This window comes from Canis lupus, chromosome 1 (assembly GCF_003254725.2).
Source record: "Canis lupus dingo isolate Sandy chromosome 1, ASM325472v2, whole genome shotgun sequence".
NCBI classification, from domain to species: Eukaryota; Metazoa; Chordata; class Mammalia; order Carnivora; family Canidae; genus Canis; species Canis lupus.
In genome coordinates this window covers 5,696,821-5,768,909 of record NC_064243.1, presented here as the reverse complement: position 1 = coordinate 5,768,909, position 72,089 = coordinate 5,696,821, and positions in this window count along the sequence as shown.

Here is a 72,089-nt window from a genome sequence, read left to right as displayed (position 1 = left end):
TTTTCTTTTTAAGTCAGATTTCTTTTTTTCTTTCTTTTCTTTTTTTTTTTTCTTTTTCTTTTTCTTTTTAGATTTTATTGATTGATTAGTGAGAGAGCATGAGCATAGTGAGAGGGGCATGGGGGGGGGCTCAGAAAAAGAGGGAGAAGCAGACTCCCTGCTGAGCAGAAAGCCCCATACAGGGCTTCATCCTAGGACCTCAGGACCCCAGAATCATGACCTGAGCTGAAGGCAGATGCCCAACTAACTGAGCCACCCAGGTGCTCCCCTTGGATTGCATCTTTATGTCTCACTCACCTTTCCCTTCCCCTGCTTCCCATATTACCTAGCACTTGGCAAGGGCAAATCTATTTTCCATGTCCTTTTATCCTTTTGAGAATAATATACAAATGGGATCATACTGAATATGATATTTTGAGATTGACAATTTTCACTCAGCGTGATACCCTAGACACCAATCCAGGTTGTGTGTTTCCATAGACAATTCTCTTTCATTGCTGAGTACTATTCCACAGTATGGATGCACCACAGTCTGTATAATTTACTTATTAAGTGACATTTTTGTTGTTTCTAGTTTTTGGCTATTGCAAATAAAACTGCTGATAAGCATGCATATGCAGGTTATTGTGCAAACATAAGTTTTCATTTCTTTGAGATAAATGTCCAAGAATGCAATAACTTGTATGATAAGTACATGTTTTGTTTTGTTTTAACTTCCAAATTATTTTCCAGAACATTTGTATTATTTTACATTCCCACCAACAATATATAAGAGAGCCACTTTTCTCACATCATTACTAGTACTCGGTATTGTCACTATATTTTATATTTTATTTTAGATGTTCTATAAGTCTGCAGTGATGTTTCATTCTGGTCTTAATTTGCATGTTATTAATGGCTCATGATTTTTTTTAAAGATTTTATATATGTATTCATGAGAGACACACAGAGAGAGGCAGAGACACAGTTCAGAGGGAAAAGCAGGCTCCCCACGGGGATCCTGATATGGGGCTTGATCCCAGGACCCCGGGATCACAACCTGAGCCAAAGGCAGATGCTCAACCACTGAGCCACCCAGGAGCCCCTAATCGCTCATAATTTTGAACACTTTTACCTGCTTATTTTCTATCCATATATCTTTTCAACATAAATTCTGAATAATCTTGCCTATATTAATAAATATCATTCTAGGACTTTGGCAGAAATTGTATTAAATCTGCATATCAATTTGAGAGCATTAGCATTTCACTGTTTAGTTTTCCAATCTATAAAACGCATATGTGCCATCTAAATCATTATGAATGCAACATTTGAAAATACATTCATTCCTTCATTTTCCAGACCGCCATTTTACTTTTCCTGTTTGATTCCCTATGCCTCTTAAATCACTGCTATGATGACAAAATAAATATAAACGCAAAATGAAAAAGACTGAGGACCAGAAATCTAAGGAAGTTTGCAGATAAGATTTTACTTAGGATTGGCACCTCACTTGGGATGTAGTAAAAAAAAGTCTTCATGTGACTCAAATGGACACAAAATCCAAAAGAATCTCATAAAAACCCACAAATTACAAATGACAGTGATAGAGGTTGAGTCAGGGATAAATACAATCTGTCAGGAAGCAAAGGTCTTCAGCAAAAACAATGAGTGCTTCTGGGCAAATCCTGAAGCTTGCAGTTTTTATTTGCAATTAGGGGTATTTTTTTTTTCTTAACACCATATCTTATATTTGGCTTGTTATTAAAACGTCATGAAAAAAGAAAATCTACATAGATCTATAGTTAGTAAAAAGATTAAATCAATAATCTAAAACTCTTATTTTTTTAAAGATTTTATTTATTTATTCATGAGAGACACAGAGAGCAAGAGGTACAGACACAGGCAGAGGGAGAAGCAGGCTCCATGCAGGGAGCCTGACATGGGACTCAATCCCAGGTCTCCAGGATCACACCAGGCTGCCCAGTAATCTAAAACTCTTGACAAAGAACCTGAACCTGCTAGCTTCCCTGGTGACTTGTATGAAACATCTAAAGAATGCGTGCCAATTTTCTGAAGCTTTTCCAAAATTTGAACAAGAAGGACGTCTTCCTAATTTGTTTTGTGAGGTCAGCATTACCCTGAAACCAAAACCAGACAAAGACACTACAAGAAAAGAAAACTGCAGACCAGTATCTCTTGGTGCAACATTGATGCAAAAATCCTCAACAAAATACCAGCAAGTGGAATTCAATATCATATTATAAGGATTATACAAAGTGACCAATGGAGATTATTCCTGGAATTAGGGTATTTTAACGTAAGAAAATTAACCAGTGTAATACACCACATTATTATAGAATGAAGGACAAAACCCACACAATCATTTCAATGATGCATTAAAAAGTATTTGACAAATTTAATACTCTTTAATGATAAAAACACTCAACAAAGTAGAAGTAAAAGAAATCTCAACATAATAAGAACCATATATGAAGAATCCACAGCTAGCATAATCAGCGGTAAAACTAGAAGCTTTCTTCTAAGGTCAGGATTAAGGGAAAGGTAAGCACTTTATGACTTCTATTGAACATAGAACTGGAAGTTCTAATCAGCAATTAGGGCAAGAGAAAGACATAAAAGACATCCAAATTGGAAAGGAAGGAGTGCAATTATCTTTTTATAGATAATATGATCTCACATGTAAAAAAAAAAAAAACAACTTTGAAGAATCCACAAAAGGAATTGTTAGAACTAATAAATGCATCAGCAAGCAAAGCAATGGGATGTGAAGTCAACACCCCAAAATCAGTTGCACTTCCATATTCTAACAACGAACAATCTGAAACAGGAATTACATAAGTAATTCCATTTATAATAGCATCAAAAAGAAAAAATACTTAGGAGGTAACCAAGAAAGTGAAAACTATAAAACACTGATGAATGAAATTAAGGAAGACGTAAATAAATGGAAACACATCTGATGATCACATATTGAAAGACTTAATATTGTTAAGATGTCAATAGTACTCAAAGATATCTATAGATTCAATAGAATCCTTATCAAATCCCACTGATATTTCAGAATTTAAAAATCCCATCCTTATTCACGAGGAATCTCACAGAACCCTTAGGCAGAACAAGTTTAAAAGAGAACAAAGCTAGAAGACTCACATGTTCTGATTTCAAAACTTAACACAAAGCCATAATATTCAAAAGAGAATGGTACTGGCATAAAGACAGACATACAGACCAATGGAATAGAATGGAGAACCCAGCAATAAACCCTGGCAGATATGGTCAAATGATTTTTGACATGAACGTCAAGGCAATTCAATGGAGAAAGGACAGTCTTTACAACAAATGGTGCTGGGAACTCTGGATATCCACAAGTAAAATAATGAAGTTGCACTTTAATTTAGACTGTATACAAAAATCAACTCAAAAACAATGAAAGATCTAATTATAAGGCCTAAAACAACAAAATTCTTAAAGGAAAACATAAGGCAAAAATTTTATGACATTGAGTTTGGCACTGGTTTCTTGAATATGACACCAAAGTTTCAGACAATAACTATAGAAATATAGATAATTGGCCTTCATGAAATAATTTTAAATGTTTGCATCAAAAGTCAATATCAATAGAGTAAAAAAGTGAGCCAAATAATGGGAGAAAATATTTGCAAATCATAAATCTGATAAGGGATTAATGTCCAGAATACATAGAGAACACTTTAAACTCAGGAAAAAAAAAAAAAAAAAAAAAAAAAACAACCTGACTCAAAAATGATCAAAGAACTTGAATAGAAATCTCTTCAAAGAAGATGTAAAACTGGCCAATAAACACATGAAAGATACACAACAGCATTAATCATTAGGGAAATGCAAATCAAAACTATAGTGAGATGCCACTTCTCACCGATTAGAATGTTTTCTATTAAAGAAAAAGAGTGTTGGTGAGGATGTAGAGAAATTGAAATCCTTGTGTACGCTTGGTGGGAATGGTAATGGTACAATTGCTATGGAAACAAGTTTGGTAGTTTTCCAAAAAATTAGAAATAGAATTACCATATGATCAAGCAATACCACTCCTAAGTATACATTCACAAGAACTGAAAGTAGGATCTCAAAGAGATATTTGTACTCCTATGGTCATAGCAGCACATTTCCAATAGCTTAAATGTGGAAGCAAGGTCTATTGACATGTGAATGGATAAACAAAATGTATTTGGAATGGAATATTACTCAGCTTTAAAAGAAGGGAAATTTTGCTTCACCCTAGAAAAGCCTTGAGGACACTAGACAGAGTGAAATAAGCCAGTATCAAAAAGACAAACATTGATAATTCCACTTACATGAAGTACTTAAAAGAATCAAAATTATAGAGAGAGGAAGTAGAGTAATGGTGCAAATGGCAGAGGAGTTACTGTTTGGTGGTTATGAAATTTAGTTTTGTAAGATAAAGAGTTCAGGAGATTGGTGGTGTTGATGGTTGCACAACATACTAAATGCATTTAATACCTCTGACCTGTACATTTAAAAATGGTTAACATGGTAGATTTTATGTGTAGCTTACAATAATAAAAAAATAAAGGGAAAGAATTCATTGGAAAACTGCATGAACAAAAAAGAATAAAATATTCAGAAAGGGAGATTTCCAATAAAAACTAAAATTATCAAAATATAAAATTTAGTAGAGGGATCAACTAACAGTCACTAAACTGATAATATAAAGATCAGCATAAGGAATTTTATGAGAACTACATGAAAATAAAGAGAAACAATACAATAGTGCTTCTTTATCTGTAGGAGACAAATTCTAAGGCCCACAGAGAGGGCTGAACCCTATATGTACTGTTTTTTCCTATACCTACATACCTATGATAAAAGTTTAATTTATATTTTAGGCACATAATATATACAACAGCTAGTAATAAAAATAGAACACTTTTAACAATATACTGTAATAAAGTTATATGAGCAAAGTCTCATTCTCTATCAAAATATTTTGTACTATACTCACCTTTCTTGTGATGAGGTGAGATGATAAGATGCCCACGTGATGAGATGAAGGGAGGGGGATGACGTAGGTGTTGTAGATGGAGTGTTAGCTATTACCATTCCTTCCTTCTCAAGGAATGTCAGAAGGAGGATCATCAGCTTCTAGAGGCAGCTGATTACAGATAACTGAAATAACAAAAAGCCAAACGATGGATGAGGGGGGCACTGCAGTATAAGAAGTATGTATGTATCATAGATCCTCAAGGCTCAATTTGCATATAATCAAAATACCATAAGAAAAATATGGAAACAAAAATCAAGGAAATGAAAGTAGATAATCTGAAGAATAACTTGACTCTTGCAATGCAAATGATTCACCAAATACCTGAGTAACATCTTATAAAATAGATTCACATGTAGACATTTTTTAGTACCTTTTTAAAATTCAAGATTGTATCAGCAAAGAACATATATGTACAGATGAACAAAACATATACATACAAATAGACAAAAGGCTGCCTGCACTGGAAAAAGAAAAAGCTGGAATGTCATCTTCCCTTTAATTTCTGGATACCCCTTTATATCCTTCAAGACATACATACAATCTCTGAATCTTACATATTGGATGTTCTTTCAGTACAATGTAGTGGCAAAATGCATGACTTGTGCATCAGATAGTCCTGCACTTGTTTCTAGTGTTGCTACTAATAGGGCCCTAGACAAGTTCTATATTCCTCAGGAGCTTCAGTTTGTTCACATCAAACTGTGTGGACAAATGGCTTAGATATCATCAAGTTGTTAACAAAATTAAATGAGATGACACATGTTAGGAGTTTAGATGAGCTGGAGATGGAGAGTTGAGCTGTCATGCATCAGAGTAACCTATTAAAATAACAAACCAAAAATGAAGTTAAGCCTTTAATTGCTTATGATAATAGTCTAAGCACACAAGAGGCAAAAACTAGAGAAAGTGCCGAATCCACCTATTCCATTTTCCTTCTTCTAATGATACACTGGTTGAAGGTCACATTGGGTGGATCAGCACCGACATGGAGGTTGATCTTACTTTTGAAGGAGCCTCAAACAAAAAAGTCTTTTGAAGTGTCATGGACCCTGGGTTTGGAGGAGAGGAAAGTTGGATGGCTATGAGTGGACAATACTGGTACCAGGTCAAAGTGAGGAAAAATGACTTCTGGTTATTTTTTTCAGAAAATTGATTCATAGTTTTGCCTTAACAAGCAGACCTCGTGTAGATGAACCTTATTAGTCAGGCTATCCAGAGAGCCTAGATGCCTTTCAAACCTTGGTGCTTTCCATTTCAATGTGGGTATTTTCTTAGTCACCTGAAATCAGGTGTAATGTAAATGTTTCTCCACTAGTTCATGGACTTCTCTTAGGGGGAACTGATCTGTGTGTAGCTGTATAGTTGGTCTGTGTGGGAAGAAGGAAAGTCAGGAGTTTCCTATTCCACCATCTTGTTAATGTCACTCTGTCCCCCTCCTAAAAGCATCAACTGATTGGATAAGCCCCGCCCACATTATGGAGGATTGTGTGTTTTACCCAAAGTCAGCTGATTTAAATGCTAATCATATCTAAAAAAATATTTTCACAGCACATCTCCTGGTATTTGACCAAATATCTGGGTACTGTGGCTTTAGCCAAGTTAACACTCAAAATCAAGCAGCACAGTGAGCAAGTCTATATTGGAGCATTGCTTATTAGTAGAGAGTAATTATTACTCTCATTGCTTATTAGAGAGTAATATCTGTTATTTCTTAAATTTATTACATTTCCATCAACAAAGTAGTCTTACATATTGTCTGTTAAAGACATAGATGAAATGATCGGAATGTACATATTGATGAGAATGATGAAACTATAAGGAGAAAATGTTTCTTGTAATAATAGGAAGGTAGCATCTTTATAGCTATATTGTTACTAAGTCAAATAACTGTGAGGTCATCTGTGAGCACCACTGGCAAGGAGTATTAGCACATCGCAAATCATGCAAAATTGAGCACAAATTTTGAGGAAAAGAAGCAATTGAAATGTCAATTCTTTTTATCCCAAGTTTCTCAAGAGCTAAAATGTAGGATGTTCTTTTGCCTTTGTTAATTCGAGTGACATGCATATATATAAGCCTTAGAAGTCGAGCAGCCCATATTAAATAGAATTTTAAGCTATTTCATGGTATTTGCCAGTTACAATTATTTTTCAATTTCTACATTGAAATCTACTTTGTAAAATAGGCTGGGACACCCACAGTTACCAAATAGAAGCCTTTGCTTGGCTGATTTTAGGAACATCACAGTAAACTGGAAGTGGTACCTTTGCTTTTCTCCCCTCTCAACTCTAGCGTGGGTATGGAGTTACGATCAACTCTGTTTGGCTGTCACTTGGACAGGCTGTTGAACACTAGCAGCCCTCCTCTGGCAAGTGGCTCACAGGATGAGCTATATGGTATGCAGAGCCACAGGGGGAGGAGGCAAGGTTCAGAGTTGTCCTGAGTCGACCCCAAACACTTTCAATGTCATAACCCAAATGATACTTCTTAACTCCCGCACTTCTTATTAAAAGACACTGAGCTCCTCTGGAAAGGATGATTCCCGTTCTAGTGTCTTTCTTGATGGGCTTTCTTGTCAGCCCGGGCTCATCCTCCTTCTAATTCTGCAGGAGACCTTTGAGCACTGTAAACTGCTACTGGCTCCTTTGTTATATTCACATCACATTGTGGCTTTATTATGTCCTCTATCTCTGTTTCTTTTTTCTCTTTCTTTCTGTGTCCCTCATTCTACACACACACACACACACACACACACACACACACACACTTCAATGTGAGTTTTGTAAAGGAAAAAGGGACATAGTGCCAACTTCTCAACCTCCTACCTAGAACCATGCAATTTTAGTTTTGACTTCTTCAAATATATAACATAAAGATATATTCATTTCTTATTGACTAAATCAAAATCAATGTGCCAAAAAAATTTCTTGTTTGCATTTCTTGACCTAAAAAAAATTCTTTAGACACTGTTAACAAATTCTGGTCTCATTTATGTTAGAATGAGTCTATGTCACATGATGTGTACTTGGCTGGAATTGAACAATATCACCTAAACATGTTAATCAAAGCAGCAAGAGAGAGCAACAGAGGGAGAGGATGATTTTTGTAGTGTATATCAATTGGCCTGCTCTGTTGATCCTAAATATTTGTCCATAGAGAATGATGGTCTCTAAGATCGAAACAGTCAAGGTTTTTTGGCAAAACCTAAGAAGGAAGTGTGAATAGTCTAAGAGCTTCTTGTTATTGGCAAGGAGATGAAGCATGCCGTCAGGAGGGCAGACAAGTAGATAATACCAGCTTCAGCCTGGAAACCAAAGAAGCATCATAAATTTGAAGATTTTAATTGTAGTAGTCTTCTAAGGAATCACAAAATATACATTTCTTTGTACGTTGAATACTACGTGTACATGTTTGCTATATTGGACTTACGTGGTCCAGTGAAGTGTATACTATACTTATGGGATAAAATGATAAGCATAATTTTAAACTCGTGCAGTTTTCCTGATATGTATATTTCAGCACCGGATCTAATGATGCCTTAACACTGTTCTAGCACTGATGGCAGTGGTATTCTTAGGACCAATTGGTGAGGGGGAGATATTGATTTCTTCTGATTCTCATGATAACGAAAAATAAAAATTACTTTGAAGGAAGAGTTGATAATGGATGATAGCAATTCAGTTCTGTACCAAATGAGACATAACTACTAATAACCATAAATTAGAAACTTGTATCTTTGTTAATAATATTTCAAACCAAGGCTCTATCCGTCTCATGCCATGCTGTGATAAATTAAGCCAAGTAATTTATGTTAAACATTTTAATTAGTCAAATCATTCACAGATCAGTTCAACTGTAGTAGTTGATTTTGTGATTCCAAATGGAGAAAAAAAATTAGCCTCCAAGAGGTTTCTTCAGTTTTTCTTACTGACATATTTAAATTTTGCATGATTTTTTTAAGGGAAGAGAAAAACCATTTTAGAAAATTAAAATAGTATTTTTTGACAGATCAAACCTTGTGTTTTTATATTTGTTCTATATCAATTACTCATCAACTAATTGTGATCATATTATAAAAGCACCATTAAATCAGTAGAGATTATAAGTTGATATTTTACATAAATATTTCTATCAATAGCTAGCCACAATAAGTTCTTCTGACAGCTGCATTCACAATGCCATTCATTAGCACTTCTAAGTTGATTTATGTTGCTCTTTGAGGGGGGGGGACTTATTTCATTTTATTTTAAATGGCTCTAACCTTTGGGGCTCCTGGATGGCTTTGTCAGTTGAGCTTCCGAATCTTTGTTTCAGCTGTGGTCATGATCTCAGGGTGGTGGGATGAAGTTTCATGTTGGCCTCATGCTCACTGTGGAGTCTGCTTTGGTTTTCATACTTTCCCTCTCCCTCTCTCCCGATTCATACTCTTACTATAAAGAAACAAACAAATAAATGAATGAATAAATTCTTTTAAAAAATAGCTCTAACCTTTTATTTAAATACTCTTAATATAGCAGAGTAAGTATACAGATATAGAGTTTTGACCTAGTGCTCATTGGGGCCCATTGAAATGTGTATCCTCTAGGACCAGACAAATGTAAGTGTAATTAAATGTTATCCTAATTGATTTCTCTTTATTAAAGTCTTATGCATAAAAGGGGGTTTTACAAATATTTTTCTCTCTTGGAAATGAATGATACTCTTATTAATAAGGATTGATGAGTTTTGTTGTTGTTTCTCCTCTGCCCATCTATTGTCAATTTCTTGGTAAGAGGATAATGAATGTGAATTTTTATTTTCTTCCATCAAATAACTAATTTTTCTGGGATTCATGAATCCAAAATGCCCTCATTGAAACTAATTACTGCCTAACAGATTTAAAATTTCAGAATGATCACAAGGAGGGACTGAAAATGGGGGTGGAAGTCTGCTTTGAACTCCTTCTTCCTCCTGTTGTCTAAGGATGCAGACCCTGCTGAAATGAGGGGCCAGCCAGAAACCTAGAATGTCCAATTTAAACAGTGGTGCCCCTATGCTAACTGGATCATCAGATCTGGGATCCATGGAGTTAGGGGTTAGTACTGATGTGTTAAATGCTACCTGGGAAATAATTAAAAATAAGTCAATTCACATAATAACTCAATGCTTATCTGAAAATTGAGTCAGTCACTGTTTTCTCAATTTTATTACTGCATGAGCTCTTTTTAGTTTGATTTTACACATTCTGGTAAAGGGAATTGAAAGGATAATGAAAAATATACATTTAGGTACATATCAAAGAATAAGGTAGAAAAGGTCTGTAATGAATCATGTTTCTAGGGCTATGAAAATGTCTAATTTTGTTTAAAAAATAGGATCAAGCAGATATTCTGAAACTATATGCAAAGGAAAACTTTCATAAAAATAGAAGTGTGTTTAGGGCAGCTGGGTGGTACAGTTGGTTGGGAATTCTACTCTTGTTTTTGGCTCAGGTTGTGTTCTCAGGGTGGTGAAATCAAGCCTCTCAACGGGCCCTGTGCTCAGTGAGCAGTCTGCTTGAAGATTCTCTCCCTCTGCCCCTCCTGCTCATGCTCTCTCTAAAATAAATAAATAAAATCTTTAAAAAAAAATAGAAGTGTTTTATGTTCAATGATACACATGAATTCATGAAATTTGTTTACTCCAGTGAACTTTGATATTGGACAGGTCCATCAAATTTATAGATAATTGCCTTTCATATAGAATCCTCTAATTATTGCCTTTTTAATTATTTAATTATTTATTTATTTAATTATTGCCTTTTTAATTATTGCCCTTGCAATCCAATCACTTCAGAATCTGTAAAGATATTAATTCCCCCCATTAATATGCAATCTATTGTGTATCCATTAAGTATACAGGTAAAAAAAATCTTTAGTGTAAAAAATTCAGGCTAAACCATCTATATAGTTTGGAGCTTAATAATGTTCATGAAAGAAGAATCCTATACACAAATGCTGTCTTTCAGAAGTATTACAGTGAAAAAGCATTCTCAAAATTTTTAAGAGGTCATACACAACAAAAATAGGTTATATTTTCTCCCTTATAAAAAAGGTATCAGTACATATACCTCAAAAAAACAAAAGTTCATCTGATTTAAGAACAAAAGGGCAATGAAAACTGGAATCTAAATTAAATGATTAAATCTAAATGGATTTTTCCAAATTTGAGAAATACCCTGCAACAAGATAAAATTAATTTTTTGCTATTAAAAAAATAAACAATGGTGCCTGGATGGTTCAGTCGGTGGAGCATCTGCCTTCGGCTCAAGTCTTGATCTCGGGAGTCCTGGGACTGAGCCCTGTGGGGGGTTCTACATGCAGCAGGGAGTCTGCTTGTCCCTCTCCCTCTGCCTCTCTCTCTCACTGTCGTCATGTTCTCTCTCTCAAATAAATAAATTTAAAATTTAAAAAAAAATTTTTTTTAATTCAAAAAAAATAAGGAAAAAGGAGTATTTCCACAATATGAAAATCTCTAAAGAATGCAAACCCTACTTCAGTCCCTCTGCTCTGTTCTACTCTTTTCCTTCTTTTGGGAGCAGTGTATCCCTCTAGATCCTCTACTGTACATTTACACTCAGAGATGGTAAATTCAAAAATATGACCGAGATACTCTATAATTTTTTTCATTTGCATAAATAAAGTCACACCTTCAATGTATCTCTGAAACCTTTCATTCTTCACTTAATACATTTTGAAGATTTTTTTGTTGTTGTTGTTCTGGTTAAAAGAACTCCTGTTCTTTTTAATCTCAGCGAAGTGACTTACCCATGATTTATAAAACTGTCCCTCTACTGATGGATATTTTTGCTATTGATGTTGCATCAGTAGAAAAATGCTGCAAATATCCCCATGATTATCTCGGCATATACTTATGTATATGTAATATTTCTATGATACCCCACACAGATGTGTAGTCGTTGAGCAAATTTTTATAAATACAACCAAATTGCTCTTCCAAAAGGCTTTGGCAATGTTCATTCCAAAGTAATTTTTGAATATAGCCTTCCCCCACATTTTTGTCAACGTTTTATAACATCAGTAGGATGGGTAAAATATGGCAAATTTAAATTTTTGTATTTCCTGGTTACTAGTGAGTTTGAACATCAAATTGTGTGTTTCTTAGTCAACTGTGAATTTGGTGAATTGCCTGAAATTCATTCACTTTGTCTAGTTTTCCATTAGTTGGCATTTTTCCCCACTGTGGTTAAATGTGGGAACTATTTACAAGTAAGGATGTTAAATTTTTGTCTGAAAAAACATTTTCATAGTCTGACAAGTGATTTGAATATTTATGTCATTAGATCTTCACTCTTTTTCGTTGCCTGATAGACTGTTTCCTTGCCTCCAGATTGGGCATGAAAAGTTCAACTTTTGTTATAGATGTTATAGAATAGTTTTTAGACCACATTTGTGCTTAGGGAAGTGATGCAGACAGCCTGTCAGGAGTGGTTTTGAACCAGAATCTTCTCGGAAGGCAGCCCTGCCCTAATAGAACTTTGACTCGTTTCCCTTTGTAATCACAACTGCTTTATATTGAAGAATAGTCTTTCTGAGTACTCTATAAATGTAAGAGTCTGTATGTTGGTGTGGTATTTCAACTATATCATTAAAATATTTTCATTGACAAGTAAACTACATGATTTTCTACATTACTTCTGTAAGAAAATGAATTCTAAGTTCTGAGTAAACTCAATTTTAATGCATCCTAATTATTAATTAATACTTGGAAAGGTTAATGTAAATTAAATGCATTTTTTTTCAATAAACAGCTTCATTGGCTATGCAATCTTATTTATGTGTTTTGTCTTAACAGGGACAATAAGGCTGTTGCAACTTTTTATCCCCATCTAGTGGTAGAGCATATACTCTTAGATGAAGATATAGAAAATTCAAACAGTAGAAGTGGGGATTTCATAAGAGTCTGCTGTATCTTATTTGAAAGGAATTTTTTAAATATCAGACATATGTATGTTCAGAAATGGAAACTGGGGGTTGGTTATGCTTATGGTTTAGGCTTTTTTTTTCAGCACTGAGAATAAAAAGCAGATCCCCCCAAAATGCATTCTGCTTAATTTATTTTGCATTTACAATCCATAATACCTTAAGCTTCAACATCTAAAGGGCTTTAAAAAAATAATAATGCTCAGGGTGTCTGGGTGGCTCAGACCATTCTTGATTTGGCCACAGGTCTCACGATCTCAGGGTCATGAGATCCAACCTTCTGTGGTCTCTGTGCTCAGCTGGGAGTCTGCTTGAGATTCTTTCTCTCCCTTTCCCTCTAACTGCCCACCCCCACATACTCTCTCTCTCTCTTTAAAATAAATAAATATAATTTAAAAAAGAAATAATAATGTTCTATTGAAAAACTATTTGTACTATTTACTTGACTTTGGAATTCCTCAGATGACAATTTAAAACATTTTCTCTCATGGAGTTATGTTAATCCAGTGTTTCCTTCCCAATAATATTGCTGGAAGCATTAGAAGGAAAGAAAGTAAACATAATAAGCTGATCAGTTATACTCATAATTACATTTACAGTATATTTTAGGAATGAAGAGAAAAAATTAAGTTTTAAATATAGTTTTTTAGTTTTTTATTTGAAAAGTGATGTTCTCATGTTTTCTTCCAATTCTGGTGTCCGACATTCGCTCATGACACATGCTAACCTCTTGATTCTCTTCTACCAACCTTGAGTTATCTCGCTATTTGATGAAAAATAGAGCAGATTTACCCAAGGTTTATTTGTTTTGTTTGTTTTAATTTTGGGAACTCTCTCTGCAACATACTATTTTATGGTTCATAGTGGCATCATAATGTGATTCTAGAAACATTCTGCTCTAGAGTTTCTTGGATGCCTTCTTTCTTTCTTTCTTTCTTTCTTTCTTTCTTCTGCTCTTTTCTTTCTTTCTTTTCTTTCTTCTTTCTTCTGCTTCTTTTTCTTTCTTTCTTTTCTTTCTTTCTTTCTTTCTTTCTTTCTTTCTTTCTTTCTCTTTCTTTCTTCTTTCTTTCTTTTTTTTAAAGATTTTATGTATTTATTCATGAGAGACAGAGAGAGAGAGAGAAAGAGACAGAGACATAGGCAGAGGGAGAAGCAGGCTTCATGCAGGAAGCCTGATGTGGGACTCGATCCCAGAGTCCTGGGATTATGCCTTGAGCCAAAGGCAGATGCTCAAGTGTCCCCCTTTATTTCTTTCTTATGTGGGAAGTGCAAGCTGCTAAAACAATGTCACCACAATATACAACATGGAAAGCCCCTCTCTGGATGCAGTGGGAAGTCCTCCTTGCAAAGGTGGCAGGGCAGTGACACATCCTGGAGCAAATTATTATAACATGAAAAAATTGGCAGGTTTGGAAAGCCTTCAAGGAGTGACATCAAATTAACGAAGCAATGTATGCTGTGATTTGCTAATGACTCCTTGCCGCGATAGACACTTTGAGGTGAAGCTCAAACAGCTATTTTCAAAGTGGAATTTTATTAAACAGACTTAAGTTGCAATTATGCTAACATTATAATTATTCTACTTGCTAATTCACTTTTGAATATAAATACAATATAATCATCTGTAAGAATCAGATTCAGAAATCATAGGACCCAGTAGGCTCCATAGACAAATGTGCACTTTAGTAAGAAAAACGCTCTGGAAGTAAAGTAGCTTTCGTGGTGCAGCCAGTAAAGGAATGAGAGACCTAGCTGAAAAAGGAGACTTGTCACAGCAAACTCTATAAAGACAATAGGAAAGCACTAGGCATAATAAGAGTATGAATTTGGAAGAAAAGTGAAATCCTAAGGCACGATCACTGCCTTGTCCTATAAAGTCTACAGGCAATACATCAGCAGACTAAAATCTATTGGATGGCCTTTTTTATATGCCTTCCTGCCTTGATAAAATATATTTAGGTATTATTTAAATAGCTATATTATTTTAATCTTATGGAAATAAGTTGGCAAAACAGTATTTAAATATTAGCATAGTTTTTCTCATGTTCTTTACGTTTGTTTTCTATTTTCTGATCAATTCTAATCTTTGTAATCATCATATTTGGATTATTTCATAAAATTAATATCAATAGTATGTGAGTAGAATATTACCTATAATATGGTTCATGCACCATATATAAGTAATATATATACTCATAGTTATTTATTTAAATAAAATGTACTTTTAAACTTTTATTATATATGCATTAGAATTAGTACATGTTATTATAAGCACATGGGTACATAAATTTATTATTATTATTATTATTATTATTATTATTATTTTGAGAGAAAAAGCATGGGTGAGGGAAGGGGCAGGGTGTGGAGGGGCAGGGGGAGAGACAGAATCTTAATCAGGCTTCAGGCTGGGAGCCCAACACAGGGTTCGACCTCACAGCTCTGAGATCATGACTTGGGCCGAAACCAAGAGTTGAAAGCTTAACTGACTAAGCCACCCATGTGCTCCTGGATACATCAACTCTTATGATGGCATTTTGTGTATTTGTATATCTAATATATGAAAGGCATGTTCTGAGTATTGGAGACCCAGTGGAAAATGAGATGAAGTTTCTGTCCTTAAATAATATATGTTTTGCTGTAACTAAGTAGATAATCCAGTTAGTTTCAGATTGTGATGGTAATAAGGAAAAGTTAAAGTGATATAAGATAGTAAGAAAGCTGAGCAAAGTCCTATCTCTTGCGGTGACCTTTGAGCTGATGGATGAAGAGATGGATGTCCTTGTGGGAGAAAGGACAGATCATAGACTGAGCCTGCTCTCTGGGAACTGGAAGGAGGATGGTGGTGGGCATAACATCCTATGAGTGATGAAGACACAGAAGCAGGTGTGAAGGAAGGCAGAGATCAGACTGGATATGCCAGTAGCTCTAAGTTTTGGTTTTGTTCCAAATGAAATGGAAAGGTATCATGGAAGGGTCTTAGGATGATGAGGAAAATAATTCCCATTGAATAAATGTTTTTTTGAAGATGACTCTATGGTTTCGCGGAAAAGGATGGTAGTGTATACCTGAAACCAAAACTGGCCCGAGGGAAAGTTTAAGATTCTAGCCTTATAGGGATGACATTTCTTTTCTTTTTAAAGATTATATTGATTTGGGAGAGAGAGAATGAGCAGTGGGGACAGAGGGAGAGAGAAAGAGAAGCAGAGTCCCTTGCCGAGGGGGAAGCCTGAGTCGGGGCTCAACTGCAGGATCCTGAGATCATGGCCTGAGCTGAAGGCAGATGCTTAACCAACTGAGCCACCCAGGTGCCCCAGGGATGCCATTTCTTTCTTGACATGTTCTCTGTCAGGAGAGTTTAGGGTTAATCTTTTCACTGAAGGCAGAGTTCTTTATTAAGCAGATCAGCTCCAAAGACCAAGACATGGCAGCCTCAAGACCTTATCTCATGTCCCCTTGATACCATGACATCAAGTACCTTCGTTGTTTTAGTTATATATCTCTGTGTAACAAATTAGTCCAAATTTAGCAGCTTAAAACAATCACCATTGTCTCACACTGTGTCTGAGTGTCAGGAATCTGGGAGCAGTTTAGCCGCAGTGTTCCTGGCTGGTCACCTGTGACATTGCAGTTGAGAAGTCAGAGGAGGCTACAGGAGCTGGAGAATCCGGAGAATGCCTCTCCTCACTGCACAGACCTCCCCTACAGGGTTGCTTGAGTAACCTCACAACATGGTGGTTCCTTCTAGAGTGAGCAAGCCGAGAGAGATCAAGGAAAAAGCAATTGCTTTTATGACTTATGCTCACTTCCACCTTATTCTACTGACCAGAAGGGAATCAAGAAATTCAGCTCACAGTCCTGGGAACACTTCTTGAGAAAAGCATCAAAGAATTTTTGGATAAATTATAAATCACTATAGTTAACAAGACTGGCAAAAGCCCCCATGGCAGCTAAAGTTTTAAAGAATATTATCCCACCAATTGTCAGCTTCCTTTTTATTTTTGGTTTCTTGCTAGCTCTCCTTTTTCTTAGGGCTTAGTCATATATTCACAGAACAAAAAATAAAATCCTCATTGAACATCTCTTAGAATTTTTAATTAGAAGATTTTGTTTGTTTTAATCTAACAATGTAATATTTTCAGAAATACTATGCAGTCTTGTAGTATTCTCTTCTTTGCTCCCCAAGGTTTTTCAAATGTACTCTTGAAATATTCAAATTTTACATGAGACTAAAAATAGAAGAAATTCATGAATTAAAATTATTTTAAATTAATTAATTAGATAAAACTTCTATTTGAATACCATTATAATGCCCATCTGTCCCAAAATTGAAATGTTCACAGAAATTTATAACTTTTTTGTTTCATTCTATAAACTCAGTAAAGAGTCTTTGCTTAGTAGAATTTTTATTGAATGAAATATCACTTAAACTGCTCTTACTCAATAGTAACACTGTGCATATAATTTATTCTCTGAACATTTGAGCATAATGAAAAAACATACAGTGCTCTCTTAAAGAGATTTGTATTGAGATTTTAAGATTTTACAAATGGTTCAATACAAAATAGTTTCTAAAGGAAACTACATATTTGTATTTTGCAATATTTAAATTCTCAGAATCAAAGACAGACTTTAGATTAAGAAGTAAAGTCTAGGGACGCCTGGGTGGCTCAGCGGTTGAGTGTCTGCCTTTGGCTCAGGACATGGTCCCGGAGTGCCAGGATAGAGTCCTACAACAGGCTCCCTGTGAGGAGCCTGCTTCTCCCTCTACCTATGTCTCTGCCTCTCTCTGTGTCTCTCATGAATAAATAAATAAAATCTTAAAAAAAAAAGAAAGTCTACGACTCATCATTTCTTAATAATCTATCATCTTATTATAAAGTAACAATGTTTTGCAACTGTTATCATTTTCATATTTAGGCTAGAATATGTTATAAAACTTATGATAGCCATTAATTTTGTTTTGTTTTGTTTTTTAAAGATTTTATTTATTTATTAGAGACACACACACACAGAGAGACAGAGATAGAGAAAGCAGGAGAGAAGCAGACTCCATGCAGGGAGCCCGACTTGGGACTTGATCGCGGGTCTCCAGGGTCAGCCCTGAGCTGAAGGCAGCACTGAACCGCCGAGCCACCAGGGCTGCCCAAGACAGCCATTAATTCTGAACTCTGTATTTGCACTCTCCAATCCTAATGGCTACTGACCAGTTGAAATAGAGCTAGGACAACCGAGGAGCTTATACTTTAACCTTACCTAAACTTAAGTAAAAACCAAACCAAACCCTGATGCTTCTTTAAGTGTTTGGGAAATTCTTAAGCATGTTTGGAACAAATTTGGTGTATAAATCAACTAATTTGACTAGAAATCTCACGAAATCCAAATATCCATCAAGTCTTTCTAGTGAATATTTAACATGTATGCAGTAAGTGTAAAATGCACTTTGGGCTTTGCAAACTTACCACGAAAAGTTAAATATCTCATCATTAATATGTTATATTAATTAAGTTTTTAAATGGTAATAATTTTGGTATATTGGATTAAAAACATTGTTAAAATTAAGTTCACCTGTTACTTTTTAATGCTTAAAAGGGAAATTAGAAAGTTTCACATTATATATGTGACTCATATTGTATTTTCATCAGAGAGAGCTACTGTAAGTTATAATTTAGAAATTAAAGTATTTGGCAGATTCTTCTATTCTGTAGGTATCTAAGTATAATTCTTCATGTTACTGACTTACAATGCTTTACATTATACTATTACATTTTGGAGTCCAAAAGCTGAAGTATTTTCTTTTTGCTTCTTCATGGAGAGACTTCCTTTATATATTTATCTTATGTTTTTCTCATGATTAAAATAGGAGTATGGCCTTAAGGAGGCAAGACCACAGAGGTAGTTTTCCATTCATCCTGTCAAGGGTGCCTACGGTCATCATGACTTGTCACCATTGATGTTGACTCATCACCTGGCTAATTGTTTCCATGGTGAAGTTATCTTTTCCATGTTCCTAATTCCTTGAGAATAGAATATCTACATAAATTACCTGGAATTCTTCAACAAGGGGGATTTAATTCTTCTTCTTTATTCATTAATTCATCCAATCACTTATTTATAATCACTATGGACTCATGGGTATTTATTTTCTACATTGGGTACAGACAGCAGTCCTGCATTTATTTATTAGATTGCTCAAATTTTATTCCAGTTTTAGCCAATGAAAGCTCTTACGGCTGGCTCCTGTGAGTCTTTGATGCATCCCTTTCAATGCAGTATTTTTTTATACTTTCTTTCTGGCACTACACTGCAATGCACCAGACTCATCTTTTTATATTTTTTGTCCCAGTCCTAGAATCAGCCATTTCTCCCAGGAGCTCTGATTCTTTGTGTTGAAAAATTGTTTGAAACTAAGATCTGGGCACTAGCTGTGCTTGTTGCTACTACAAATTTCTTGCTTCTATGCCCTCTCAGGTGACAGAACAAGGAGAAATACCTGAATTTACTAACCCATGTAGACACATATATGTATAAATATTTTATATGTAACCACTTGTATCTGTGTTATGCCAACTTTGACTTCATAGTGATATCTCCAAGTATACATATCATGCTAAGCTCCTCACCATGGGAACACATAAACTCCCACTCCAACCACAGGAAATCCAGCTTCCACCATCCCTGGTCTTTTAATTAATTGCTTTATTGTACTATATATGTGGAGCAGTGTTAGAATTGCTGACTCACACCCTCGTAGGAGATCATGTTTTCAACCAGAATACAGCACTTATGTGCCATTCTTTGACTTTGGTCTTAAAGACTTCTCATTTCCAAAGTTAATTAGATAAACACCTTTCTCTCCCCTGCCTTTGGGAAGCTTGTTTCATAAATTCATAATATGGTTACACTTGTAATACCATATACAGACTATAACCTGAAAGTTTACAAAAACATATATATATATGTATTTATACATATATACAATGTATTATTTATTAAAGTAGGGATAGAAAACAGTATTTCCTGAACTACTGAATCCAGGCCAATACAGTTTGTAGCTACTGAAATTTCTTTAACACGTGGACAAAAAGGTACACCAATGCAGAAAACTGAAGCATTTAGATGAATTGATCATCAATTAATGAACTACTATAGACAATTACCACAACTCCCTGTATGGGATCTATTGACAGTGAAGTCATGATGGAAGAAATTGAAAGCGTTCTACAATAGAATGCTAACCCACTATCAAACTTTCATAATGTGTATGGGTTTGGCTACTACAGTATAATTGCAATACATATTTTAATCAAACTTGATTACATATAAATTATTTTATTTGAAGCCAGCCTTATAAAATCAATCTGCCAAGTAAATAAAACCAAATTAAAATCTAGAAAGAAGAAGAGATTTGACAGTGTGGCATCTCTTTTCATTTTGGACAAATATTGGGAGGAGAAAAAAAGTGTTTGAGAAAATGCCTAAAAATATAGTGTGCCTTAGTCTTGTGCTCTCCTATCTTGCCTTTTTCTTATGGGCAGTGACCACAGTCCTTCAAGCAGAGATGTTTGAGAAACTAATTCCAATAATATAGGAATAATTATTGAGATTTCAAAGGGAACATACTACTAGAGATAGTAAAACAGCAACAATTTAATATATTAGTAGTTATTTTATTCGCTGGAAGCTCAAAGCAACTTCTTCAAGCTGATAAGCTACATTCTTGGTATTATTAAAATGCAAAACAATTCTCCTCTGATTGCATTTGCAACAGGAAATGCTGCATTCTTTTCACCCCATAGACAGGTGTGGAAAAAAAAAAAAAAACAACTTTGTAGCCCCAAATCCAAAGCCTGGGATATTGTCATGCCATGCTAAGCACACATTCCATTTTTATTTAAAATGCCTCAGAGTCCAATGTGTGTTTTCCTTCCTTTTGCGTTTCCTAAAATCTATAGAAGGAGTATTAACAAGTTAATCTCAAATTGTAATTGAAATACTTTTTAGAATAGATATATGACTCTATATGCAAGCACATTCACTTCCAAGATTTTGGGTGAGAAAGCTTTAAAATTTCATATCTTGAGCCTTTTGAAAATTTCCAACCCCAAACATACTTTCATCATACCAGTTCTTATTCATTATAGCAAAACTTATTCACTATTTTGATCACAAGATCATTATCAAGGGCCTCATTTATCACCAGTCAAACCTCAGTGAACCAACCCTTTTTTAACTGACATTTTGGATCAACTGAGGCCTTCCTTTTTCAAATACAGAATTCTCAAGATTCACAGAATTAGCTCTAGAACACTGTACACCTCTGTTCCTAAAGATGTATTAGCAGCTTACTAATGGCTGTTGTATTTGTTCCTCTAGCTGTCTATGCCAACTATACTTAGTATTTCAATTTTAATTGTTTTATGCAGTGATAAAATACAAGTGCCAAAAATTTGTTTTATCAAAATTAAGTTGGTCTGGAAAATACTTATGAAATCAAGTTGATCATTTTGTTTTCAAATTTACTGTAAAGAAAAAAAGGTATTCAGATTGTTTCATTAAAAACTCGGAAGTTCCCACTCCTCTTTGAATAAGCTGAAGTTAGAAATCACTGCTGATAATACTTTCTCCAAAAAAAAAAAAAAGAAAGAAAGAAAGAAAGAAAGAAAGAAAGAAAACAAACAAACAAAAAACCCAACAATCTAGAACTTGTGTTTACTAGTAAATAAAACCTCTAAAATTTTAACTTGATATATCCTATTTTTTATAACTTTACTTGGCATGCAATATCATTTATTTCTTTATATGTATATCTTTTATTTTCAACAATATTACTGATATTGATTACATTCTAGCAATTTTTTGGGGTATTAGAACAAGTAAAGGTAAGTAAAAAATTCCTGATATCCAGGAGCTCAAAGTGACAGGAGATACAGACAATTCCATATACTGTCAGTTCTTCAATAGAAAATGAGTAAGAGCTTTGGAAAAACAAAGAGAAAGCTATATAAACTCTCTTTGTTCTTTTTCTTGGTTTAAAACCACAGGGAGATAAGTCATCAGTATCTTTTGAACAATTGGTAAATTGTCATACAGCAAATGAATACTTAACAGCGTTTCATGCTTTAGGCATAATTTGAAGAATCACTGATTTCTGGAGAAGTATAATTGAGATATTATCCGTGGATCATTTCTAATTGTTACTAAATTATATACTAAAAGTGTTAGTATATAATCTAAGTAAACATGGCCTTGATATTTATTCCACAGACTGACTAAATGATGATGAGATGAGCTTTGCAATTTCTAAAAATAACACATTAGCAAAAAAAAGTTTGAACTTAGTGTGGGCATATTTTTAGGATTAATGAGATACATCCTTAGAAGCAGTTTGTAAAACAACAATGAGAAAAACTACATAAACAAAGTTGTCACTATTATTCTAAATCAAGCTATTTGATAAATCTGGAAGAGATTTAATTATGTAGTTGGCTCCTGCTTAGACATGGGATACTTCATTACTCACCACTGCATCAAAGGGATGAAATTGACTCCAAATGTTTCCCTTCAGGGCCTGGAGAGTAGCCAAAAATACACAGTCAGTCCTAAATGCAAAGCAGAGTTCATCACCGAAGGAATTTTCAAAAGAAGAAATAGTGAGGAGAAGAGAGCATGTGAATAACATCCCGGAACCTTTGATGGATGATCCCATGGCTTTTCCCCCCATTAACACTTGTCATCTTCAGTCGGCCAGGTACAACAGGGAAGGTACAACCGAGTAACAGTGGAGAGAACATAGGTCACAAATTCTCAGATTTTTGTTTTTTTGTTTGTTTGCTGATTCTCGTTTGTTTTTTTATTTCAAAAGCTACAGTCTGATATATGATACAAAGATTTGGGAGAATATATCGAAATCTGCTTTTCTCTCAGGGGATGAAGTCAGAGTCTTCCATCTTCCTCACACTAGCCAAATACAGCTCAAGGACCAAACCCACAGTGCAGACTGTCTCTGTAAATAAAGTTAGATTGAAAAACTTGTATTCCTTTATGAGTTGTCCATACAACTTTTTTGGTTGTGACAGGGACTGTATGGCCCACAAGGCTGAAAATATTTACTAGCTGGCCTTTGACAGTAATATTTTGCCATCTGCTGAGCTAGATAGACTGAGATGGATGGGCCTTTGAGAAATGTCCTGATGCCCTTTCTGCCCTTTGTGTGCCCTCTGCCAAATCCCAAAGGGAAGGCTGTAGGTGGAAGCCTCCAATGGTTTTGGAGAAATAAGAGTCAAGGCACCAGAAGAGGTACACAATATCAGAAGAGGTTATACACATATGTATCTCCTTCATATACGTGGCTGTCTAGGTTGTTGGTCATGAAGCTGACATTGAGATTTTTGCCATCTGTAGCAAGTACAGGGATCTGTAGTAAATTTCCTGCACATGTACTTGCACTGTAAAAATAGGAAACATGTCATGTTTCTCTGACATATAAAGTGTTACAGGAAAGCAGTTACTCATCTAAGAAGGATACAAATGTATTTAAGATGAAATCCTATTGGAGAGAAATAGAAAGAAAGGGTCAGTAAGTTGAATGTGTTTAAGACCAACATCCATTGGGTGTAGGTGTCCATATAATATAAATTCAAGCATCTGACATCCAATGACCTCTTGTCTTGGTAATTGGACAGCTCTCATCTGTTCACACACCCCTGCCCCCTTTCAGGGACCTTATATGCAAATGCAAGGGAATGTAAGACCCATAAGTGACTGAAGAGACCCTAAGTTGGTTGAAATAACCAAGAAATGTGCCTATCATTTAGGAGATAATTTAGTTTTAATCAAGGCTCAGTGGCACTTTCAGGGTTTGGGGGACTTTAAGCCATCTTAAAAATGGCTTCTGTATGTCTGTTCCAATTCTCAGGTTCATACTCTTTCTAAAGTTATGTCCTATTTTCAAATGAGATCATATAAAGCTGTGATATGAACCTATATGGCAGCATGGCAACCCACAGGATGAACTTTTGTGTTTGATTACCTGCCATCCAAACTGTGTTCTAGAATGGATAGTTTGTTTAATACAAACATCCAAACATCCTTGTTGTTTCCTCTGTGTGCCTTGAGCAAAGAAAAGGAATTTGAGCTTGTCATTCTTTTTCTTCAAGTTGTCCATTCAAAGTCAGAATTAACAAGGCAAGAAACCTTTAATACTCTAGTGTTGAGTGCCTAACTACTGCACTAGGTAGTACCACGAGATGGAAAAGAAGAGAGATGAAAAAAAATATTTTGAAGATAAAATCTATTAAACATGGGGATAATTGAAAGTATGAATGTGTGCTAGAGAAATTGTCCAGGATGGTGCCAAGGTTTCTCTGGCTTTGAGTCACCAGTGGCATGGTCTTCACATCAATGGAGACTCTGCAAAAGTAAATCAGCACTGAATGATGGTATACAAAAATGATTTCAGTTTTGGAAATGTTAAGAGAGGGAGTCTGTGAGACACACAGACAGAAATTTGATTTATTCTTATATATGTAGATGTGAACTTTAAGGCAATTCTTAAGTCTAGAGCTAAAGATTTGGTAATTAGCATTAAACTAGAAGCTAAGTCATTGTAATGAGAGATGAATCGATCTATAAAGTTCTGATGTTACCAATTGTGCACTGATTATTACTTTCACTCTTCATGGATAAACTTATCTCAGATTTCCTTTTTGGGCTCATTATTGCTCCCATGCTCTAATAGCAATGATGGATACCTCATTGAACACAGGTTATTTATGCTGTTATACCTTGTATGAATGGGTAATGGATCTCAAATGCGTCTCAATAAAAATGATTTTCAACAAATTTATGTAGTTTTAAATTCTCCTTAATCAGAGACAATGGGATAAAATGGAAAAGTCAAATAGATGGATTCAGAAATGAGGTAGATTAGTGATTTCTATTAATTTAGAGCCTTCTTCAATTTCTTGTAAATGGGTGGCAGGATGAGTGTTCCTGCATACTGAAAGGACTTGAGAGAAAGAAATAAAGAATTGATAAGACTTCCCAAGCTATGACGTCTTATAATAGTGAAGGCAGTATAATTATTCTAAACATGTCGGATGTCTGACATTTGGTATCTTTATTCATTTGGGCCATTCTAACAAAGTACCATGGTCTGTGACTTCTAAACATTTCTCACAGCCTAGAAGTTAGAAGTCTGAGATTGGGGGCTCAGTGTGGTCAGATGAGGAGTCTATTCCTGGTCTTAGCTTCATATGATGGAAAGGGGTGAGGAATATCTGTGGAGCCTCTTGCATAAGGGCACAAATCCCATTGCTAGGGGCTCCACCCTCATGACCCAGTCACCTCCCAAAGACCCTACCCCCAATACTATCATCCTAGGCATTAAGATTTCAACATAATTTAAGGACACACATTCAGACTCTAGCATTTGGGTAATAATCTTATAATTTATATTTAGCAAATCTTACATCTTTTAATTTAATATTTAGCAGAATACATCATTCTGCAAAGACTTAAGGGAAAGAACAAAGCAAGAGGTCTTTGGACATAGGCCAACATGTTCCCAGGTTTGTCACTCTATTGGGTATAAATAAAGAGTTGAAATACATAGCATTAATTGCAGTTTCATTATTAAAACATTTATATCTGGTTTGCTTTGTGATATTATAATAGCTTAAAACATTTTTACTTCTCGTTTCAATTCTGATACAACAACGTGTTTGTTCCTCACAAAGTAGTTATCTATAATAATGTTGGGGGTTTTGTTTGGTTTTATTATCAAAGCAATACGGAATCAAAATCATTAGTCTTGTTAATGTAAGTCAGGCATTCACATGCATAATCCTGATAGCACAGCTTAATATGACCATTCATTTCAACACAATGGGAGTGAGAGAAATAAAATGCCAGATGGATAAAAAGGCAGTAACAAATTAAATTTACAATAATTTGACAATGGTTTGAAGCAAGAGGGAAGAAAAATACATTTTTAACATAGCATATCTCAAAAAGTTATTCAGTTCTTATGGTATGTTAAACCAGTGTTTACAACCAGGGAAATTTAAATTCATCCTCTGTAACAAAATACATTTGTTAATGTATTTATGATGACAAAACTGCTACCAAAATAAAGTACTGCAAGGAACAGTAGAATATTAAAATTAACATCTAAACTCAATTGAATATGTAATTTGTGCCAGGCACAATACTAAATGATTTACACGCATTATCTCACTTAATGCTAATAAAAACCTCAGTATTGATGCTGTTTTCATTTTAAAGATGAGGACCCCATGGCTCAGAAAGGTTGATTAACTTGCCAGAAGTCAAACAGCTATTACACAATGGATTCAGGATTCAAATCCCATCTGTGAGACTGTAGTCCCAGCTCTCGACACACTGCTTTTCAAAATCTATAGAAAATTCTTCTTGCTTTCTTTTAAAAGTCATTTCTTAAATGTAAAGCACTACAGAAGCTTTACGGAGCAGAACATTAACATTGGACTGTATAAATATTGAAGACCACAAATACTTCATTGATTAGGATCTGCCTTTGTGAGCAGAGACAGGTGATGGGATGGCCTCAGTATATATTTTGATCTATTGATGTGCATTTATTTCATTAATCAGTCCTTCACCATATATTTCTTCAGTGTTTGCTATAAAGCAAGCATTGCCCTTAGCAAATTTATTGAAACTGCTTTTGAATAACACTTGAAAATTCAGAAGAATTCCCTGGTAGGTCTAAACACTGATAATTTGGTTTTATTACCACAGGCAAAATATGTCCTTAATAGACAATAAGGCTGGGTATTTAATTATTGTCTCAAAAATGGCTTCATGTGAATTATTCTAAAACTAAAATTATCATCGTTGGCAGAAAAATAACAAAATGTAATTGGTTCCTATCAAATAATTCCATACAATAAGCTAATTTGTTTAGGTATCTTTGGGGTATGCTTTGTTTCTAATGTCTCCTGGCAGGTTCACCAGGAAACCATGTTGATCTGTATTAGATGCTTCATGGGAAAATTAGTGAGGAATTTGACATCTGCTGTGATAATTTTCCAGGCTCAAGACTCTTCTACTTCACTCTATGGTAAAAAACTTAAGACATTCAAGCAAGCAGCTATTTTCATATTGGAACAACTCAGAATTATTCCAAAGCAAAATTCTAGTTTTAACCTGCAGGCAACATTCATGCAAATAGTGAGTTTCTGCCTTGTGTGATCCCTGAAAAAAAAAAAAAAAAGAAAAGAAAAGAAAAGAAAAATAAACTAATGCACCTCTATTTAGTTTTAAATTTCCTTTATGATTTTCTTTAAATAACAAACTCAAGCTGGTTAAAAGGAATACACTGCCTGCCTATGGTGATGTAGAAGAGAAAGTGGCATGAAATGATTGTATCATGAATTTTCTCAAACATATTCAATGCATATTCTACTAAACTGGCATGTGGTACTTACTGATCTTCACAAGGCAAAATTCTTTATACATCTTTGAAAACATTTGTATATTTGTGCATTTGAAAATAAAACCACAATTTTGAATCCTGGAAGTGTAGATATTTAGCCTGACTACTCGTGATTGAGAAATAAAGGAAGGAATCAAAATACAAAAGAGGAATAATAATAATTATAAAAATTAGATTCTGAAATGAAAGGATTTCATGTTTATGTAACTTCCAGATACCTTCTGATGACTTAATAATGTCAATTTGAAGCAGTATTGGGGAATGATGGATATTTCCTTGGCCACTTGGAAGTCTCCTCCCTAGGATGCAGTCTATTCCACCCAAATTGCATTTGACCAAGCCACTTTTTAAAATTAAAACATGTATAGAGCCTCTTTAGGGGATATCAGTAAATATAAGTGCCTAACCTGGGGTTTAAAAAAATTCCCCCCTAAATTTACCTACCCATGTCATTTGTTTTCCTATACATACAAATATTTCAATATGGCAAATGTCACCTAACATCATTATCTCATTCCCATATTTAAGCCTAGCCAAGAAAATCTTCCCTTCCTTTGGAAAGTTCTATCTAATTCAGGTTTCTTACCTTCTTTCTGACCTCCCAAGTTTATATTTAAGGAAAGAAAGAACTTCTTTAAGAAAGCTTTTCTTTGCCAACACATGTGATTGCATTCTGCCTATTATTCCTTTTGTCTCTAGTTATCTTTACTTATCATGTGGAAATTAAAACCTATTTATCAGCTATATATTCTGTATGCATTTTTTCCATTGTATCTCCAGATTATACACCTTATAAAAGTAGAGTCTAAATCTTGTGGATTTACAACCACTGTTTGATGCCACCGTCATCAATGCACCTGCCTCCTTGGAATACACAGCAGTGTGGTTACACGATTCCTGAATATCAAAGAGATTGTGAACAAAGAGTTTCCATTTCAAGCTGAAGAGCACGGCCAACTATTATTTCTGTCAATTTATTTTTCAAAATGGTTCACTGAGATTTTAATGGTGACTTCAGTGCCTTAACCATCTCTTTTGTCAATCAAAGTGTGCAAACACCACCTGCTATTTTCTCTCCTTGTACCTGCCCCCCCTCAACCTTCCTCTTGAGGGTTTTCTCAAAAAAAAATATAAACAGGTTAATTTACACAATTAATCAAGCAAGTGAATCATTAGAATGACAAATGTTTATAAAGTTTGAACTATAATTTTCAGTCATTGATTTTATTATCTTAAATAATTATGATCAAAAGTGAATTGAACTTATTAAAGACATTTAATAATTAGAGAACCCTTTAACAGGCGTCCCAATATCCCAAACCATATTTCTAATCAAATGTTAACTTTACTCTTTGACATCCCTGGAAATGTAGCTCAAGTTTTTATTACTTTGTGTGACCTGTTATGTTTTATCTTGATTCTCTATTACAACTTTGCTTGATTCTCTATTGTTCTTTGAATAAGGAACATCCTTGAAATAATATCCTTGAAAGATGCCGCTACAGAAAAAGTAAATGATCATTTGTATCTTACGGGAAAAAAATATGTAAAGGGCAGCTAATGACATATAGAAGAAATACATGAAACACATGAAAAGAAGGTTTGATGTATGCAGGGCTTGAAAAAAAGTTGAATTTAAGTGTGAAAAAAAACTGATATAGAAAAGGGAGTAATCAATTTTATCCTTTTCTGAAAATATTGAATGTCATTTTAGATAGTAACCTTAATCTCTTTGCCTCTTATCCCTGGACCTGCCTCGTTGCCTTTATAGAAATAATGTCAGCACCAAATTACTAATATTTTATACTATATCATAACAGATACTAATAAAATGTCACTCTGTTCTTTTTTTTTTTTTGCATATAACACTAATGTTGTGTGTGCTAACCCTATTAAAAATGATCCTATTATTGTCATCCAGGTGTTTTCATATTAATCATTCTTATACTGGCATCTCTAAGTTACAAAATCAAAGCCTCCTTACTTATAAAAGTTTTCCCTCAACGTAGCCTCTTGGAATAAATGTGTCAATCTAACAAATGTCTGCATTCATTGACGTAGTGTAAAGCATTCTGGAAAAAGAGGTGATCTCGGTGTGTTGGGTGTGCTATATCAATAAGTCAAAGCTACAGATTAGTCAATGTCACCATGTTTTCCACCCAGAGTTTACCCCAATCAGAAACCCGTCTTTTTGATAATGCAATTCTAATTGATGTCCCAGGCAAGACCATAAATATTAAGTAATCAATGCAAATAAAGGGGATATTTAGCATCTGTTACTAGTATCGTCCCACAGTCCAAATGACGTCCCCTAATGCTGACAAGGATATGAGAAAGCAGTGTCAATAAAGCTGCCAGAAACGGCACTCTAACGTACACTTTCTACTCATGATTTTGGGAGGTCTTGTATCCATAAGCATTTGGCTCCTTTAATAAATATTGGCTATCAATATTGGTCCTTACTGATTCTGTGAGGTTCTCAACACTTTCAATTAGCCAAAGTATTTCTCTTGCTTACAACTAAAAAAGTGTCTAATATTAATACAATTATTAAATTGTTTTGGAGTCTTTAGTGAATGCAAAAGAAGAGGGATATAAAGTAATAAATATAAGTATTGAAAATATTTATACATGACACATATATTTTAAAACTTATTATTTAGGATGGTTTTAGGTTCACAGCAAAATTTAGAGGGAAGTACAGAGATTTTCCATATACCGCTAATCCCACACACGCCCCTCCCTAGGTCAACATTCTTCACCAGAGTGATACATTTATTATAACTGATGAAATTACATTGCCACATCATTGCCAACCAAAGTCCATAGTTTATCTTAGAGTTCATTCATTCTATGGGTTAGACAAGTGTATAATGACGTCTATCCATCATTATGGTATCTTGAAGAATATTTTCACTGCCCTAAAAATCTTATGTTCTATGTATTCCTCCATCCCCTCCTCCAACCCCTGGCATCACTGATCTTTTTACTGTGTCCATTGTTGTGCCTCTTCCACAATGTCATCTATTTGGAATTATGCAGTACATAGTCTTTTTATTTTTTAAGAGATTTTATTTATTTATTTTAGAGAGAGAGGGAGAAAGAGCACAAATGGTGGGAGGAGGAGGGACAAGAAGACTCCATGCTCAGCGCTGAGCCCAATGCAGCGCTCAATGTCATGACCCTGAGATCCTAACCTGAACAGATATCAAGAGTCAGACTCTTAACTTACTGAGACACCCAGGTGTCCCAGTGGTCATTTTTTTTTTTATGTCATTTATCTATTTGACGGAGAGCAAGAGAGCACAAGCAGGAGGAACAGCAGAGGGAGAGGGAGAAGAAGGCTCCCCACTGAGCAAGGAGGCTGATTAGAGGCTCCATCCCAGGACTCTGGGATCACAGGCTGAGGGCAGATGCTCAACCAACTAAGCCACACAGACGCCACCCACCTTGTAGTCTTTTTAGATCGACTTCTCAACAAGAGAACAAGGAACCTGATTTAAAAAATGGTCCAAAGACCTTAACAGACACCTCAGCAATGAAGATATACAGATGGAAAGTAAGCATATGAAAAGATACTCCACACCATATGTCAGCAGGGAAATGCAAACTAAAACAACAGTGAGACACTGCTGCACCTTTATTAGAATGGTCAAAATCCAGAATACTGACCACACCAGATGCTGATGGGGATGTGGTGCAATAGGACCTCTCATTCTTCGTTGCAGGAGGCAAAACAGTACAGCTGCTTCGCAAGACAGTTAGGCGGTTTCTTGCTAAACTTAACATGCTTTTCCAATAAAACCCAGTAATCCTGCTCCTTGGCATTTCCCAAAAGGAGTTAAAAACTTATGTGCACACAAATACTTATAGCAGTTTTATTCATAATTGACAAAACTGGTAAGCAACCAAGATGTCCTTTGACAGGTGGGTGGATAAGTACAATGTCGTACCTCAGACAACTGGATGTCACTCAATTCTAAAAAGAAATGAGCTATAAAACCATGAAGAGACATGGTCAAACATTAACTGCATATTGTTCTATGTTCTAAAATTAAAAACTCACGTCTCTAAAAATGCAATGAGGGCTTTCTGCTGTAATATGTGGAGACCTTGGAAATTGTTTTTCCTGCCCTCATCATGAAGCAAATAAAACCGACATAAGTTGAAAATCAATGACTTTACTTATACCCATCAGAGAATTGAGGTCAAAGAACAAAACATAACCCCCAAAAAGGGGAGAGACAGATTTCAAAGAATACAGATGGGTTTACATAAAGCAAGGAGCCATAAGAATCAGAAGCTGGTAGGAGCCCTTAGCAAATTGCTGGAGCCTGGTGTAGACTTGTTTGAGAATTATGGCTCCTGGGGAGCTCGGTACAAGCATCTCCCTCACCCTTTTTAGAAAGATGTGAGAGAGAGAGAGAAAAAAAAAAAAGAAAGATGTGAGAGATACTCTTGCTTCACACAGAGATCTGATAACTCTTTTCATGAGCAATGTTTACTATAAAAAGTTTACAAAATTTGTCTATGTGCCTACATGGACTGAGTTGATTCACTGGGTATTTGTAATCATTCAGATGATGGGGCTTCTGGAGGTTCATGATATGATTGTGTGGAGCTTTAAGATGATGTAATTGCAAATATTACTCAGCCATCAAAAAGAATGAAACCTCGCCATTTGCAATGGCATGGATGGGACTAGAAGGTGTTATGCTAAGTGAAATAAGTCAGTCAGAGAAAGACAAATACCATATGATCTTACTCATATGTGGAATTTAAGAAATAAAACAGATGAACATAGGGAAAGGGAAGGAAAAATAAGATGAAAACAGAGAAGGAGACAAACCATAAGAGACTCTTAAGTCTAGGAAACAAACTGAGGGTTGCTGGAGGGGAGATGGGTAGGGGTGGGGTAACTGGGTGATGGGCATTAAGGATGGCACTGATATAATGAGCACTGGGTGTTAAAATGCAAATGATGAATCACTAAATTTTATTTTTTTAATTTATTTATGATAGTCACACAGAGAGAGAGAGAGAGAGAGAGAGAGGCAGAGACACAGGCAGAGGGAGAAGCAGGCTCCATGCACCGGGAGCCCGACATGGGATTGGATCCTGGGTCTCCAGGATGGCACCCTGGGCCAAAGGCAGGCGCTAAACCGCTGCGCCACCCAGGGATCCCGAATCACTAAATTTTAACCTTGAAACTAATAATAAAACAAACAAACAAACAAAAAATAAACCCTGGTCAGCATGTCACCAAAATGAAAATATCTAGCCGTTCTGTTAGTCTGATTGTGATATATACAGAGTTGCTTTTCCAGAAACGGTACTATTTTCTGAACAAATTCAGGTCTGTGTCTTGGAGAAACAAGGCTTGGACTGCCTAACAAGAATAAATGTCACATAAATTATCTTTATCTCTATCACCATGAAAAAATTTGATAAGATATGTCTTATAAAGCCTCAGGTAACATAAAGATTCAAAAAGGAGAACTATAAAATGTTGGGTAGAAACATGATCCTAATTAGACATTGTCTCTATCCTAAGGCAACAATCTAAAATGGTTGAGACTTGGTGAATGAAAATCTTTAGGAAATATATAATTAAAAATAATTGGTAGCTGAGAAGGATTCCACAAATTTTAGAAATGTGGTTACTCCTCACTCCTTATGTGACTACAATTTCTTCTCAACCACCTACGCATCTATCGGTATCAGAAATGTTTTTTATTTATTCTAAGTAAATGTAACTTTAAAAATAATGTGGAATACTATAAAGGCAAGTGTATGAACCAACTATAGAGAACACCAGTGATAAAGACAGATGGCTACACTTTATTATCTTCAGGAGCAGAGCTTTCTTTCTAATTGTCTTTAAATTTTTTCATTCATTTAACCAAGAGATTCTCATTCAACCTTGATTTTCTCCACATAGGCTTATTTTTTTATAAGGATACTTAAGTAATGAAGAGTCACCTCACATAAGAATACCAGTCATACAGCTGTTTTAGGGCTAGTAATTGAGCCACTAATGACATCAGCTAAAATACAATCTTTCTATCCTTCTGCTTTGCCAGCCTCAGTACATTGTATCTGTGGCCAGAAGTCTTGCTTTCTCAAGCAAGACTTGAGAGACGTGGTCTCTACCCTCTCAAACGATATATACTCTCTTACAACTCCCCAAAGTCAGAAAAGGGAATATCACCACTTTCTAACCATTATTTTTTTTAAAAGTAAAATGCTACAGAATCAACCCTAAAATCCAATGGTCAGACATGTTTTTCTTCATGTAACATTCATCAAAACTGTGGAACAAGGTCATTCAAATGATCACTGGCAATGTGATTTCAATATCCATGGGTAGCTTAGGCTAATCAAGATTTATGCCACTGGGCTGAAGGAGGGTCTTAGGCTCTCTGGAAGCAGCTGGCCTTTTGAAATCAACACACTGAATCAGGATTGTTAGCAAGGGAACAAGAGGAGAGGCTGCTGCCACTTCTTGACAGACACAAGAAGCGCCATGGTCATCGCCACTCACAGGCGAAATGGAGCCCATCATTTCTGAGTGCAGAAGACCACTCATCTTATTACCTGCTTGCATTAGAAAAATAATTTTATGAGTTAGTTATCTGCATAGACTATTGTGCTTATACTTTTAATTATGTATTTTTTAAAGATTTTATTTATTTATTCATGAGAGAGAGAGAGAGGCAGAGACATAAGCAGAGGGAGAAGCAGGCTCCATGCAGGAAGTCCAATGTGGGACTTGATCCCAGAACCCCAGGATCACACCCTGAGCCAAAGGCAGACACTCAACCACTGAGCCACCCAGGTGTCCAATAATATATATATATATTTTTAACACTGCAGTCTCATGTGCCTGAAACCTAGACGCCCTTTCCAGTGCAGCTAATGTCCTAAGTACTAACAGAAATGGGAAGAGTAATAATGACAATACAATTGAGTCATCAAATAATATCACTGAGAGATAAATATATAACAATAACTGTATTAGGTCCTTCATATTTATTATTTTATTTTATTTTCATGGTAACAGTATAATGCATGGAAAATTTTACAGAAGGTGGTAGGACTGAGGTTTAGGAACCTTATCAAGTCTGTTGCTCCAGTCCCTACAATTTCTTCCCCTGAAAAACTGTCCTGGTCAATGTTGAAGCTTCGTGTGGCACACCTTGGAGTCTCTTTGTGCCAGCAGCCATTCTGCATACACACACACACACACATCACATGGCTAGGAAGGAACTTTTAGAGGGGATACATATAGTAATTATCTTGATTGAGTGATGGTTTCATGGGTGAATGCATTGTCTCTAAACCCATAAAATTTGATGTGTAGTGAATAAATTCAGGTTTTTAAAATTTCAGTTATACTTCCATTGAAGCTGTGTTCTAAAAAACTACCATAACCAAGACAACATGATACTGTTAAAGGAAACAACAAATGGATCAATAGCATAGAATATAGAGTCTAGAAAGACTAGAAAAATAAGAGAGATCTTGGGGTTCCTGGGTGGCTCAGTTTGTTATTCAACAACTCATGATTTCAGCTCAGGTCATCATCTCATGGGCTGTGCGATCAAGCCCCCCAGCCCCGTCTCTTGCCACCATTGAGCTCCATGCTCAGTGGGGCAGCTACTTGAGATTCTCTCTATCCTTCCCCCACTCATGTGCTTGCTCTCTCTCTCTCTCTCTCTCCCTCTTAAATAAGTAAAATCTTTTAAAAAGTTAGATCAGTTTTTTACAAAGGTACATCTAAACAATATTTTTAAGTGGAGAAAGAATATAATTCAACGAATGATGTTGAAACATTTGGATATCCATATCTGCAATTTTTTTTAAAAGAGCTTGACCTAAACCTCATATCATTACACAAAATTAACTCTAAACAGAGAATATATCTGAATTTAAATTGTAAAATTGTAATTTTTTAGAGGAAAGCATAGGGAAAGATCTTTGTGTTCTGGGTTTTGGCAAAAAAAGTACTGAGACAAGACACTGAAAGCACAATCTTTAAAAAGAAAATGTTAAAATGGATTTAAAATGTAAACATTTGGGATCCCTGGGTGGCGCAGTGGTTTAGCGCCTGCCTTTGGCCCAGGGCGCGATCCTGGAGACCTGGGATCGAATCCCACCTCGGGCTCCCGGTGCATGGAGCCTGCTTCTCCCTCTGCCTATGTCTCTGCCTCTCTCTCTCTCTCTCTCTGTGTGTGTGACTATCATAAATAAATAAAAATTAAAAAAAGAAAAAAATAATAAAATAAAATAAAATGTAAACATTTCAGGGTTTTTTTTTTCTATGTGAAAAACAGTTTTAAAATAATTAAAAGGTTCACTATAGATTAAGAAAAAATATTTGGAAATCATATATCTGACAACGGATTTGTACCCAAAATATATAAATAACTCAAGAGGAAAAAACAAATCTATTAACCAAGAAAAAGTTTAAACAAATAGTTCACCAAGGAGGATATATGAAAAACAAAAGAACACCTGAAAGGATGTTTAACATCATTAGCTGGTATGGATATACAAACTAAAATGAGGATGATATACAACCACATACCTATTAGAAGTGCTGAACAAAAAACACACAGACGATACCAAATGCTCACAAGAACAAAGATCTACTAGAACTCTCACACATTGTTGATGAAATGCAAATGTTACAACGTGGAAAATAATTTGTCTGTTCTTATGAAGTTAAAAATATCCTTATTATAGTCACCAAAATTCCCACTCCTGAGTATTTGCCCTAAAGAAATTTAAAAAAAAATGTTCACACCAATACTTATCTTTTATAGAGTTTTGTTCATAATTGTCCAAACTGGAAACAACTTGGAATTTTTTTCTTTTAACTAGGCTTCATGTCCAGCATGGAGCCCAAAGCAGGGCTTGAACTCATGACCCCAAAATCAAGACATGAGCTAAGATCAAGAGTTGGGTGCTCAGTGGACTGCACCATCCAAGCACTCCAACTTGGATGTATTTCAACAGGTGAATTGATGCATAAACTATGGTACAGCTATACCCTGGATGACTAATAAAAAATGCAAAGGACTCTGGGGATACAGAACTTGGCTGGATCACTAAGATAATATTCCATGGTAAAGAAGCCAGTTTCAAATGTTTATCTATGTATACTTCTATTAGTACGATACACTCAGAGAGACAAAACTATAATTACAGAGAATATATCTCTGGTTGGCTGGGCTTGGGGGAGGCTGTAGTCTGTGTGTAAAATTTAGGAAATGGATGGTAGATTTATAATCCAACCAATGCTGGGTTTAAATAAACACATTCATGTGATCTTACATCATTCACTTGATCCTGCTAACATGGACAGCGCAGGGAAGTACAAGACACACTGGAAACTGTTGATATGGAAGTCTTATTAAGGTAAAGATATAGACATCAGGAGCTGCTTTGCGGTACATACAATTGAAGGGTGGGCAGAAACTTGCACAAATTTTATGTTCTACGTGGAAAAATTTTTAAATCCATACAGTCTGCTTAGCCTTTAAACATTCGCATCGGGGATCCCTGGGTGGCGCAGCGGTTTGGTGCCTGCCTTTGGCCCGGGGCACGATCCTGGAGACCCGGGATCGAATCCCACATCGGGCTCCCGGTGCATGGAGCCTGCTTCTCCCTCTGCCTGTGTCTCTGCCTCTCTCTCTCTCTCTCTCTCTCTGTGACTATCATAAATAAATAAATAAAAATTAAAAAAAAATAAAAATAAGCATTCGCATCTTAGATGACATACTGTTATCTTGTTTATTTAGAGAATCTCAGTGTGCTTGCTGTATACACAAAGATAATATTTTATGAAAATCAACCAGCTTGGCTAAGTTAGGTTTTTATGGCCCCGGATATTTGAAAATGATCTTAAAAGTTAAATAATGTACACAGTGTTGGGCTTGGAAATGTAAACAAGAAGATGGGAGACAGAGAGGACCCAGTCTTTGGCAAGAAAATATTCTAAGCATAAAGTTAAAGTTTCATAGAATTACTTTAATTCATTTTCCAGTTATCTTTGAGGGAATTTTTAAGAATATTTATGCAGGTGGGCTGAATTCTGTGCCTTTACTAGATAAGCTATCATATTCTGAAAAAAAAAAAAAAGATGTCTTAATCACTGACTAAAATGAAAGATAGGTATTTGGATAACAATTTTAAAGAAATCAAGATGTAGCTATCGATTTGACTTAGGTAAGATCTTCCAGTTTGAAAGGAATATCTTATTTTAGTGGCAACATTAGCCATGTTATGAAAATATGAGAGATTTTAAATTGTTCAAATTGAAAAAACAAGAGCTTTCTACAAATGAAACCGTTTTTATTTCTTCTCATAGAAAGATGCTTGTTTGTGAGTAGAGTAGAAAAGCGCACATATTACAAGAATTACAGTATTATGTGCGCTTGTTTAAAAAAAACAAAACAGCTCTTTTGTGAAAATGTAAGTCTATGCAGCACTGAAAAAAAAAAAGGAACAAAATGAAGTTTAAGTAATGGAGGGGCCAGGGTCAGGCGAGAGTAAAACAGAAGGAACCCTGGGTATTGGGAATCAATTTTTATTAAGTGAATTTTGTTTCTCTGTCCTCACCATGAATATTTTATTATCTTTTCACTCCCTAATAATGGAAGCATATTCTTAGAATAACTGCATTGGCTTTGTTTCAAAAGTAAAATATACATTTATATTTTTAGTGGTGATCAGTGCTATCTTAGTACTGTTGAATCATTAAGATGAACGTACCGTGTAGAGAGATACAGTCCCAACATATAGAAAGCAAATGCTATATATACGCATTTACTTAAATGTTATAACCAGATGTCTTCACACTGATATTTTTTAGCACCTTTAAACTCATATATGCACTGTATTCTCCCAAAGATTTTCTTGTGAGATAAAAGAAGTATACGTGATGTTAAAAGTAGGGAACCTGGGTGGCGCAGCAGTTTGGCACCTGCCTTTGGCCCAGGGCGCGATCCTGGAGACCTGGGATCGAATCCCATGTCGGGCTCCCGGTGCATAGAGCCTACTTCTCCTTCTGCCTATGTCTCTGCCTCTCTCTCTCTCTCTCTGTGACTATCATAAATTAAAAAAAAAAAAAAAAGTAATGTTTATGAAGAATTTACTTTGCGCCTCATACTTTTATCAACCCTTCATATGCCTTTACTCTTATAATAGCAACCTTATTATTTAATTATCCCTATTAAACATGTTTTTGCAGAGAAGGGCACTAAGGCGCTGAGAACTTAACTCACGAAGAAGTGACTAAGGAATGGGAAAGGCAACATTGCACCCCAGGAGTCTGGCCTGGTTCTGTCTACAGCTGGTTCTCAAACACAGAGGCTCAGAGAGTCCAGACGGTTCAGAAGAACTGGAGTTACAGTCGCTGAAAAGCTAACAGCTTCTCAGTAGAGGAAAACCAATATTAAAGAGGAAAATGCCAAAATAAAACTTATTACCAATTTTCTTTATTAATCAGTATTAGGTATTTAGAAGTATATTAAAAGAATAATGAGGGATCCCTGGGTGGCGCAGCAGTTTAGCGCCTGCCTTTGGCCCAGGGCGCGATCCTGGAGACCCGGGATCGACTGACTCCCACATCGGGCTCCCGGTGCATGGAGCCTGCTTCTCCCTCTGCCTGTGTCTCTGCCTCTCTCTCTCTCTGTCTCTGTGTGACTATCATAAATAAATAAAAATTAAAAAAAAAAAGAATAATGATTTAAAGCTTCCAATATGATCTGATGATCCGATCTGATTAAGTTGGAAACATCACTAAAAAGCTGATTGGGGGATGCCTGGGTGGCTCAGTGGTTGAGCGTCTGTCTTCGGCTCAGGTCGTGATCTTGGGGTCCTGGGATCGAGTCCCACATCAGGCTCCCTGCAGGGAGCCTGCTTCTCTCTCTGTCTGTGTCTCTGCCTCTCTCTGTGTGTCTCTCATGATTACATAAATAAAATCTTGAAAAAAATTTTGATTTAAAGGGTAGAAGCATACATAGCTGGTAATGTTGATTTTGTCAGTGTGTATTGCATACAGGAAAGTTTATAATGTCATCTTTTTGTAAGTGCGATGTCGTCAACTGTAGTTATGAAAAATAGGGGAATTAAATAGAGTATCTGATAAGCCTAATACTATCTTGGTAAGTTTATAATAAACTAACTGATTATTTACACGCAGGACAAGTCATAAGTTTTAATCCAATCTTGTTCAAGGAATAGAAATTGTGCATTGTGTGGCATTTACCTCTTTAGCTTAATTGAGCCATCTTTGAACAATGGGGCACTATTGTAGCATTCATGGCACCTTGACTTGCCCCTAATTTTGAAGTCCCTATAAGGTAGCTTCACAACTTTTACGTAGGAGTCTAAGGAGTTCCTAATGTTTGAGAAAGCACAATTAATATGAAATAATTGGACAGCCATTTGAAGTAGTAGTACTAAGCATTAGCATTTACATTACAATTACTATGTATTAGAAAAAATTCTCTATTTAAGTGTCTTAGCTTATTTCATATATGCCTTCTAGACAACAATTTTATTTATTTTAGACAAAAATTCTAGTATGAATTTGGCTATACAGGACTGCTGAAGGACTCAGTTTAAGGGATTTAAGAATATATCAATTATTAAATTCCTAAAATAATTCTTTTTTATATCAAATCCTCCTGACACTCACTATTACTCTGCCTGCCTTCCCATCACACAAATCCCTTGTGTCTGAGTACCCGGGTCTCTGTTATGAATGGAGTAGAAGAGCTGGTAAGCAAGCAGAGCTTCTGAAATTAGAGCACCAAGTCTAGTTGGGAAAAGAGCTTTGTAAAAATAATTGAAATGCAATTCATTCAATGAATATGTAGGTACTATTATTTTTCAGGTAATCTTTCAGGTGTGGTACACATAGATTGGAAGTAAGCAATGATTTCTCTACCCTCATGGAACTAACATCTTAGAGGAAGAGGCCATAAAGTAAAAGAATAGGCAAATTAGAGATAAAAATCATGTCAGGCAGTGATAAATGTTGTAAGTAAATTAACACAGAGTCATATAGTGTCTAGGAGAAGGTTCCACTTCTATTGCTTATAGTGGAAATCTCCCTAACCAATATAGACTCTTGCATCCATCACTAAATTAATGTTGCATTATCAAGGTCACCTGAAAATACAAAGGTTATTGAGCACCATCACCTCTTCCTATAAGAATGGGTACTGCCAAGAGTTTGGCACGGAGATTCCTTTTACTTATTTATTTATTTGCTTACTTGTTTATTTATTTGAGGGAGTAGAAGAGATGCAGAGAAAGAGAGACTCTTTTTTTTTTTAAGATTTGATTTATTTATTCATGAGAGACACACAGAGAGAGGCAGAGACATAGGCAGAGGGAGAAGCAGGCTCCATGCAGGGAACCCAACATAAGACTGAATCCCAGGACCCCAGGATCATGCCTTGAGCCAAAGGCAGATGCTCAACCACTGAGCCACCCAGGTGCCCTAAAAAAGATTTCCTTATGTGGATTGTGTGGATTGTGAATACAAAGACTGCTCACTGTTCTCTGTTACTCATTTTCCAATTGCATTTGGTAATAGAATTCTGATTTTGAACTAGGTGTGTGGTGCCCAAGAGGAAGATAGTATTTACCACACTTCCTTCTCATTAAGTGTGGACATGCATCTAACTTCTGGCCATTGACTTTCAAGAATAATGTCCTATAAGTCATAAAGTCATCCCACATGCAAAGGCATGTGCATGTCTGTACTCTTTCTTTACTTTCTGTTGGATAACATGCAGATATAATGGCTGGATCTAGAGCAGCCATCCTGGGCCATGAGGTGACATTGCAAAAGGAGGATTGAACAGAGATGAATAAAATGGAGAGGTGGAGTCATTGACACCATGTGGTTCCATCTCAGCACTAGATCATCTAACTCTGAAATTCTATTCTTATATGAACTACTTCTGCTTTATTTTTGTTTTCTTTTATTTACAGCTAATCCTAAACCAAATAATGCATTATTTTATCATCATCTCTTACAGATAAAGGCTATGGCATATCTTTCTATTTATTTCATATATTGATGTTTTAATCCATTGTATATAAGTGGTATACATTAAACTCTCTAAATTATATTGTTATTAATTTGTATATAGATTTTTCTGGGCAAGGATTAATAAATCTACTTTTTAGTAGGCATTCTTCTAGACTCTACTGATAATAGGTAGATATAAAGAAAGAGGTAGAGATACCTGGGTGTCTCAGTTAAGCATCTGCCTTTGGTTCAGGTCATGATCCCAGGGTCCTGCGATTGATCCATACGTTGAGCTCCCTATTCTCCCTCTCTCTCTGCCCTTCCCCCTCTTTGTTCTTGCTCTTTCTTAAATAAATAAATAAATAAATAAATAAATAAATAAATAAATAAAATATTAAAAAAAGAGGCAGCTTATGCTCTGTACAATGGCTTTTATTGGGTTCTTCTTGTATTCCTTATGCTTTACCTACATTATCCTTACAGCAAGAAAAACTCTACAAAATTTTATTTTCCCCATTTGTTCAATGAGAAAACTGAGGCCTGAGATTCTAAGTAAATCAGCTAAGAATTTTAACTTATGTCTCTTTGAAGTAGATATTGTAGACTATTAATTGCAAGCGTTCTTTTAAGACATAAGACATAAGAATAAATTCCTCTAGTTGAAGGGATAGATTAATATGTGCTACAAGAAAAGCACCAAGTGCTATGGGAATTCAAAAATGTAAAAGATCTAGTCTCAAGAAACAACTATTAACTTCTAACCATTCTGTAATTAATTTTCTTCCTTGGAACTAGTTCAACTGATTATCTTTTTTGTTTTGTTTTGTTTTGTTTTGTTTTAGTTCAACTGATATACACAAAACACTTTTAGATATTTTGGTCTTGCTGTAATCATATTTTTTTACAAAATTTTTTGACACAATGTTTCCTATTCTTTAAAAAAGACATTTTTAATGTTTGAAATGATTGATGAATATTTTCATTCTTCATGCTTCTAATGTTTCAGAGGTTGGTGACTAGAAATATGGACACAATATACATGATGCATCCTTAGCTAATTGTCAGTATATTGCTAAATCATATTGCTTCCTGCATGGCTCTCTAAATTTTGTTAAATCATGAAATTCTCTACATAATTAATAATATTAGATTGAACGGGTTGTAGTCAAGCAATTTCCTCTTCTCATTCTAGAGAAAGAACATTTATCATTGTTCCTTAAGAGTGGAACTGCTATTTGGGCAAGTGCATAAGTGTCTTTCCAATTAGCAGTGGTGTGTAATACATTTGCTTGACTATAGAAAACAAGAAACAGCAGTTTTAATTTATATCATGCTTAACAGGCCTAAAACCACCAAAAAAAAAAAAAAAGCAAATTTGTTTACTCTTTTGGAGGTTCATTAACTCTTTCATGACAATAATTTAGGATAGGAAAGATCTCTTCATTGGTATAGTGGCCCCAAAATAATTTCTATTACTCTAGACACATTAGGAAACATTTCAACATGTGAACTGAATTTATTCTTCAGTTCTCACTTTTAAAAGAGATACATGTTCTTTGGCTTGACTAGTTTTGGAAAGTCAATTTAAATTTGCAGTGTGAACTACCAATTGAAAGAGAATTGGCTTACTCATAGTAGAGATAGTAACTCTGATGATACTAAAATTCAAATTATTTACTTTGACACCCAGCATCAAAGAAAACTCAGTAAAGTCCATCTCAGTAGGAGAGGCAATGAGCTCCAAAACAACAGAATTAGTGAAATAACCTTTTAAATTTACAAAGCTGTAGATTATTCAAGAACATGAATTCCACCCAGAAGCAAACACTATTACTTTTTAATGCATGTTCTCACAGGCTAATTTCAATGTGCTTTTATAGTGTTCACATTATATTAATTGTTTAAAACTACCAGCTCAATTTGTAGCCCCTGCAGAGTCAATAATGAAAACATTGATACTTCTCCTTGCCAAATGAGACTGGTAGAGGAAAACTGTTCATATAATGCAGATATCAACTCTCTGCCACTCAGAGAACTGGATTCAATTGATATGAAACCTAATTGTGTATCTTCAAACATTCTAAAATTTCCTTAAATGGCGACAAATTCCTGCAGAACATATCCATGTCTTTCTGCTTCCAGATGTCTGAATCCTTGATGTTTATCTCTGTTTTGGAATCTTGTTCCCTTTGGGTCTTACTTTCTGTTTCTAAGGATTTACCAAGTTTGGTACCAAACAAATGTTTATAACTACAATAGAAATTCATCACCTATTAATATAACTTTTCCCAAATTGCTTCCTTTACATTCTACATTGTATTTCACTAGTCAATTAACAATTCAATTTTATTGATCATGTGCAGTACATTATGGGGTTACTGGTAAGGGTCTTAATAAGATATTTAAATAATCATTTAACATTTTAAGATTTTGGGGTTACTATTTGGAGGCAAGTACCATTTATTGCTACCTAAAGACAAGTTCAAAGTGAGAGGAAGCTACCAACGCAAACAACACAGTTCCCTCCTAGCCTGGCTTATGGTCTGCCTCTGTTCTCCACTCACTATGATAGCAGTTGCAACAATACTTGGTTATATCACCCCTTGATTGGTATTCTCAACTGTGGCAGTACATTCAGTCAGGGACAAAAGAATAATTTGAGATAGAAATTTGGACTTGGATACTGTATAACAAGAAGCTCACAATCCCTCTGAGTGCTACCCATCCTTCCACTTCTGAGTGACCCCAATGTCAATGCTACTTTATCCCTCCCATGCAATGGCTCTCCATTAACCTGCAGTCCCCTGCAGTGTCTTTGTGGTGGATCACTCAGATGTCCTTCAAAAGAACCAGCTGCCAGGAACACGGCTGACTGCAATTCCTGCCCCTTTGGACCCACCTCCAAATTTCCTTGGAAACCACACATCCCCCAGGCTGTTCCTAGACAATATGGAAGCATGGAGAAGGTACTAATACTAGCTCGTCCTTGTCTGCTGGGGAATCTTCAAATGTGAATCCTTGGTTCAGGTCATTCCCATGAGTGTGTTCAACACTTCTCAAAACTGTCATGTGTTCTGCAATTCTAAGTACACAACCTTTTCTTTTTCCTCTCTGTTGACAATTGCAAGACCTGCACTGCTGTCTGAAGACACTGTGTCCAAACATGTGAGGTCCATTACTCATGTCTTAGGATCTGTATTGTAGACACAACCATGCATATTTCCTCCAGCACCAACATGGCCATCTCAGATAATTTTGTACATGGCAGTGAATTTCCCCCAGGTGAGGATCTGGGGAAACAAGATAGAAACTGCATTGTCCTTGATAAATTAGCAAGAGTTTTAGGACATCATTTCTAAACTTTTTTTTTTTTAAAGATTTTATTGATTTATTTGAGAGAGAGCAGAGAGAGAGAGAGAACATCATGAGTGGGGGAGGGGCAGAAGGAGAAACAGAGTCCCTGCTGAGAGGGGAGCCTGACATGGGGCTTGATCCAGGACCCTGGAATCATGACCTGAGCCGAAGGCAGACACTTAACTAACTGAACCACCCAGGCACCCCAACATCATTTCTATTCTGATCCATGGGTTGAATTAGTCACAGCTCACTCAAATTCACCCTAAGAATTCCAAAGTATTTGTAGTTCCAAAGAATTAGCTTCTGCAATTGTTTTTTTTTTTAATTTATCTTAAAGATTTTATTTATTTATTCATGAGAGACACACAGAGAGAAGCAGAGATGCAGGCAGAGGGAGAAGCTGGCTCCTTGCAGGGAGCCTGACGTGGGACTTGATTCCAGGACCCCAGGATCATTACCAGAGCCAAAAGCAGACACTCAATCACTGAACCACCCAGGTGTCCCTTACAATTGTTTTCTTCTGTTTTTAAACAATTTTTACTTGCTTTTTTACTTTTGTCTCTAAACCATAATTGAAATAATAGTCATTTAAAACATTTAAAAATTTTATACCTTTGACATTAAATTTTACTTATTTCACATGTGGTCAGAAAACACAAATTATAGAATATATTTAGTGAAAATTTAGAAGTAAATCTGGAAGTAAATACACCACCAATTTTGAAGTGTTTCATGGGAACTTAAAGTTGTATTTTTGCTTTCTTTAGCTATCATTGATTGGCTAATGTAGTCGATAGCATTTTAATAATTTAAAGCTTTTTTTTTTTTTTTTTTTTTGCCAGGCTTTCATTTCTTCTGTTTTATCTGATATTCACTGGGACATAGCATGTAAAATGTTCATGCTAGAATGACATTTCTAATACTACGATTCAATACTATGTAATTTGGCCTATGAACATTCATATTTTAACATGCTAAATACTTAAACTTTTATTAGTATAATAATACTAATAATAACATGTGTCAATGATTATTTCTTAAATTATATATATAGTTTGAAATTAATATTACTATTTAAATTTTCCTTTATTCTGAGTTTGCCAATCAGTTGAAAAATTTGGGATATATCTGATGCATGGAAGACAGCTTGACGAAGAATTTAGAAGACTGTTCTCTAGCAGCTAACGGGTTTAGCAAACAAAAGAGAATATGGGCAGCAGAGTGAGGGATTTAAAAGACTAGATTTAACTGGGTCCTGCTGGGTGCAATGGTAAAATAATGTGCAAGCCAGAGAAGGCCAGGGATATAGGTGATCAGGAAACACCTCCCTCCTGAAGGTGGAAGCACAGAGGGGAACAGGGTTGGAAGGTGCAGACTATTTGAATTGGAGATGCTAAGATTAGGGAAGGATATTCTGTTCTCACTGATAACTGAGGATGTGCCTGCCCACAGGACTTCTATAAGAACCAACCACCAGTGTCAGCATGACTGGTTGCTTGTTATAAGAAAGCATTACCTCGGAAAGATAAAACTGGATACCCATCCATAACTTTATTGTTTGATTCAGGAAATTCCCACTGATCCATATGTCAAAGATGATGTAGTCTGCTGACTTGGCCAAACAGTTCTCTTACCAAGACCATCTTCAGGACCCTTTGCTTGGCAGTTTCCACAAATCCTGAATTAGATACTATAAATTCTAATTAGTTCCCTGCCTAGATCAAAATTCCTTAAGCCACTTTCTTCCCACCTGCAACACTGGTAACACTGTCAAAGTGGTATTCTCACTAATAGCAATAGGTTATAATAAGTTTAGCTTTGATGGATTAACAGTTTTCCAAGTCACATTTTGGTGAATTGAATAATCTAGTGGTTTCACCAATGTCTACTAAGGACCCCTGGCCGCCAGGATCCAAGATTGGAAACTTGTAAAGGGCATGTTCCATCCAGGCCCCTACAGCTTCTGTGTGGAGCTCTCTGAGGGCGAGATGAGTCGGTCATCAGATCTGAGTGTCAATCTCTCTTCATTGATCTGTGACTTCCTAAATTTAGTTTGTCTTCTGGAAAATAAAAGCTCTTTGGGGAATCCTTTTATTGTCAGATCAGATTTGAAAGCTTTATTCTCAGTAGAAATCTGTCTGCTATTTTCATCTATTTTCTATTTATTTATTAAGGGGGGAGGGGCAGAGGGAAAGAGAGAATGTTAAGCAAGATCCACATCCAGCATGGAACCGAGTTGGGGCTGGATCTCATGACCCTGAGATCGTAACCTAACCCAAAATCAAGAGTCAATCCACTTAACCAACTGAGCCAGCCAGGCATCCCTATTTGCATCTATTGATCCCCATTATGATTTGGAAACCTAAGAAAGGATTTTCATTTAGAAGAGAATGGGGACATAGGAATTGATCTTTCTGAGCCTTGATTTTGTCCCAGGAGCTACGAAGCTCAGAAAGTTTCTCCTCCATCTGGCATCCTTTTCCCAAATTGCACTTTAGGCCAATCAACAAATTTCATGCAAGCTTTTTTAGTATTGTTGTATTTTGGTCGGAAGAGTCTGGGAGAGAAATCCTTCCTATCCTTCCTTGTTTTCTGGCAAACACAGACATTAGACTAAGGACCTAAGACACAAGGTACAGAAGGAAACTCTACTGACTTACCATACTCGTGAGCTTTTCTCTCTGAACCAAAGTTCATGCCTTCTCTGCCAAACTCTTGTCCCTTGCCTATATTCATACTACAACTCAAGTTCAGATGACAGTCTGCCACTTTGGGTAATTTTCAATACAAACAAAATCATTCATTTGAGAGGATCCTTAGAATAGAAAGTAAAATTTCAAATATTGAGTGGTCTGCAAAGCCAAAGTACCCTAAATTTAAATTCTCCCTTAAAATTAAATTCCCTTAAGAATCTGACAAAACCTTTAATGTTGATTTTAAGCTCAGTCTTATTCTGAGCTGAGAAACATTGTCAAATACCTAATGAATTCTGTGCAAGATAGACTAAAGCTTATATAATAATTTAAAATAACTCTAAGGATGCCTGGGTGGCTTAGTCAGTTAAAGCAGCTGCCTCTTGATTTCGGCTAAGGTCATGACCTCAGGGTTGGTAGATCGATCTAGACCCGCGTTGGCTTTGCACTGGGCATGGCCTGCTTAAGATTCTATCTCCCTCTCCTTTTGCCTCTGTGCCCCCCCTTAAAAAAAACACATTGATAGATAGAATAAAATAAATAGCAACATATATAATTCAGAGCTTACAAATCCATATGTTTAGTCATAAGTTGGTAGAAACCTCCAATGATGCAACAAAAAGACAAATTGAAAGGGACTGGTGGAGCAGGAGTTTTTTCCATGGGAAGGTGATGATTAGTTTTTAAAAGAAGCAAATTGCTAATGGGATTAATTAAGCTGTTTATTTATATGTCTTTTAAACATAATATTTGTTGCCTTGAGATTATTATTTAATTTTCTGAAAATCAGTTTCTGCATCTGTAAAATGTATATACCTCATTATGGCACAGTGAGCATTAGATATCAATGAATGTAAATTCCTCCCAGCATTGCTCTAGGAGAAGTAAAATCATAGATAAATATTCACCACTTCTTCTACTGCTACTATCTCCTCTATGAAATCTTCATTAAAGATTAATTTTTGCACGATGAAAGGGAGCAGATCTTTAGACTACATTGTATATCAGGGTGAAGTAAACAGAGATGAGTGGGATGATTGAGTACAATAACTAAAATAAAGGCAAAACTACAGAAGAGAATAAGAATGGAAAATTGTTATATGATCAAATTCTAGAAATGAAATCTGCTGGGCACATTGGTTCTTTATTAAGTCCTTGAAGCTACTAGGGATTTATAAATAGTTTCCGTCTGGAAAGTTTGCACAGAATTTCCTATTCATTTTAAACCAACACTTTCACTCAAACCACAGAATGCAATTTCAGTAAGTGCTGAACTTCATTATTTTGAGATCACTTGAGAGCCTTTATGATTTCCTGGAACTGTCCCGTCATGCAACGCCTCATGATCTGCTGTTCTTAGAAAGTATACTTTTCATAAATACACACTTGATTTTTATGTTCAGTCACTGAAGAAGCTACCCACCTACTTTTATACCTTCCATTTCCTTCTCTTGAAAAAATCTGTTTACTGCATTAGCAACATCTGTAGAAAAGGATGTTCTACTAGAGCATGCTTCACACTAATCCACTGAGGGTTTGCCATGGTCAGAAAAAGCGGAGGACAGTAGGATCACTAAATACTTCTAATTTTACATGCATGCTAATAACACAGGTTAACCAACTGAATAAAATATATTTGCCTAACAAGTAAGGACTCAAAAATGCTTAAGGGTATGTGGTAAAGTGCTCATTAAAACTAAAACATTATTTACAATAATAATTATAAAGCTTATTGATACAGATTCATATAAAGTTTCACATTTGGAAATGTAGAAAAACTTTCCAAAGTTTGATAAGGTTTTTTCAAAAAATTGGCATCTCTGTGATCTGGTGATTTGTATTCAGTTCTCCTAATGAACAATAATTACGCTGAGAATTGACGTGTAACATTGACAACCTCCTTTTATCAGCTTCCTTGTCACTATCTTGGTTTTTATTTGCTATTCAATGTTTCTGATATCTTTAAAAACGTGTTTCTGGCTGAATAATCATTTACAGATGCTCTTGCTCCAAACAAAAGACATTTTAGTTAAGCCATTCATTCATGAATCAATTCATTAGATATTGAATGCCTACTATGTGCTGACACTAGGCCAGATGCTGATAATTGCAAAGAGAAAATGAAGCCTTTTGTCATTTTGTTGCACATATTCTAAGGGAAAAGGAAGAGTACAATTAATCAATTAATAGAGAATGACAATATAGTATGTGAAGTAGTACAAGAACTGGGAAAAAAAAAAAAAGAACTGGAAACAAAATAGTTTGAGTTTATTCTTACCAAGTTCTTCCTGTGTAGATAAATCATATGATTCTTTGAAAGTCCAACATTTTCATAGTGACTATGGAAATTGTTGACATCCTTTTTAAAATGTGAGAAGCTGATGTCATTTTGAGTTTCTTCCAGCATAACATAATGGGACAATACAGTACTAAAACATATCAAAATAACTATCGAGTAACTATCACATGACTTTTTAAAATGCTTAAATACAAATAGAAGAAATATACTTATATAATGTAATTTCCTGATAAAGTTAATGAAATGTTTTACCTTTCTTTTTCATTTTTGTAAGCAGTCTTACCCTCCTTTAACTTTAAGTAAGTTGACTTGCATTATTCAGTCGTTAACCACAGACTGTTCACCTTTGGTTAGCAGATAAAACAATACGACTTTGATTTTCTAAAGTTAATTTCAAGTCATGCTATTTGACTAGAAATTAGAAATAATTACAGGTGTCTGTTAGCTACTTACTCACATAGAGGAGAAGGTTTGCCTTTCTTGTATAAAATTGTGTTGGTGGTGGTGGTGGTTTGTGGTGAAGTGAGTATAATCGCAAGTTAAAAAGAGAGCATATGTGGTACCTTTTATTTAACCAGGTTGAGTTTTATTATCTGTTCAGAAATTCTTGCCATAGAATTTATAAGAAATGATTAATAGATTACATTGATAGGAAGAGTGACAAAAATTCTATATGTTACATAAAGTTTAATTAATATCAGATCTTGATCCATTGGAGCAACAAGAAAGAACATTTGCAGGCCATCTTATATTTATCCTAACATATTTCTGTCTTTCTTTTTTTTAAACATATTTCTTAATAAGACAATTAGTGACTAATTGCAGTAAGTCACACCCAAGCCTTAACTGAAATTTCTTCTTTCTATAGAGGATTGTTCTGAGAAGCTTGAACTGATAATATTTCAAAAGAAACTTGGCAAAAATTTAAAAGGCATACCTAATAAGGTAAAGCATGAAAACATGCCCATAATATCAATAAATGTAAACAGTTTTATAGGTGGAGGACTAGCAAGTTCAGGAAAGTTCTTTCATTCTACTTCAGCATTTAATCACTGTATGCTATCAAGGTGTGTCATCAAGAATCCTTCAGATTTAGGGTAGACTCTATCAAAATCCAGTTGATTCTGGTTGCCAAGATAGAATCTGGCTGGCAACCAGAATGTGAGCTTCCATAGGCTAACTTAGCAATTTCACGTCTTGAAACAACTGCAATGGGAAATGTGATTTATTGCTTGACCTAATAGCAAACAGTGGTCTTACATAACATCAACAGCAACAATAATATGTAACAATGGAGAGCTTAGAAAGATCAGGAAGGTTCTCTATATTATGCATTTAATTTATTTAATCCTCACAGAGAGTCTGGAATAAATAAATACTTTTTTTTCCCCATTTCACAATTGATAAAACAGAATAAAAAGGGGGTAATTTGGCCAATATCACACAGTAAGCTGTGGAACTAGAATTCAGACTCTAGCAGTCAGGATTCAAGTCTTGCTCTCCACCACTGTGCAATTTTTAAAATTAAATTTATTACATATGGATTTTCTTTCCTTCCTTTCCCTTACCTTCCCTCTTTGGAAAAAATAAAAATGTGTATTTCCATTTAGCATTCTCTCTTCATCCAGACACTATGCAACAATGCAAGTTAGTCATAGATGTTCTAAAACACAGTATACAAAAATGCATTAAAAATACATGTTGGAAGTGAGCTTGTTGAATATTCTGATTTTCTACTTTCAAATGTAAAGTCAAGGTATGGAAAAATATTTAGATACTTAAAAATATATTTTAAAAAATCAAAATCAGAAAAATAAACCTTTAAGGAAGAAACAATCAGAAGAGAAAAAGTGAATCTCTTTATCATAAAAACATGAGCAAGTACCAGTCTCAAACTCTAGGCCTTCAGTGACAGAACAACATAAAATTTTGGGGGAAAATAATGTCATTTCTATTTTCTGGTCCACTGACTTATTCCTCAGCTAAGTGTAAACAGTTGTTTAGGGGTTTCTGTGGACTTTCATTTCCATTACTGTATTTTAAAATTATTTGGTAGCTGTATTTGGTTGACTTCTAAACTGCCTGTTTATCTCTCTCTCTCTCTCTCTCTCTTTTTGCCTGCTTATCTCTTGTTCACATTTTTAAATTATGGACACAGCTTTTAAAAGTGGACAACTCAAGAAAAGGGAAATTTACTAAAAGTTCATCCTGGATTTCCAATTAAATTAAAAGTGATCAAAATAGATGTGTTTGCTGTCAAGAGTCTCTTTGGCTTATCAGTTACTTCTACTTCTTGTGCCTTTTACTGTTCTCTTATGATATTCATCTTACATATTATTCTATTTCATAAGAATGTAGAAATCATCAAAACTGTGTAACGTAATTATGGGCTCTCCTGATCTTTTCCCAACCTCTTAGTTTTTCATTCCTAGTAATGGACCCTTGGTATTTTTCCTATCTAGCCTGTGGGTTACAATTCCCACTGGGGGGCAGAAGGCATTATTACTGGAACAGTCTCAGGATGCTACCAATCTAGTCTAATGTCCCAGCTTTGAACTTAATAGTTTTGAGGGTCTAGCATAACTTACCCCTGGAACATTTATGTGTGCATTTAGCTCTGTGTAACAGAAGTTTGACCCACTGAGCTTGACTAAACATTGGTTTTTGAAACAAACAAGCAAACAAACAACATTGGTTTTCCAAAATAAAGAACCTAGAAGTCAATTTTTCAGTGATGATAAGTTGTCACTGCCTCTTCCATATTATTCCTGACTTAGGCTCCTTCTATCATTTTATTTTGCTATTCTTATTATATGGGTTTCCTCACCATGCTGACCCTGCAAGTTATTTGCACTGTCTCCAGCTTCCTCTGCAGATCACAGGCAGATAGAGATAGGGGAGAAAGAAGAGGCTGTAGGAGAAAAAATTATAAAGGATATTTTGTTTGATACTACTTTTTTTTAATAAAACAGATCTCTATATAAAGAGTGATTCCTTTTGTTTCAATGTTAATCAACTAGGATGCTTAATTTACATATGTGGGTTGCAGAAAGAGAAAAATGCACTTAACCATCTTTTTAAAAAATTTAGATGGTGAGACTTAATTCCTAAACAAAGTGATGTAAGTGTATTTTATTCCTTTTTTTTCCCCTTTGTAGAAGCCATATGAAGTGATGTCTAAATTCCATCAAGTACATTCTTTTGAGCATGTAAAATGATTTGGTAATGTCTGAGAAAATGATGAAAAAGTAATTTATTGTACTATTGCAATAGTCATCCTGCTCAGGAAAATACTATGAATACTTTTATCAAGTCTTTCAAGTACTTCCTATTAATATTAAAACTATTCTCAGTATGCTTGAAACCAGTTGTTCAGAATGCCAAAGTAGTTGGACTCAACATTATTAATCTATTCTCATAATGCCAGGTTCTCGATCATCATCTACATGGTCTTGCAAAGGGAATGATGATGGAAGCTTGCTTTTTCAAGGATAGATCTAAACTGCTGAAATGAGCAAATATGACTGCGAAATATGAATATTGGCCCAGGCTGTGTCAATTATGAACTGGATGTCATTAATAGAACCGTCAGCCCAGAGGCATGTGCAGACCCTTTAATACCCAAAAAAGCACATTATTGAAGGGGACACCAGTACCTAGTAGCTTTGTAGTCATTTCAAGCTTTTTGACAGCAGGGAAAATGAAATTTGATACTTTAACAATATGCCTTTAAGATTGCTTTCCTATTTTAAGTGGAGTCTAGTAGTATTGTCTTAAATGATAATGCACATGGCAATTGGTGTGTGCTTTCTTATGTGCTCATCAAAGAATATTTTGTAAGGATGGAACAAGTCCTTTTGTTACAACAGCCATGACTTTAGCATATACTCCAAGCTGAGGGCACTGTTGGTCCTAAGGTCATCAACAGACTGATCTATATTAGCAATTGACATATCCATATTATCTATATTTTTCAATAGATGTAGTTGAAATGCTTTTGATTTTTGAAGTTTTGTTTTGTTTTATTTTATTTTTTTAAGATTGTATTGGTTTGAGAGAGAGAGCACAAGAATGGGGAGGGGCAGAGGGCAAAAGAGAAACAGGCTCCCCACTGAGCAGAGCTCAATCCCAAAAATCCAGGATGATGACATGAGCCAAAGATAGATGCTTAATTGACTGAGCCACCCAGGTGCCCTGGTTTCTGAAGTCTAAAATTTTTCTTTGGCATGTTCATCACAACACTTACTGTTTATGTTATCTGAAAATAAATACCAATAAGGCTGCTTACTTGAACTCTGGCTTCAAAAACATAAATCTCCAAAATGTTTTGGTTGGTGAAGCATAAAAAATCCATATACACTAAGGTTAAAATTTACAATGCATTTAAATTAATTTATGTTAAAATATAAATGCTTTGTGTATCACTCCTGTCTCACATACCACACCATGGGAAAATATGCCATGCTTTGCCAGCACTGTCTTGCAAACTCAAGACTCTCAGCAAAATTATCATTCATTCTGTGAAATAGATGATCCACTGTGCTTTTCCTTGAAATATTGCTGGTCATCCTAATTTGCACAGAACCTTCTTCAAGTAATTAAATTTATTAATCTTAACAATTTTTCAGATTGTGCAAGAAACCCTTAATGCATGCCGGCGATGTAAAAGGTGTTATGATCAGAGATATTTGAATGAGCATTCAGCTGGTAAAATATTTGTATGAAAAATATATATATATTTGTATGACTCATTATTGTAAGTTTCTATTCTGGACATAGAGTGTGCTTTGAAGGAAATAGTCAAACAGGTGGAATGAGCAGTGAGTGGTGAAGTCACCAGGCCGGAAGCAAGCTGCAGATTCACAAGCTGTGGCGTTGCCTTCTCTTACCCTCTGCACATGCAATCTGGACCTAGGTTAGGAAGCTAATTAAAACTTCTCCCAGGGCAATCTCCATCATGAGAGATGAGGCAAAATTAGAGACAAGAGTAAAAACGCAAAAAAAAATAAAATAACAGGGTGATAAAATCTCCTGATTTACCCCAGTCATGGGCAAAAGGAAATAAATAGGATACACATAACCAAAATTCATATAAAATTATATTAACAATTAAGATGCAGTGAACACCAAACAACACGTATCTGATTATTTCAACTAAGGCACATGGATATGTTTGATTGAAATCTGGTGAGTGGTCATGTGGAAATGGGTTATGACTATGGACACAAGGAAAAGATAACACAGAAAACTGGGCCTCATCTCTGCATTTTGGGATATTTCAGCAGATTTTTTTTTTCCTTAGGCCTGAATTAATTAGAGATCTATTCCAATTTTCAGCTTCAACTATGAATGAATGGAAGAAGTCAATGACATGCAGATTAACTAAGTCATAACTAACTGTAAAGCTACATCAACATTACAAGAAATCATTTTCTAAAGCCCAGATTTGAATATTATGGGATGCTTACCCAATTGTATATGATGTTATTCTTTGGGAATTTAATCAATCATTTTTTATGAGACACATGGAAAACCTTCGTACTCGTCCTTGTCATTTTCACTCAGAATCAATCCCATATCCTCTGCCGTGAATCATAATCAGCAGAAAGGAAAGACATGCAGATAGCATCTCACCCAAGCTGAACGATCCCTCTGCCTAATGTTTGAAACCAATATTAATCTGAAGTGAAGGGGAAAAATAAAATGCACTTGTAATCATATATGCATTTTGATAAGTTTTGGGGAATTAAGAAAATATGATCTCATTTTTCCAATGTTACTTTATGTGCCATAAGTACAGCACATTTTGCAGGAAAATTAAGACTAGTCATTCTTTTGTGTCCTTCAGTTAGTCAACTTTAAATTTTGTAACCCTTTCTGATCATGATCTTTAACACCAAATATCTTTTTTTATAAACTCTTAATGTCTCGTAAGTATATTGTAGTTTTTTGAAAAATAAACCTTTCTCATACTTTTATGAAACTGAGATCCAAGTGTTCAGATCTTAGTGTCATGTAATTAGCAAACACAGTGTCTCCCTCAAATCACAAAGGTTTTCTCTAGTGTGTCTATTTTTCCACTATTATTTTTTCAAAGTGTAATTCTAAGAAAAAAGTCATGAAAAGTATTACATTCCAAGATGCAATTACATCTACTTAGTAATTGTTCAACTTTTCTAGTACATAATTTAAGTCTTGAGCTAGAGATTTTATATATATATATACTTAGAAGAAGTCCTGACTGTGCAGCTATTTCTCTATTTTTAAACTATATCTCTCTGCTGATTACATTTATACCAAATAATCATAATACTTTCACAGCATTGTCTAGACTAATATTATGGTATTGATAATTCTACTTGATATAAAACTCTGTGTGTTTGAATGTTTAGTTGGGGACAGATGCACCCCATGCAGACAGTTGAGTGGATTAAACATCTCAACACAGGAAACGCTGAACTCTATAGGTGAATAAAGCTTATCAGGTAAAATTGGATGACCGTTCATGGAGCTCATTTCTCTTCTTGCGGAATTCACAACTTGATTCAACACTCCCAATCTCTCCTGCACGGAGCACAGCCAAGAAATAGGAACCATGGTGAGGGGTGAACCTTCCATGCCTGGCTCATTGAGACTCCCCACCCTCCCACTCTTCTTCCTCACTGGCTGGGATTAAAATAACTAGCAAGTGATGTCATGAGTCATTATTGTAGGTGGATGGACTCTCTGGATCACCATGTGGGCTGCCCGCCCATAAAAATGTTCATTGACTTGCAATTGGAATAAAAAAAAAATAAACCTTTGAAGTGTTAAATCACTGAGATTTTCTGGATTTGTCTCTTACAGATGATAGTATTAACTGAACCAATTAAGCACCTTAAAAAAAAAAAAAAAACCTTTTTAATCTTCAATAATGACTCCTTTGGCTCCCTAGAGCCTGCTATTCTGATGAATTTAATAGTAGATATGTTTCCGTATAAATTTATGTGTTTGAAGACTATTTTAACTGCCTTCAGTATATCTATCATATGTACAAAATTTTGCTTCCGGTTTTCAGTTGACACTTAAAAAAAAATCTGTCCATGTCACTATACCCAGGGCGAGACCATCTCTCCTGAGCACTGCTTAGGGCTCCACAATAATGGAACCTTTTGCCTTTGCCCGTCCACTCCTCGACCAGACTGCCAGATGGTCTAATAAGTAATTCGCAAATAAGTAAGCTCCAGCTTACTATTCCACAAACAGCCCTAGAGCAAGTATCTCCTATTGCCCCCATCCTGTGTTAGGGGGAATGCACCCAGAAACAGGATCCTTGGCCATAGGTATGTGAAAACTTCATTTAACTGTGTGGGGCCAGACTGCTCTTCAGAAGCGGTAGCTAGAACTTGCTCATTTTAGATTCCTTACATCGCCTAGTTTATAATGTATTTGACAGTGTAATAAGTGTGAAGTGATATTACATTGTTCTTTTAATTTGCATTTTTCTAAATACTAATGAGTTTGAGCATTTTGCATATACTTGTTATTCTTCTGGGGCTTCCCTTGTACAGATTGCCCATTTACATCCTTTGACAACTTTCCATAGAACTTCCTGTGTTTTTATCCCTACGTTTTCTGTAATTCTCTTACACTAGATATTTATTCTTATCTGATTTTAGGCAACCCAAGTATCTTTCCCCAAGTTATCCTATGGTTATCAACAGACTCAAAGCATAATTTGAGAATATTACAAACATCATCAATTCTCCTGCCTTAGAACAAACCAATGTAGTTATAATTATGAACAGAAGCATTGCCTGAACTCACTCCCTTACACTGCTTATATTTTCTTTAATTGAATAGAGATAATTTTTGTTAAACAAATTTTCTTGGTACTTCATGTAGCAAAACAATATCCTATAGTATCAACTTGCCAAAACAAAAGTTAAAAAAAGAATTTATGTCAAAAGGTTATTTATATTGAGCAATATTTTATGCATAATATTTGTGATATGTGGATAATTCTGCTTATGGTACTTTCTGTCACATAGATATTGAAATTAAGAGTGTCTTACTTTATAAAGGTTATTCTAGTAGAACTAGAGTAACTGTATAATATTAGGAAAGTTGCTTCTTGTAAATCCAGAGTTTTCAAACATTTACATTTGATTTGATACTGAGTTGGTCAACCACTTCATTTTACTTTGTAAACTGTCAGTTGGATTCAAACCAACAATTATTCCATTTCAGGATTGAAATTTACCATTACCTAACTGCTGTCTGAAGTTGTATATTGAGACAAGGCAGGTGAGTCAGTCTAATAATCACCATTTTTAAGAAATAGTTCAAAGTATAAGCCAATGGCCTATTGACAGTAAGCTGTTGCACACCTATTCATGTTCTTACACTCATGCTTTTTCTTTTTGAGACTCCAGCATCATGAGGTAAGAGCCCCAGACACAAACACAAATGTATCTTACCAGCTGTGGGGGCTGTGGCCTCTCTGTTCTCTACTTCTTTCACTTGCTTCACATAACATTTGCAAGAAACCAATTATTGAATGGACGCCATATACTGACAAAAGTGTCCTACTCTTGTTAACTGTTCAACGAATGGCAATTATGTAATACTTTACAGAAATTTCTCCCATTTCAAGGCCCCCAAATTTCCTACCTCCCTTGATGACTTCAGTTTACAAGAACCTTTCCTTCCTCAAAACTTTTTTTTTTAAGATTTTATTTATTTATTCATAAGACATGCACACACAAAAACACACGCAGAGAGAGAGGCAGAGATATAGGCAGAGGGAGAAGCACCTCCACGCAGGGAGCCCAATGTGGGACTCCATCCCAGAACTCCAGGATCACATCCCAGGCAGAAGGCAGGCACTAAACCGCTGAGCCACCCAGGGATTCCTGGAATGTTTTAAGAGAGTTCTTTTATAGTATCAGTATTATATCTCATGACTCTGACCCAGTAACTATCCCTCAGGTGGCATAGGGGTTTCTTACCCTGACCTAAGGATAGCTAAAAGTGAGACTCTGTGGCCTCTGACCTTCTCCTTAGTTTTCATGACAATCTCCTATGATGAAGGCACATATTTATGTGCAAATTAAAGGTTCAATAGACTACTCAAGGCTGATTTTGATGCAGAATGTATTTAAACAAATGTCCTATTGATTTTATTCAATGGAAGCCCAGTTACATATTATTGGCTCAGAACGAGTCCTGTAGATGGCTAACACTGCCTACACTAAAGGTATCCAAATCTCTTTCCCTTCTTGGGAAGAGACATTTCTTTCCTCGGAATCCTGGAGATCTGAGGGAGAGGGATACAGAGAGACATGAAAAGGGGAATGGACTCAATTGGAAAGCACAGTTTGATCTTGAAATGACTCAACAATTTCCTATAATTGTGTTTCCCTCCTTATGGCCAATCTTTTTCCTACGTGGGTTTTTGAATTTTGTCTCTAACAGACAGGACAATTACTTCTTTGTTTGAGATCTTTCGAAAGTCCCATGGGCCTGAACATAATGCGTGGAGTAGGAAGACTTAAGTGAGCCACCCCTGCCCACGCTTCCAGTATTGCCTTTTGTTTCTGCCTGGCAGGAACACAGAGGCACCAGGCTGTGCAGCCTACAACCCCCAAACAGGACTGTCTCTAGGTTTGCTATACTTTCCATATATTTGCTCCTCTGCCTGATCTTTCCCCCTTTTTTGAAAGATTTATTTTCAGGGGTGCCTGGGTGGCTCAGTCAGTTAAGCAACTGACTCTTGGTTTCGGCTCAGGTCATGATCTCAGGGTCATGAGGTGGAGCCCTGCCTGCCTTGGGCAGAGGGTGAGTCAGAGACAAACAGGGCTAGGCAGGGCTAAGTAGGGGGCCCTGGAAGTAGGCTCACAGAAATTCCAAAAATGCTGAGGTGTGAGGAAACCGGAGATGACGGAACAAGCCAGACCACCCTGCCCTAGATGTGAGCGTGGAGGGTGTCTTGTTATAACAGCTACTTGTGACCAACAAAGAATAATCAGGCCCCAAAGAAGAAGTAAGCCATTAAAAATGTTATCACTAGCCCTTGCTCAATGGTGATGTCAATAAATATGTTAAAAGGATTTAGGTTCCCTGGTTGGCTTTCAATAAAAGAGCAACGCTACAAGCTCTCAGGGGCAACCCGGTGGGGACCCCTCTCACAATACAGAGCTTTCTCTGTATCTTTACTTAATAAACTTCTATCCCTTCACTCACTCTCTTGTGACGCTGAGATTCATTCTTTGACTCCCTGAGATAAGAACCAAGTTCTCCCGTATCAGGGGAAGTCTGTTTGGAGTCTCTCCCTCTGCCCCTCCCTTGCTTATGTGCTGTCTCTCTCTCTCTCTCTCTCTCTCTCAAATAAACACATTTTTTTTTTTAAGAGAAAGATTTATTTTCAGTTTGTTTCAGTGATTGCGCATCAGTTTCAGTTGGAATTTTTCTTTATTCCCAAAGACCACCCTCTGCCACCTACACAAGTTTCCTGGGCATATTCGCCAATCCCCGGGGTTCCATCACAGCATCTTTCAAACCCAGTTGTAGCTGCTTTCATGTCTTTCCTTTACACTGGGGCTCTCTTCTTTCATATCTCAATTTACAAATCTGACTTGCCTGACTTATATAGTGAATGTTCAAAAACAGTTTGTTGAATGAATGGCTCAATTAAATAGCTTTTGCCTCAAACTGTTGATTTGTATGGAGACTAAGGAGATGGAGAATAATATACAGTACTTTTATCCCTTTGCTTTGTCTTAAACTATTTCAATCACATTGCAGCAGTAAAAATAGCACCTAGACTTTATAGTCTTAAAAAAAAAAACAAAGAAATATGCATCCCAGATTATATCTGTATAGGAGAGGATAAATAATTTTCTCTCTACCTTTTTAGGTTCTTGGCTGAGATCCTCCTCCAGTATTCACCCCTCCATAATGAAAGACAGATTGACAGGAGAACCTGGTGAGAAACACCCATAATAAGCTGGTGAGCAAGCATAATTAAAATGTGATAAAAGCTATAAAAAACTAAGAAAGATATAGACAAAACGAAAAGCCTCTTTTAGATAGAGGCTGCAGAAAAGTATTTTCATTACTTTGCTGAAATGGTCCTCTCTGTCTCAGATACTCTCACCATCCACCCCACCTAATTTTCATCTGGCTGCTGTTTGTTTTCCATTTTAATGAATTTTTCTCTCTTTTTAAAAAGATTTTATTTATTTATTCATGAGAGACACAGAGAGAGAGGCAGAGACATAGGCAGGCTTCATGCAGGGAGCCCGATATGGGACTTGATCCCAGAACTCCAGGATCAACCCTGGGCTGAAGGCAAACACTCAACCAGTGTCCCCATTATAATGAATCTCAAGATGGGCCTCATTTTTTTTTTTTTTTTAAGTTCCATGTATTTATTTTAGAGAAAAGGGAGGTGGGGAAAGAGGCAGAGGGAGAGGCAGTGAGAATCCCAAGCCAACTCTGTGCGGAGCATGGAGTCCAACCTGGAGCTGAATCCCACAACCTAGAGACCACAACTTGAGCTGAAACCAAGAATGCTCAACTGCCTGCACCATGTAAGCACTCCTCATTCATTTACGTGATACGAAATACTAAGTAGTTATTATGTTTCAGAGATTTTGCTGCAATTAGGAAATAAAAGAGCCATTGATCCTGCTCCCCTGGAACTTACCATAGAGCAAGAAATGAAGTATGGATGCAACATGAAATACAAGGATACTGAGCACAAGGAAAATGGAAGCTAGGAGATGAGGATGGCATCAGGCAAACCTTCATGAGTAGGTGATATTTAACCTGAGATTCAAGAATGCACAGAGATTAACCAGGCAGGAGATGTTCCCGTTGGAAGGAGAAGAGGAATTGAAATCTTAGAACAGAGAGAAAGGATAGTAAAAATTAGAAAGTTCAAAATATTTTGTGTCTATGAGTGGGTGTATAAGAGGAAGCTTCTTGAGATGAGGAGCTCTGAGATTCACCTCTTCAGTGCATTCTCATGTTTCTCCATGTCAGTACTTCTAAGGACACCATTTTTCCAGACCACTTTTTCAAGGATGCTTGTATAACAAGTGGCCTCAGAAGATAGAGGTAGTGCCTTCCATTGGAGCAAAAGGTGGTCATGCTTGCTCTTCAGTATAAAAGACGAGGGTTCTTGAGAAGGAGAGACAGATGTAGCTAACTTACAGGGCACTTGAAAAAAGATGTTGGAATTTATTTTAGGACCATGAGAAAGCATTAATACACTTAAATGAGGCATCATAATAAGATTTGTGTTTTTTAAAGGTCATTCTGGTTGATGAATAAACTTTGAAAAGAATTTGGGGAAGAGGGAAACTTTGAGGTACTTGCGATATCCACATGGAAACGTTGTATTGGCAAATAGATAAAGACTATCAAGCTGAAGGGGGAGATTTAAGGAGATAGAGATTTACGAATCAATATGAATAAAGCTACAGAAGGGGATGCAGTTACCTAGAGAAAGTGAGGCCAAGGCAGATTTGTGAATAATTCTGATATTCTATTTAAAGTTCTTATGAAGGTCATTCTGTTTTGAAATTTCATAGCAACCATGAGTATTTTTTCCCTGGGTTCAGAACGTTACAGTATTTAAGGTATGTGTTCATGTATCTCTTTCTCTATGAATGGACTTCCAAACTTTTCCACCATATTTCACTTACTTTTGTGTCTTGCACAATATCTCATCATAGTAGGTATTCATTTAATTCTTACTGATATTTGCTGAAATAACATCCGTGCTTCTTCTACAGACAAAATCTGGAGATAAAACTTTTCCTGAAATGTGTGCTAAAATTGTGGAGGATTTTTTAGCCTGTGTGCTTTGAATCATGTAATCCTAAATATAGACACAATAACCCATTGTACCCACATTTAGGACTACTCTCTTTCAGTTTCCTAAATTTCTTTTGCTTTTATGGTTCCCACCCGATTAGCTAAATAATTCTGTTATGTATTTAGACACAGCCTGTAGTTCTAGGCAGAGATAAAATGTGTCCTGATGGACCCATTAAAAGAAAAGTGTTGCATATAATAATTAATTAACAAAACACACTCATTCTTAATATTACAACTTATTCATAAATTATTTCTTTTTGTGTGAATTGTACAATTATGATGATGGGAGTGAAATATAGGTATAATACATAGCATTTCATTTATTGGTTTTAGTAAGTCTTTAGTTGTACCTTTTAAATTGACTTTAAATTATATTTTAATATTCAAACCAATTTTCTGAGCTTTACATGTTTTTATTAAGTCTGAAATGGGGTCTTTGTATACTGTTTTCTATCTAGGTACTGGGTTGGGAATGCTAAGTTTTATGTTAGAACTATAGAAAGCAACAATTTTTTCTGTGGTAAAGTACTTGGTAATTTGAAGACTAATAGATGAAGGGAAGGAGGGAGAGATGGGAAAGTGAGAATATCACCAAAGTGACTTTAATTTATCAATAATAATTTTATCTCTAATAATCCTTAATTTGACCAAGATGGTCTATTTCACTTCTTAGTGGTTTAACAAACTATCATCTCTATATTTGATGGATTTCTGTAACCATTCATATCAAGGAGGTTACCAGAACCTCTGCTATGCTTCCACTGAATTGGTGATGCTGCCTTCAAAATGGATAGCTTGCCTTTGTCTCCAGTTTGAGCCCACATTTTAATGTTTAATTCTATAGTCTTTTATAATAATTTATTTATTTTTATTTAGGACCTCGAAATAAATTTTCTTGAATAAGTGTGTATAGAGGAGATATATTTGCTATGGATTTCATATCAAGATACACATGCTTATTTTATCAAGGGGTTGTTGATTCTGATACAGTTGAGGGCCACAGCTCTGGGTCTGGGTTTTAAGTTGATCCAGACTCTTACTCATGCTGAGCATCTATTTAATGGCATGCTTTATGATTAGACTTTACAAGATCTCAAAGGTAGATCTCAAATGCTTCTTCCTAGTAAAGTTCCACGTTCCAATGTAAGTTTGGCAGTCTTTTCCCTAGGCACAGTTTTTATAAACTGAAAGGCTATAAGAATAATATTTGTAATGCTACACAGAGAGGTTCCTTTAAATTCCTTTCCCCAGGGAATTCATTTACATTTAATAATGAAGATGGCCACTCAAGTGATAAGTCTTCCTCTATTTTTTTATTATTATTATTATTTTAGATTGTATTTGTTTATTCATGAGACACAGAGAGAGAGAGAGAGAGAGAGAGGCAGAGACACAGGCAGAGGGAGAAGCAGGCCCTTCCAGGATCAGGATCAGGCCCTGGGCAGCAGGCGGCACTAAACCACTGAACCACCTGGGCTGCCCTATTTTATTATTTTGATAAAAAATTTTTATGCTGGACTATAGATACGTTATAGTCATCCAAAACAGAGACAGTACCTACCCTTATGGAAAGCATGATTTAAAATAGGAATCTGACATCAATAGGTAATTATACATAATTACAAACTGCAGTTTGTAGTGGGAGCTCAAAAGGAAAGATTCAAATAAAAGCAGGGGACATAAATTGCTGTAGACAAAGTAACGAAAGCTTCCCAGAGAAACTGACATTTGAATTGATAACTTAAGGATGAGGTGAAGTTAACAGATGTAGAAACGGATAATAGGGGGTTGGCATAAGGCAGAAGTACATTCCACAGAGAAGAAAACATATGTAAAGGTCCTGGGGCATAATAGAAACAATTACTCTTATCCTGAATTATTCTACCTTGACAAACAGTTTACTCTGAATTTCTATTCATTTTTGTAGAACAAACATTTCTGTCATAAAGTGTTATAATGATCTTTTATATGACTGCTCCTTTAGGTAAATTCCTGTCTAACTGGAATTACCTGTCTAACTGGCTGAAATTATCATCCCCATTTACCACATTTCTTGAACAGGTGAAAGCTTTCTACCAAAAAATTTTTAAGAAGGAATGTAGCCTATTATAGACAATTTTATTTATCAGGTAACTACAATCAGTATAATTATGTATGCCATTGTTAATGCCTGAATATTCCTAACCCCCAACTCTGTACTATAACAACAGTAAAAATGGCATCAAGAGAAGCTGGTTATAAGGTAGATAGAGACGTTGCATAGAAGTAGTTAGCAGCTGTTTGGAATTCTTCAATTGGCAAGTAATATTTAATCCTTACCAGCAAAATAAGACAAAAGACTCAGTAGATTTGCCTTAATATAAATAACAATTATGAATTAAATTATTGAATTTTATGATGTAGAAAGGCCTTCATCATATTTTTATGTATGTTCTAACAATTACCTTTTTAATGAGACCAGATGTTCTGAACATTCTTAGACTATGACATTAAGAGTCAAAATTAAGAATATTTGTTTTTAACACAAAATATCATGACCTGTACCAAGGAAAATAGGATTTTTCTCCTGTCATGTTATCCTCTGGTAACTCTGCATACAGGAGATGTATGGTTATGATCCCATTCCATTTATACTGAGTATCAACCCCTCTTTCTCTCACTGACTTATAATCTGTTGACTATAGCATATTTTGAAAGGATATAAGGCTACACAACCACCATCTGGCTATTTGAATTTTTCAGCAAAGATATTTTGGGCAATGAATTATTTTACTGTTGAGATTGTCCCGGTTCATGAATAAATATCATCAAGGATTTTTGTCTGCAGAGAAGAGTGACCTCTATCTATTATATGAACTCAATGAGAGTGTTTGACCTTCCTAAATCCTTGACACAAAATACAATATGGATGCAAATGAGTTCTGGATTTCCAAAATAAGTTCCCTCCATGACACCCTCTATTACATTTTAAAAACCCAGCCAAAGAGAGACAATTCAAAGCACTCCATATAGTGAATTGAATTCCATTCTGTTTCCAGCTGCTTACAAATGCAGAGGCTAAATAGAATCTTTTCGAAAGCACAGGTCAGAGAGAAAGAGAAAGAGAGAGAGAAAGAAGCTATAATGTAATTGAGGAATGAGACATGTAGAATTGGCAAAAACATGAAGTAGGGTAGTTATCACCATGCACAAAAATGTGTTTTTTCTTGTGCATGCAGAAATACAAATTCTATTAAATGGACTCAGCCCCTATTTGCTGGGGCACTGCAGTCCAGCCAAAATACTGAGTCTAGAATACATGGAAAAGTGAGAACTGTCAATAAAGCCTGGGCTCAACAATGATGTGGGTAAACATTAGATTAGCAGTATGAACAAGTACATGGATTTATACAAGCTATGAGGATAATCAGGGGAAAGTTTAAAACTGTGTTGTACTTAGGAGATCAAGACAGGTATGGTTCCAACAAAGAATTGCGTACGGGGAGGCATGCCACTGTCAATATAACTAGCTCAGTATCAAGGGAAAATACTGTATTTAGCTGGGATAATCAGATCAATTGATATTCTGATATTAGGCAAAATTTTCAGAGATTTGCAATGATAGTATGTTAGAAATCTGGAGTAAGAAGAAAGATGATTTGGAAGCAAAATGTGACAAAGCTCAATGGAATAAGTGCATTTAAAGAAGATAAGGCACGTAAGTGTCTAACAGTTCTTCCCTATGTTGTCCTTCTATTTTATTCACTTATTTTTGAAGATTTATTTATTTGAGAGAAAGAGAGTGCATACAAGAGGTGGGGGAGGAGCAGAGGGAGAGACTCTTCAAGCTGACTCCCTGCTCAGTGCAATGCTCCATGCAGGGCTCCATCCCACAAGCCCCCACAGTGAGTTATTTTTCAAAAGGGCAATGTAGAGGGTGCCTGGGTGGCTCAGTTAGTTAAGTGGCTGACTCTTGGTTTCGGCTTGAGTCATGATCTCAGGGTCATGAGATAGAGTCCCACCTCAGGCTCTGTGCTCAGCAGAGAATCTGCTTATAGATTCTCTCTCTCTCTCTCTCTCTCTCTCTCTCCTTCTGCCCCTCCCCCTGTTTATTCTTTCTCTCAAATAAATAAATAATCATAAAAATGGAAATATCATGATTTAGGTGATCAACTTGATTTTCCCATTTATGACTGCATTGTCTATATCGTGCTGCTCAAAACACAGCTCCATCATAGCCAAACAGCATTAACAGTCATGTAGAACATATCAGCATGACTTTGTTTTAGTAACACATATTTTTAAAATAAATGTTTTTCAACATGAATTTCTACATCATTTTCAAAACACAGACTTTTATCATTTTATTTTTTTTCTATTCCTTTGTACAGTTTAGTTTTAGTATATTGAGGACCTTTTACTTTTTACTTTATACATAGAGTATAATCAAACATCTTGGCATTAACACAAAGGCACATAAGGACATTTTTTCCTATTGGAAGCAAAAAGAAAAGATACCTATTATAGTTAGTTATATTTTCCTGTGAAGTCATCAGAATATGGCAAAAAATATAAGCACATGAGACAGCACATACCCAACACCGTCCTTCAAAAATCTGTAAGCTGTTTCTCTTAAATTAACTAAACAGCGATCCCCAAATAATTTGTATTTGACCCTGAAAATTTAAAGGTATTTGAGTAAGCTTATATCTCATGATTTATGAATACCAAGTTGTAAAGCAAAATGATATATCCATATTATCAAATTTAACTCAAGAGGATCTGGAAAATCATTTCTTTTCATTATATTACCCTGCACCTTTAAATTAATACTTATTAGTTTCACTTTCAACCAACATTGACACAATGTCTGCCATAATCTGGATTCCTCTATACTCTATACTGGAGACAAAGATTTTATTTTCTTTTATTTATTTTAAAGAAATTTCATTTTTTATTAATGAGAGACACAGAGAGAGAGGCAGAGACACAGGCAGAGGGAGAAGCAGTCTCCCTGCGGGGAGCCTGATGCAGGGACTTGATCCCAGGACCCCGGGATCATGACCTGAGCCAAAGGCAGATGCTCAACCACTGAACCAGCCACCCTGGAGACACAAAATTTTAAAAGGTATTGTGATAAATGAGATTATAATGAGTTAAAGGACCCTGTACTTGCTCTCCCATCCCTAATTTTTGCTTTATCCCCCCGCCATTCCAAGATTCTGCAATAAAGTGCAAAAAACAAATCTTGGCTTAGGAGAATATCACCTTATGCTGTCCATTTGCACCTGTCTATAAGAGAGAGCAGTGTAGGATTTCTCATTTATCTTAAAGAAGTTAATTCTGATAAAGATGTTGTAGATCCGCAAATATTATGTTAGCCACTTTCATTTCTGCTCGTTCTGCTCATTACCATTATAACCTATTCAATTATTAACATAAGTGAGCAGAGAAAAAGTCTCTATTGCCTTGTTCAGAGTCCTATTCTTTAATTTAACACATGTTTATTGAGTGTACTCTATATAATGAGATGCACTTGGAATTCAGTGATGGACAAAATAGACAAGACTCCTCATTTGTAGTGTACATTCTAGCAGGGACAGAAATAAAAAGAAACCAACACATATGATTAAACAAAATCTTGACATGGTGGAAAGTTCTATTAGGAAGACATGATATAAAGTCAAGTCATCAGAGTACACTGCTTCAGTGTAAGAACTGAAATCTGAAATCTTAAGGATGAAAAGAGGGAAGAGGCACAGGTGACGAGGCTGCTAATGCAGAGCATGTGGCCTCCCCATCATGCATCAATGACATGGTCATTACCCATGGTGGGAATATTTGCACAAAAGAAATCAGCCAACACCAGGTGTCAGAGATTTTCTTCCTTCTTTCCTTTTCTTTCTTTCTTTCTTTTTCTTTCTTTCTTTCTTTCTTTCTTTCTTTCTTTCTTTCTTTCTTTCTTTCTTTCTTTCTTTTTTTCTTTCTTTCTTTCTCTTTCTTTCATCCCCAGAGAATCAATTATTAAATATTTACCACCAATAGAAGCAAAGAGACAAAGACTGATGCTAAGATGCTGATCTAAGAGGTGCTTTCTGAGGGAAAATTTCACATTCAAGCCCTTATTTCAAACCTGAAGAGATAAACATATATCCATTACTAATAATGTATTTTTACGTTGTGGAGGATACATCCACTCCTTGTGAATTCTTTTACATTGTTTGTAAGATTCAGCAAGGTGTGTGTCCCTGAGTTTTGCTGGAGGGAAGAACCAAAAATTGAGCAGACTGCAAGGGATTACAGACCTAAAAACAGCAAAGCGCTGTTGCCTTAAGGGTAAATAATGGAGTAAGTCAAAATCTAGTTTTAAGATGGGGTGCCTGAGAGAACGAATTGTCCTGAAGGAAGGATTTGTGAGAAGCAGAAATTACTTAGAGAGGAAAGAAGAGGTATTCAATAAAATCATCTTGGAAGCTTCCAGAAACAATTAGAAGGTGATATATTTTATAAGACAGAGACCTATGGTTAAAGATAGAGACTTATTTCAGAAAAAAAAAAAAGATGTTAAGAAAACTTTTTTTAAAGAAAACTCTTTTACAATGAATTCAAAATTAAGTGGGAAGTAATAAGCCATTAGCCAAAGATGATAGTGAAATTGTAATCAGAGACTTGAGTAAATGGTAAAGCAGGAATCAGCTAATGTGAAGATATAAGACATCAATGAGATCCACAAAAACTACTTTAACAACACTGACACTTCTGTTTTAAGTATCATATTTTTCAGATGTAGCTAGTTTGCATCAATTCTGTAATTTTTATATTTCTGAACACAACCGCATTCGTTTTCTAATACTGCACAAAGAATTACTACAAATTTACTGGCTTAATGCTTGATCCTTACAGACCACTGGAGTTCCATCCCCAGTCTGCCCTCTGACTCCTGGTAAATCACATCTATCTCAGACATCTGCCCTTTCCCAAGGCTCCCCAGAGTCTCAGGGCATCCCAGCATCAGCTCAGAATCCAATGTCCCCAGCTCAATCCACTCTAATCATCCCATCAACCTCAAGTCCAACATTTCCAGTAAATCTCATTAGCTAGAAGTCCAAAAATCTAAATAAGGTCCAGGTGAGGATGAGATGTCTATGCAGATGTGTTCAGTGCAGCTTCTGGAGCACATTTCCTGCTCAGCTGTGGGCCTGCAAAGGGACAAGACCAGGGTCGCCTGGTGCCCACACTCCTGGGTCTTACTGCAGGGCAGCTTCTGAAGGACTAGGGCCAGTGTGCGGGTCTTTATCAGGGCACAACTGCAGCCAGTGGTGCTCCCCTCCATCCCCTCCCTTGGAAGGACAGGAATGTATTTTAGGAGAAGAAAAAAAAAAACACCCTTATTCTAACCTGTATTTCCTATATCTATTACTTGTGGCAAAAATGTTAGGCATTAAAACCCTTCAAAGTTCAAACACCATAATCATTTTTACTCAAAATCTAGTTTGTTCCATGAGTTAGATAACCTATATTGAATCCTTAAATTAGTGAGTTGACTTTTTAATTTTATCCTTATCATTCCTTCCCAGATATGTTAAGTCCAGAAATTCATGGCTACTATTTGAATGTGCAGGAAGGATCCAGGATAAAAAGAATTAACCAAGAATCAAAAACACTTCAATGTTGATCAAACAATGTTTGATGAAAACATTTTGTGTTCCTTCATCTCCACTTCTTGCTTTCTGTTAGATTGATTTTCATAATTATAATTTCATTTTCTCCTTATATTGGGATACTTTTTATTTTTAATTTGCCTCAGGGTTTTATGAATCTGTTATGTCACCTGGTATGGCAAAATATAAAATTCATTGTAACAGTTAACAGATACTAAAATGTTACTTAATGTCTATTAAAATTTTATTGCTTTCTAAATTTTATTGCTTTACATATTCTGGTGTTGTACAAGAACACTACTTTTTCTTTGCACTTTTGATATGTATATTTCAATAAAGTTTTATTACTTTATCAATTTCTTCATGTTCTCTGTTGCATATTATATATATATATAAATGTATATAAATATACATACCTCATTCTGTCGTTCATTAAATTAAACTATATTTTTATCTTATTTTCAGTCAGCCCTGTTGTATTCTTGATTTACTACAAAATGTGTCCCTGAATTAACCAGGTCTAATGTAAATTTTCACTTGGCCATTTTTAATAATGCTAGGACTTTAGAACATTTAATTTTCAATTACTGTATTCTTTGTGCTATTATTTTAAACTTGTCTATGTTTAGATTTCTCGGAAGATATTATTCGGACCCTGAAGATATTATTATTTCTATGTTTAGATTATGCAATTTTAAAAGTTTAAAGTAAGAGCAAATAATTAGAAAATTGTTACACATGACACAATGTGTTAAACTATAAATCATCAGCTAAAGTCTTAAAAACCTTTTCTGAAATCGTTTTATGTATAAAATTACACTTGACTGAGGATCCCTGGGTGGCTAGTGGTTTAGTGCCTGCCTTCAGCCCAGGGTGTGATCCTGGAGTCCTGGGATTGGGTCACACATCGGGCTTCTGCAAGGAACCTACATCTCCCTCTGCCTGTGTCTTTGCCTCTCTCTCTCTCTCTCTGTGTCTCTCATGAATAAATAAATAAAATCTTTAAAAAAAAATTACACCACTTGACCTTAATCATACAAATATCATTGTTATTTTGCAATTTTATAAAGAACATGCATTTGTTTTCCCATTTCAGGGAACACATGCATCTAAACACAGAATATCCTTCCTAGAAAATCCATTCATAATCTTTTTTATTTTTATTCCCCTGTAGTTAACATACAGTAGTATATCAGTTTCAGATGTACAATATAGTGACTCAATACTTCCATACTTCACTCAGTGTTCATCATGGTAAATGTGCTCTTTATCCCCATCCCCTATTTCACCCATCCCACCCTCCCCCCACTTCCTCTCTGGTGACCATCACTTTGTTCTCTACAGTTAAGAGACTGTCTCTTGGCTTGCCTCCAGTCATGATTTTTAACGGCAACAACAAAAAACAAAAGTCTAAAAATTAAATTTAAATTGGCATAAAAGAAGATTTCCCTTTATTTCTCTTGGAAGTCCTACTGATTTTTACTATATTTAGTACTTTATTTCATTTAAATCTGTAATGACTTCTTTCAGATTTCATAATAATACAACTCGATCTCAAAACTATATTTTATAAAATTTGTAACACTCAAAAACATCTACATTAAATTTATTTTCACCTATACCACTACAAAAATTTTTTTTTACAGATTTTATTCATATATTTGACAGAGAGACAGAGCACAAGCAAGGAAGTGGC